This window comes from Meleagris gallopavo, chromosome 1 (genome assembly GCF_905368555.1).
Source record: "Meleagris gallopavo chromosome 1, MGAL_WU_HG_1.1, whole genome shotgun sequence".
Taxonomy (NCBI): Eukaryota; Metazoa; Chordata; class Aves; order Galliformes; family Phasianidae; genus Meleagris; species Meleagris gallopavo.
The window spans coordinates 27968190-28040278 of record NC_139404.1 but is presented as its reverse complement, the minus strand read 5'-3'; the positions used below and the strand labels follow the sequence as shown (position 1 = coordinate 28040278).

Sequence of the window (72089 nt, the reverse complement as noted above, 5' to 3'; positions counted from 1 at the left end):
GCCCCTTGACTTATCTCTTAGAAATGTGTTTTTTGACATTTTTTGTGCTTTTATATGAATTTAGTTTAGAGGGTTTGGACTTCCTGTTTAAAGATTCAGTTGTCTCATTTACCTGATACTCATTGTTAAAAACCTTTGAAGAACAAATGGTTGGGTTGTGTACCAGCTAAGGTTAAAATATGCTGGCTTTCATGATGCTCAGACTGTAAGATTTGCTTATTAAACTTTCAGGAAATGGCACCATATTTTGCCTTGTGTAGAGAACTGCTTTTTGAGTTCAGTTAATGCACTGAGAATTGGGTGTGTAAACTTACTATATACAGTGATATTTATCAGATAAATTCCTTTATATCAGAGGTTTGATAGGTGTTTTTATTTCAAGCACAGTCTAATATGAAAACAAATTAAGTCCAGCCTATTGTAAGCAGTGGAAGAAGTTTCCTACTTGTCTGAACTCTGTACTCCAGATGAGTGTTCTGCTTTTATCGTGTTCAACTTAGACCAGTTAAATGACCTGAAGTTGAGCATTAGTGTCTAACAATCTTGGTTTCCTGTATCTGAAAGTTGATTTTTAGTCCTGCTGTGTTTTCAGATTCTTATTGTTGCTCAAGTTCATCAGTGAATCGTTCTGCCAGTGTATTCAGTGTATTTTGAAAATTGCACTCTAATTTAGAGCAACTGTGTTTATGATCCTAGAACTCAAGATTTATTTTAAAGTTAGTCCAGGTATGTCAGCATAAACTGTTTGTTGTGTAGTGAAAGGCATCGTGAATTCATAGTCCAATTTCTAGTTGGTGAGGTAATGCATGGGTAATGTTTTAAAAAAAAAAAAAAAAATAGCAGTAGTCTGTGATAGATGTGGAATATGAATTTGCAGGATTTCCATTTGCGTATTCTTTGATTATAAAGCTAAAGGATGGGACTTTTTAACGTGAGTAAAAAAACTTGTTTACATATCTGTCAGAGTGACTCATGAAAAATACACGTCGTACTCTTTCAGCTTATAGCTGTACCTTTTCTTTAAGTTGCTGTGAACCTGAAATAACTTCTTCAAGTATGTTTATTTTTTCTTTCTAGAAACCACAGAAATGGCAACTACGCAATCTATCTTCACATTTGCTCTCTGCATTTTGATGATAACTGAGCTAATACTGGCTACAGAGAGCTATTACGATATTTTAGGAGTTCCAAAAAATGCATCTGACCGCCAGATCAAGAAGGCATTTCACAAACTGGCGATGAAATATCACCCAGATAAAAATAAGAGTCCTGGTGCGGAAGCAAAATTTAGAGAAATTGCTGAAGGTAATGTATACGTACCTTAATCTTAAAATAATTGGACACATGGCTTGTATATTGACTTTTTATGTGGGCAGATGGTGATAGGACAGAGGGGCAGTGGTTTTAAATTGTAAGAGGGGGAGATCTAGGTTAGATGGTATGGCAGTTTTTTGTTTGTTTGTTTGTTTTTAACTGAGAGGGTGGTAAGGCACTGGAAGAGGTCGCCCAGAAAACTGTGGATGTCCCATCTCTGGAGGTGTTCAAGGCCAGGCTGGATGGGATTCTAGGCGTAGATCTAGTGGGTAGCAGCCCACCCATGGCAAGGGATTGGAACTGGGTGATCCTTGAGGTCCTTCCAACATAAGCTGTTCTGTTATTCTATTCTATAATTACATCTATGAACAAATACATTAACTTAAGTATACTGCTTTTACAGTATAAGATAAGAAAAATGTATATATTTTTATTTCTACTTTTGTGGTGGCAAATGTCACATGTCAGTGTTGGACTTGTGTCTGTTTTTGAACGTAGGCAGGCCTCTTAAGCAGTTCACGCATGTCTGCCTGTTGAATTGCTAGGCTGAAGTCTCTTCTCACAAAAATACGTGGGAGTAGGACGACTTTAGCCCTGGGAGTTTACTTCAGTGACTGTACCTTTGATCTGCCTGATAAGATCCAGCTCAGGATTATGAGGGCTTCAAGGAGAAACAAACAAAAAAACCTTCAGAAAAGCTCTTTCGTGGCTCGTTGTGGAAATACAAGAGACATCAGGCACAAGAGTTTCATTGCGGCTATAAGGCAAAACTTTCTTTGCCTAGGGGGTGAGCAACGAGTGGAACAGGTTGCCTAGACAGTTTCTTTGTGCATTCAATCCTTGCAGACGTTTCAGGAATGAGAGGATAAAGCTCTGAGGAAGTAGGCTGATCTCATAACTGACTTAATTGAGCAAAGCAGTAAACTAGAGGTCACTTCCAACCTGAACTATCCTAAGAATGCATCTTTCATGAGTGTTCTGTGATGAAAATATATTAATGGAAGTGAATAACCAAGAACATGACAAGGTTTGCTGAAGAATAAGATGTTCTCGCTTATGCTCCCCATAGTATCACATTCATCCATCTTGTGTGTTTGTCTCAACTCTGAGCTTTATCTTCCTGTCTACAGAACAGTTACTTTGAAAGAAGGGTAATAATGTAGTCAGAAGAACGGGTGGTCTTTTTAGAAACTGCAGCTGTTAGCTGTGCTAAAGGAGGAAGTGGGAGTTCTAAGTATGTGTTGAGCTGTGTAGAAAAATTGAGAAACCATTGACAGGTAAGAAAGTGGTAGCGCTCCAAATGCATATTCTAATTACAAGGAGTATTTTATATGTCAGTTTCTGCCTTGAAACAGCTGTAGCTGTAGTTTTGGACCAAGGAACAGATGGAAACCTAATTCCGTTTTGATAATACCCAATCAAAAATCTGGGTTTATTGATAGACTTCTGAAATGCTAAGAGTTTAGACAAATAGGTAATCCATTTCCTTTATTTTATTTTTTGCCCTTAATGTTTAGCTTATCATTTAATTCTAAGTCCAGCATAGCTGGAGCTTACTGTCTGCCTGCAAATAGCTTTGCAGACACTGCACTGTTTCTGTGATGAGAATGCAGCAGGCAATTTACTTGTTTAGGGAGAGTTCCTAACACATCCTTGTACCTTCAGTCTTTTGCATCGACACATCTTGCTGCTGTCTTCTTTCAAATATAAGCAATAATCTTTATTGCTAGCTAAACAGTGTTATGTGAATTAAAAATTTTGAGGCTGTGATCTGCCTTCGGAGTGTAACTATTATTATAAGTAAATAGCTGTAGTTAATTTGAAACAGCTGATTTTTGGATTGTGAGAAGTTTAATATTAATCTTGATTGGACTTGAGCATTCAATTGAAGTCTAGCTTGGAGAATATCTCATTGCAGGAGTGGGGAAAGGCTGTTCTGTGTATTTGTATGGTTCTAGTCTTCATGTGCATGCAATTGACATTTTCTAACTTTTTCTTTTAAATTGGAAATAGCTTATGAAACATTATCAGATGAGAATAAACGAAGAGAATATGATCAATTTGGCCGTCACGGAGGACAAGGAAATAATGGAAGCCCGTTTCATCAGTCGTCATTTAACTTCAACTTCGATGATCTGTTCAAAGACTATGACCTCTTCAGTCAATACTCACGGTCGAAAAAGCACTTTGAAAATCACTTCCGAAGTCATCGGGAAGCTCACAATCGGCAAAGACGTTCTTTCCAGGAGTTCTCCTTTGGAGGTGGACTCTTTGATGATGTGTTTGAAAATATGGAAAAGATGTTTTCTTTTAGTGACTTTGAGAATGCACACCGACATGCAGTGCGAACTGATAACAGGTTCCATGGATCCAGCAAGCACTGCAGGACTGTCACTCAGAGGCGAGGAAACATGGTTACTACATACACAGACTGTTCTGGGCAATAATGTTTCCTTTCTTTTCATCTCTTCTTTCAATGCCTCCATAATTCTTCTTGGTTGTGTGCTAATATGGAAAGAGATCTTTGAACTGTGTGTTCTTAAAAACACTTAACTGCTATAAAGAAATTATAGATGGAACTAATTCTCAGAATAGAAACAACATGCAATTAAGAGCTAAACGCCTCAGTAACTACTTAAAAGAGGAGATAAATAATCTTGCAACAGAAGAAATTTTGTATTTCAATTTAGTAAGCACTCAGTAAATTCATCATATATTTTTTTTAATTTTAGAAATATAATATAATTCTTCTATGCCAATTCAGGAATGTTTGAGTTACTGGTGCATGGATTTCTAGCAGTGGTGATACTTTATTCTGAAGTGCTGCTTTTTTTTTATTATGCCTTTCAGATTTTCGCTAGTGGTTTTTACTGAATATGGACTTAGTCCACAAGTTCAACAATTTGCACAAAATAGCAGCGGAAATAAAACTGTCTTTGCTACTTTGTCCAGCATTGCAAATCTGTTAGAAACAAAGCATGTATGTTCCAACTTAAAAGCAAACAAAAAAATAAATACGTTAAGATTGTTCATCACCTAGGAGAGTGATGTAGATTGAGGATGTGAATAACCCTTCACTTGCTTAAGGGCTATTGATGTATGCAAGTTTGTGTATGCACATAGTGTGTTTCCTACTCCACCTCTCCAAAACACAAATATCTCTTAAGATTCAGAAGAGCATATTGAATACAGTCTTGCTTCTCATATTATCATGTGTGCACTGTAGTTGCCATAGTTCCATTTGTTGAACTTAAGTTCTCCTTTGTGCTTTGGCAAACTTAAACAAATAAGCTTACTTTCAGATTCCTAGTGTTTCTGGAACAGTCTAAATAAGAAATAGATTGCGTTTGGATATATTTATTACCTGTCAGCAGAGATTATTCAGCTTTGCGATTTGAATGGTAAACTCTTGGCATAAAGGAATAGTAAAACTGGAAGTTACAGTTCCCATATTCACCTAATACTTTGTGGTGCTGGCGTCTGATAACAAGCAGGTTAATAGGTAACAACTTCAGTGCTATGGAAATCTGTAACCAGTATAAACTCCTTAAAAAAAACACAAAACTCTTAATATATATATATATTAACTTCAGTTTACCTTTCAAATGGATTGCATGAGCAAAATAAGCATTTTTGAACAGCAGTGTTATAAGTAGGCTTTGAATTTAAGATCTTTATCAGAAAGGTTTAACTCTTTGCTTCTTGAACTGATACTGAAAGCTGACTATTTGCTAAGTAATGTTAACCTTTCCCGCGAGGATGCGTATTATCACTTGTTCTGTTTTCATTCACTAAATACTTGGAATGGATTATTGCATTATATTAAGTGCTTTTCCATATTTTTTCTTTATTTATTAATGGACTAATACCTCATACATGGTCTTTATAAAAAGCCAGTAATTTGTGCAACATTGTTGGAATGTGCAATATTACAGTAGGAAAAATGCTGGGGTGTATGTGAATGTCTGTTATTTCCACTCTTTCTGTGCAAATAGATGTTTTAGTTTCCTCTGTGTAATTAATATGATTGAACTGAAAATTGTAATTCATGTAGATTTCTGACTCCATCAGTCCTACACATGAGTCAGTTTGTCTGATTCGTACTACATGGACACGAGAATGAACAAATTACTACCTTAAAGACCTGAATTACTTTCTCACAGATACCTGTTTTTTTTGTTTGTTCTTTTTGGTCACATGAATAAAAGACACACGAGTTCTCTTAATTATGTGTCATGGAAAAACAAATAAATACATCCTGTAATTCCTATAGCTTCTAAAATTGACCTTTTTGCTTGCTTTGATCATAAAAGTTAACATCCAAAGGAGAACTTTACAGTTAGGACAGAAGCTCCCAGTGTTTATCTATCTGTATAGCTTTCTGTGGTGGATATGTTTTAAGTACACTCTAACTGAAGAGATTCAGGCAGGCTTTCCTCAGGCAGCAGTCTTCAGTTTGTGGCTATCGGAGCGCAAGCTTGCAGAATATGTTGTGCATCTCACTTGGAGCTCTTGCACATTCTTTTCCTATTTATAGTGTTTGCTTCATGGTAGCCTTGTTAACGGAAGTCCTCATATAACCTTCAGAAGTTTGAAGTGATTGATTCTTGTCATCTTTGATATCTTGTGAAAAGACCCAGCTAAAACTATTTTTTTAGTATAAGAGTGAAAAGTACAAATCGTAATTCTTAAGAAGGCGTTTATGCATATGCACCTCTGAATAGTTGAGTTCTTAAAACTTTAAAGATAACTAGTATTTTGTTCACTTTTTTCCCATTATAATTTTGAAACACAGTATCTAGTAGAGACAAGAAGTACTGTAAACTTGATTAGGGTGCCCTTACATTAAATGTGTGAAAATTGCTTGTGTGTGAAAGACTTCTTTTTTTTCCCTCCCCTCTTTCCCTTCCTCTTACAGCTGATTAAAACCAGATTAAAATGCATTATGTGGAATGTGTTGTAAAGAACATCTTGACAGCTACATTTTCACTAAGAATGAAAATGTTGATGGCGGGGAAAAGCAGCTGGAATTGAAAGAAATAGACAATTCTCTCTGGTCTGTTTTTTTTTTTTTTTTTTTGGAGGTGTTTGGAGTTAGTTGGTTAGTTTAGGGATTACGTCTGTAAACCAAGCACGCAGAAGAGCCTGTGCAAGAGGATCCTTCTTTCATTTGGGATGCCATAGGTATATCAGTTGAAAACCTCTGCCTTGAACTGTGAGATCTTTCCCTGCTTTGTGTGCTGTCTACTCAGCTGAGTTATGTGAGATTAGTATGACAGGCATGGGTTGTTGCTGAAAAGCATAAATTCTGAAGGAGCATTGAGAATGCTGTCATGTTGATTCAGAAGCTGTGTAACTGCTTGAAAGTTCTTGTTTTCTGGGCCTAATCCTTAGAAGGTGGAGTTGAAAGTCTTCCAAATCAATGTGTCTCATTGGGCCATATCTTGTTAGATCTGGCTTTCCTGGGATAAAAGCAAGTCTTCCATCTTGATATAAAACCAAATTGTTAGGACTGAATGTATTTTAAGACAGTGAAAGATCTGTGTTATGTTTTTATGCTAAAGGATAGTTGACTGTGTTTAGCTCACATTGAGATTGTCTCTTCCTGGTATTTGAAGCAAAAGCTTCATGTAGATTACTGTTCCACATGTGGAGCTCATTTTAGAAAAAATGCTGTTCAGAGCTCCATATGACTTTGTTTGCTGATGTGGTCGAGCCTGACTGGCCTGCCCTTTAGTAGTGATTCACACGATCATGCTGTTAGCTTATGTAGTGTGGGTGCCTATGTGAGTTTTTTTTGCCTTAGAGACCAAACAGTGGCTAGGTATTTCTTGTGGTGGCTACTTAACTTTGATATCAACTGACAGCCACTTGTAGTGTGTCTGCATCAATTCTAAGCTAAGGCTGTAACTCATCCTCGATTCTGGTTTAGTTTAAACAACTGCTTTTAAGTGATAAATTCTAAAGCTTTGGCACTGTGGAAAACAACTTCTTGTATGATGCGTCTTACCTTTTAAAACACTGGCTTTTGGTTCAGCAACTTTGAAGTAAAGGTAACAAACAAATGTTACTGCTTTTATAGTTCCTAGTGTAATCGCACACCAAAGGATGCTCTTGAGGGGCTTAGATCACTAGGGTTGACTACAGTGTTCTGCCAGGACTTGGGATCCCTAACTGAAGATGGTGGACCATCTTCTCCAAGCAGTGTTTCTCAGACAACTAACCACAGAATGACTGCACACGCAGGATCGACATACCTATTCATTGGTTTTTAAGAGATCTGCTGACAGTCTGAGTTGTGACTGTGTTGGCAAAAAATGTTGCCCTTCTCAAAGGTGTGATGAGAAAATGAAAAAACTGGTAAAACAGTATTGAGTTCTATGTAGAGGAGCTCTGTCAATAGTACATATCACGAGTGTGGTATTTTTGGGACCGTATTGCCCTAAGTCCTCAGCTGAGGACTTGTGGATAGTGTTACTTCTGAAAGTCAGAAGCAGAGGCTGCTACAGGCTGAACTCAGAGGAACTGGAAGAAATATTTGTGATGATTGTTCTGGTGTTACTGTTCACCTAGCTTTTTATGGATCGTTGCACTCACCGCATGAGGATGGCGACCTTTACCCTGGTACTTCTCCAGGAATTAGGCTGAAAACGCATGTTTCTGTTTCAGTTGCTGGTCGTGACCAGCAATAGGTACAAGAAAAATATATGAATAAGGACTTTCTCTATACATGGCTGTCTGACTAGTGAGTGTGTGGTGCCTCCTGTTGTGCATGCTGTTGAACTGATTCAAGGAGACTAATGTTCACTAGAGGATTGGGGGGATTGTCTTGGACCCAGGGGAAGACTGACAACTGTATAAGACTCTAGTGACATGCTCTGGTGATGCAGCTTATCCTCCAAAATTTGAATTTCCTGCAATGCAGAATGGAATACTGTTAGAATTAATTTTTACTGCATAGGGGATGGCATATGGAGGTGAGTCTTCATGATTTCAGGGATACTCTGGATGTATTGCAGAGCATAGATGAGCTGCAGGACATTATTCTCAGCCTGATCTAGAGTATGGAGGTACTTTTTTTCGGTCCAGATCATCTACCATTCACACAGAATGTAACAACATTGCTGTTTTCTGAAGCTGTAGAGGGACACATCAAGAGGGACTTGTACAAGCTGGAGAAGTGGGCCCATGTGAACCTAATGAGATTCAACAAGGCCAAGTGCGAGGTGTTGCACTTGGGCTGGGCAATCCCAGGTATTTATACAAAATGGGGGAAGGACTCCTTGAGAACAGCCCTGCTGTTGGGGGATCCTGATGGACGAGAAGCTGGATGTGAGCCAGCAGTGTGCACTTGCAGGCCAGAAGGCCAACTGTTCTGGACTGCATTAAAAAAGGGGTGGCCAGCACAGAGAGGGAGGTGATTGTTCCCCTCTGCTTGGTTCTTGTGAGTACATAGTACATCTGCAGTACTACGTCCAGATGTGAGGCCTCCCAGTACAGCAAGGACATGGAGCTCTTGGAGCAGGTCCAGAGGAGGGTCACTAAGATGATCAGAGGGCTGGAGCACCTCTTGTATGAGGAAAGGTTGAGAGAACTGGACTAGTTTAGCTTGGAGAAGAGAAGGCTCTGGGGAGACCTCATTGTGGCCTTCCAGTGCTTGAAGGGAGCATATAAACAGGAGTGGGAATGACTGTTTACATGGGTGGATAGGACAAGGGGAAGTGGTTCAAACTAAGACAGGAGAGATTTAGGTTAGATATTAGGAAGAAGTTTTTCACTCAGAGGGTGGTGACACACTGGAAAAGGTTGCCAAGGAGCAGCCTCTGGGCAGCCTGGTCTGGTGGTTGGCAACTCTGCACATAGCAGGGGGGTTGAAACTAGATGATCTTAGAGTGGTCTGGGTTGAAAGGGATCAAACTTTAGGCATTACTAGTTAGCAAAATTTTATCTAGTCATAGGGAGAGAAAATACATTTTAGGTTGTTACTTGTTGATAATACTGCTATACTTTGTTCTTCATTTCCCTCTGGCACAGAGGTGAATATGCTAAATGGGAAATAAGAAAGATGAATTGAGCCTTGTCTGAAGGGTCCCGCTTGACTTCACACCATTTTGCTTCAACACCTGGCACACACAAGTGTTTTACTTTTGAATATGCAGGTAATGATTTGAAGAAGTCCGCAGGGTAGAAGTAACATACGTTTTTCTTCTGTCACGCAACAATAGGTACTTCAGAAAACTCAATTAAATTATAAAGTGGATCCAAAATGCTTGTCCTGGGGCAGTATTCTCGTTACTCCACCTGTCTAATGAACAAGAACCCTTTGTAATGCCATGATCTTAATGCCGAGCATGCAGATTTCCAGCAGAGAGGGAAGATTCTCTATCCCTAAATTTCCTAATGAATCCAAGCAATTCAGTCATTCTGCTCTGGTATGTACATCTGAAGTAATTTTAAAATACACTGGGCCTTTGGCCTGTTAGGCAGCTAACGCAGCTGCCTAAGGGCTGATGGTTCTGCCATCTCTTGGTAGCTCAGATTTGGAGACAAAAGGAGAGGCAGTGTGGAGAGAGGAATGCTAGTTGTGTTGCCAGGATCCATTCAGCAAGCTGATGTTAGCGCTTCTGTATGAAGAAATAAAATAGTTGCCTGTGCAGGTGGAGCATATGTAGAACTTGCTTCAGCTAGGAACTAAACACAAATCTTGTGGTTTGTTGGTAGAAATGTTATTAAAATCAAGCAACACATTCTCTCTTCCTCATATAACCCCTCCCCACCCGATTTTCTTTCCCTTTCAATGTCTTGGGTTTTGCTCCAGTACTACTTCTTTTCCTATTTGGCAATTGCTATAGTTACTGTGTTTCTATTTGCATTTTAGTCTGTGCATATGAAAAATATATTGCAATCCAAAGAAATTTTATGAAGTGGTACAAACCATTTCAGTGCAACCTGATTTCCTTCTCCCCATCTTTCCCCATATCCTGCTGAGTTAGTAAAGTAAACAGCACAGGGTTTTATATTGGTTTTCAGCTTTTATTCTGTCTGTGATAGGACAAATGATACCCAATCTTGCAGGAAGCCAGATGGGTGCTGACAGATGATCTCTCACATGAAATCTGCTGGTTTAAATTTAACCTATCCACATAAAAATAAATAAATAAGTGACCTGGCAGAGCAAATTTACATTAAATCAACACTTTGCACGATAACTTTGAAGTAAATAAAAACAACAAGGAAATGTTTGTGAGTGTAGACTAACTTGAGAAGGGTATCTTTCCTCTTATTAAGCTCTTTTGTGTTGAGGGAATAGAAGTTTTACACTTGATAAATGAACAGGATTCTGTATGAGATAATGGAAGGAAGTGACTGTGACACTCAGACCTCCACAGATAGTTCTGTGCTATTTAAAACAATGATTAATTTCAACTTGTGGGCACCTAACGAAAGCAACATATGGCACATCATTAAGTTATCTCTGTCATTTGAATTTTAACTATTTCTAAGTGCTGTCTTGTGCCTGCTCAGTTCCAAGTCATGGAGATTAGCTTATGTGTCCTTTGCTGGCAATGCAAGTTGTTACTATGAGTTATCCCTGCTTAGACACACAGTCACTTATTAGATGCTCATAATTCAGTTGTGCATTTGAGCCCTGACCTGAGTAACCTGTGGTTACGTAAATAATCTGAGACAGAGCTGCAAGGATTTCTTGGCTCCTGACGTCTCCTTATCATGAGTTAATTCTGGCTCTACTCAGTGTTTGCTTCAATCAGGTGCTGTCTGAATCAGAGTTAAATTAACAGGCTGCATCAGATAATGACTTGTGGCTGTGTTACAAAACATGTCTTGTGTGTGCAGTGCTTCTGTTGAAACATCTTTTTTTCTGTTGTGATGAAGGTAAATGTGATGGTTTCAGGCTGATGAGCAGATAATTCTGCCACATTTTTCTCTCTGTCCCACTGTTTAAAAAAAAACTGGTAGAAAACACAGTGGGGAAAAAAAAGGCTTGGGTTGAGATGAGCACAGAGAGATCACTCAACAATTACTGTAATGGGCAAAAGTGACTCAGCATAGGAAGTTTAAAGTAATTTATTGCCTATTACTAACAGACTAGAGCAGTGAGAACTAAAAGCCAACTACAAACAACATCCCCCATCCACCCTCAGAGACATGTTTATTTTCACTTCTTTAGTTTCACTGCTAATTCAGTTGGTCTGTGTTTTGAAAATGGTTTGAGTGGGAAAACTGCAAATGTAACAGTATTCTTGAAAAAGGGTAGGCCCTGCCATAAAGAATGGCCAAGCGTGAAGAATGGGCAATTTGTCACGGAACATCACAGGTGCCCAGTGAGCAGTCTTGATGTACTAAGAAGAATGCTTCTGAAAAAGGGAATATTACTGCATCATTGTGTTTACATGCTGCAGAAATCATGTGGATACACGTTATTTATGCCTGTAGGTATCATTTCCAGTATGTGTCTGACTGTCACTTCATACTGACTTAAATACTATGAAATAACAACTGTCACACCTCATGAGAACCACAGTCTATTCTAACAATCCCATAAATTTGTTTACTTGCGATCCGTGAAGGCTGAGGGCAACACGGATACTACATCTCACAGCAGTGCTTCCCTGTGAAATAAGCAACAAGCCATTCTTTACTGTATTTTTTGTAAGCTAAACAGTATATTTCAAGGCAAATAAATAAAAATAGATTCAGAATATATGTTATTTACCCATCACATTCCAGAAGGCATGAATACACTTGAAGGTTTTACTCCATTTCAAATCTCAAAAAACAGCCAGCAGCCATATCCCCAAAGTAGTGACTAGGAGATTATTCTGCCTTGGAAAGCTTCTTGTTCTTCAGAAATCCACTGATGTACCAGTCTTCGTGTGAAGATTGTGTTTCTTCTTGCTGGAAACATTCTAATGACCAATTTTAAGGCACAAAAAACAAACATTTCAAAATTCTGATTGCACTGGAAACATTAAAAAGAACAGCTGTAATAGGAAGCTTTTCACAGCCATTTCTTATATAAGTAAATTAGCAATATTAGTCAATATTTTAACTCTGTGAAAAATTAACCTCTTGTGAATAGAGTAATGTCCCAGGGAATAAAACCTGACATATTTTCTCAGTTGATCTATTGGTCTCTATGAAACAGTAGTATACTGAAACCAATAGTAAAATTTTGAAAGAATAAAGTGCAAAATTTACCACTTGAGACATGTGTAATTGTGGACAAATTTTATGGAAACTTTTTTTTTTTTCACTTGATGAGGATTCTTGTTGATGTTTGCTGAATGTTTATGGGGACCAAACAGTGGATGTGAGCACAGTGAGGTGAGGGGTGGTGCATTTCAGCAGTGGTGACAGCAACAGTGGGTCACCTCTGGCTGGTACAGGTTCTGGCAAGGATGGCATGCAGGCTCTTGTTCATCGCTGGTGAAAATGCAGAGCTAATTGTGGTGCCTATGTTGAAAAATAGTGTTTTATAGCTGAGAATTTTCTCTATCAAACAGTTTTATTGTGCTTTTTTTATCAGTGATTGTTTCCATGGAAATAGTTAGGAGGCATTACTTTCAGAGCAACCTATGTGTACAATTGGTGTGGCTCAGGCAAACCAAAATGTTGAACACCCATGAGTTACAAGGACCAGCCAGTTTCTACGAAATGAAGAAAGTTAGCAGTTCTTCATGGAAGTGATAATAGACACACAGAACTTGCAAGAAAAAAGAAATAACATGGAGAGAATATGAGACAAATTCAAGGTGAAACTGGGCAAATCTTGGAAGAAATTTCTGTCAGGAATTAATAAATAGATAAGCCTCTTTAAGCTCAGGAACTCCCTGAACAGACAATATTTGGAGCTGCTGGAGCAGAAGAGAAAAACAAAACATGCTCTCACCTTTTGCTAACATTTCTAGGCATTTCCATGTTGGAATGGCTGTAGACAGAGTACTAGTCTTGGAAGACCCTAGGTTTGAGCTAGTACAACCATTCTAATCTTCGAAGACTTTGAAGCCCGTACTATGATGATGTTCATTAATGGTATTTTTGCTTTCTGAAAAGAAATATCTATTTGTTAGCGTGGCTTCTAGTAAGAATAGACTTGCAGGTGCATTCGTGCTCTGTTTGATAAGATGTTCTTTATGCAGATACAATAATCTCTAATAGCCATTTCTTACAGCTTCCTTGAGTGAATTCAGGTTTCAGTTCTGCCTTCTGCCACTCCTAATACTTTTAGTACTGCAGTTTTTCAGAGCAAATCATGACTCTGCACACTTAATGTTATTTTTCATTAGAATGAATAACTTCAGTTTAATTTTCTTTTTCACTCATGTTCATCATCTCTTATGATTTGGATTTCTAGGCCTGCTCTTCTGAGGGATAGATTATGCAATAAATGACTACCATAAATAGTACAGTCTGAATTATACAAGTTTAAGACTGATATATCTAAAGGAATAGTATAAAAAATTGATTCTTATTTACATTCCTCATCTTTCCTTACAGTTTGCTGTGAAACTGTACAGGCAACTATAGAAAATGAGGAACAGACATGTACGGTGTGTCAATTTGACACCCAGTCCTGGCTTGTGGAGTTGAAAGTGCCATTGAGCAGGATTGGTCAATTAACTATTGCTTACCTAAAATTACTTCAGCTAATTTGCAGAGACCAATGGTTAAGATGAAGTGCAGCTTCCTCAGTTACTTGACATATCAGTAAGAGTATGTCTAAAGTCTTCATCATATGAATTCTCTTAGAATATGTATTTCACTCTCTCTGAATACCCAAGCAAATGGACAAGAAAGCTTCTCAGAAAAGATATCTGTCCAGGTTTGTTAGTTTATGAAGCCTACGGATTGTTCAAGAACATCTGAGATGATAGTCCTTTCTTTTGTACTCGCTCATACACACGTGTGCATATGCACTTACCTTGTGCTGTTGCATGGTGAATTACTGAAAAAAGTTTTGGTTATGAGAGTAACAAAAAGAATTTATTAGTCACTGATTAAGTAGAATTAATGATCAAATATAGATGGCAGTCAAGCACTCTATTATGGTTAACTGATGATAAACCTTCAAAACTACTTATGAGATTTCTAGTAATTAAGCTGGCTTGATGTATAGAAAATATCACTTAAACTTGATATATATGGATGTTGCCTGCATATAACAGTGACTTTTCTTGCTGGAAACATCAGATGCCAGATAAGGGATCTCTCAACCTCAAGGAACAAGCCTGAGATGAGTCCCTGCTCAAGGAGAGATCACCATGCAGCTCTCTGCTGTGCCCAATGGGCTGTGCTGGCTACAAATATTTATAGTGAAAAGTTATTGACTTGTAGTCAAACTTCTTTTTACTGTCTCGCAATACAGGCTGTTAACCTGACCCTTTCTTATTAATAGTTTCTCAATGCATTGGCACTGCATAGGAATTCATATCTTTAGACAAGCAGCTTAGTTCCTGACAAGGTATGACTGTACAATTTTACAATGTTTGTGTCCAATTAAGCCTGCCTATCAGCAATGCCTGAGCCATAGTGCTGCTAGCATGAAATAAAAGGGGAATACAACCATCACACATGGCTGTCAGGTCTTCTAATTACTAGCTCTACTTAGAACTGCACTCTGAGATTATACCTCTAGGATGCAGAACCCATAAGTGCAGGTATGGCCATCTGTAACTGACATATGGGGAGTGCTGTTCAGAGGGCTCTGTTGTCCTTGCACTACCCCCTTTCTGCCCCAAATAAATCTGAACATGTCCAGAGTTGCTTTTTGTTTTGAGAGAAAAAAAAGATCAGTGGTGAACAGAGTTCCCAAGAAAGAGATACGTCTTAATCTGGGAATGCTGGAATAGAGGAGGAGAAATTCCAGCTACCAATAATGCAATAATTATATGTCAGAGAAATTTCAAATAAGTGATTTTTTTTTTTTTTCTCAAGTACCAGTTTTTTATCACAAGCTGTGATTGTAAGAATTTAGTTGGCTAGGCATAGGAAGGAAGTCAGTTTATCAGCTCCTGTAGTTAATGATATACTGGAAGGGCTCAGAATACTTGTACTTAGCACAGAACAGCACGGTGATGTCAGAGCAGACATGGAAGGCGGGGAACAAGGTAACAAGGTTTGCTTTAGTATTACAGCCAGCTGTGGGGAGGGGGGATGGACTCTCTGGAAGCTCGTTCAGGGTTGCTGTTGCCTGCTTTTTATTGTCTTTTTAAGTCAGTCGTTAATGCTGTAAATGACTTATAAGCGAGTTTGGGCAGTTCAGAGCCTTTTCTTAAAGGATTGTAAATTGGCCAGTTACTTCTGTGTAAAATACAGAGGAGAAGTCTCAAGTCACTGTAGGCTGCTGGTGGGGCCAGAAGATTTGTGAGTTCCTGGGAGCAAGTTTGGGAACCGGTAAATCAGCTGAATATAGCAGTCAGCCTTTGTCTCATCTGCAGGAGTGAATAGTATACATTTATGGATACTGGAATAGGCTTGAAAAGTAGGTAGGTGATTGCAGGTACCTCCGTATGGCAAATGGAATGCATCTGTTAAAAAAGATTTAAAAAAATGGAGAAAGGGAAAAATAAATGAGATGAAAGGGGATTAGAGCCTGAGATCACCTCCGTGCTAACTTTGTGGTCTACCTCCACTTGCTGGTAGATCCAACATTAATTAATAACTGGACTGCCTCTTTGCCATTTTACTTTTCTTCCTTGGATGATAAGGATGGTAGGGGTGAGAGCCTCTGCTTAAGTGCAACTTTGTTCCAATAGCACTGTTGATGAATTTCCAGAGCTTCTCTTGAGCAGAGGAGACTACTCTCAGTCTCCTGTTGCAGGTGCGTAGATGTCCTTCAGACTCTCTCTTCTTTAGAGCCAGCAAAACAAGCAAAATGTAGCCTGAATGCATTCCTTGAAAGCGAAGCCCGAGGATGGTAGGTGTATGCGAATATAGAGCTGGCCAGGATGTCCTGGGGATTTGGAGAATTTTTTCTTTAAGTTATATCTTTTTGAAGAATTGGATTATTTAAAATAAATATATCTGAAATAATAGAAAAAGGAAGGTTGCTTAATTCTTTGTTTTTTTCTGTAAACTAATACATTCCCTGACGAAGGTAGATTTCCTTGCATATAAATTTATTTTTTTCTTTAGTACTTCAACAACTAAAAGAGAAATATTCTTGGTACTCTGGCACTAAGCCAAAGTGCTTAATGAGAGCTTTAAACTAGACTAGAAACATATTTTCACACATAACTTCACTTGCTCTTAGTGCCTTGCCAGCCATGTTCAGTGTAGGAGGGCCATTTGAATGAATGAGGTTGTTTGCTAAGGTTATAAAGTAGGACCAAGGAGGTGATCCAAACAATCCTGAACTTTCTGGCTAGACTCATTTCAGAACCTCCTGGAATCAAGAGTACTGCCTGGCAGATGATGGAAATAGCAACTGTGCATTCAGTGGCGAGTCCTTTGGTCAAATGTCTCAGGCTGAGCTATGTTGCTGACTCTTTTGATCAACTTCAGAGCTATGATACCTTCAAAAGAGAAGAGACCATGCATGGATTTAAAATGCTGAAATATGATGTTGGATAAATTGATTTATCCCCAATCCTTTTCTTCAGCTATGCACATACACAGTAGGTAGTATGTGCCTGTACAGGCTTCAGTAGCATCCTCAGAATAGGAAGATCTCCACCCTGAGCTCTGCCAGCACTGCTCTGAGGGTTACCCAAGGAGGTGGGTTACAAATAGAGTTGCATCGTCTCTTTGCTCTTGGTTTCTGGAGATCAGCCAGACACTGGCATACTTCAAAGCAATTAGGGAAAGCAAAACAAAACAAAAAGCAGGTCAGTGTAACATTGCTGAGAGTCTGGCACAGGCCATATATTGTCTGATTAACCTTTCACACTGTTTTTTGATAAAGATCCTGTTGTCTTACACAGACAGCATCATTTTTTCTCTTCTCTGTGAGGAGAATCTGGGACCAAATATTTGCTGAGGCCGTGCCAAAAATGAAGAGAAGGGAAAACAAGAATGTATTTCTGGAGGGCAAGGTAAGAGTCAAGCTGAAGCATCTTGGCTCTGAAAGACAAAGCACGAGCTGCAGTAGTGAGGAATAAACCTGGCGTTTCTTTAGGTACTGACAGCCGACTCTGCCTGCATTTTGTTCTTTTCTATCCATGGCAGCTAAAATCAACATGGCATAAGAAAGGCAGTGAAGCTGGAGCTTAACTAATTACCATGTCTCTACTGGTGAAGTTGTGTTAGCTTGTCTAACCCAGCCCACTCCATAGTGGAGTTCTCCCTCTGAAAAATGTGAACTGACAGAAGCACTCCGCTTTAACATTAGCAAGAGGAGCTTATTGATGTAGCTGCATGAAACTGGAGGAGGAACAAGAGAGGGAGGTGGGCGGGTCCCTCCTTTCTTGTATCCAGACACTGTTACGTTGTCAGAAGAGCATCAGCTTTCAAAGGGAGTTTTGAGAACAGAGGAGAATTAAAACACACAGCTTTTAGTGTGGAGATTTTTTTATAACAACAAATACCACGTTTTTTTTTTTTAATAGATTGAATGCATTTTTAGATCTCATATATGATCTTTCAATGTAGTTATCCAGTTAATATTTGCACATTTTAAGATGAGCACTTAATGTATTTCTTGTTTAAAAATAAGTCTGAAAAATTGAAATTCCAGAAAAGCTGCATTTTTTATGTTTCACCACTGGATGGAGGTAGCACTCCAAAACTTATAAGTAACTGCTAATGGGTCTGTAATGAAATCCCTCGCGATAAAGAGATTGAATAGATTAGTAGACACTGCAGCAACAAACAGTGGAACACCAGCTAGATTTATGGCAAAAAATGTATTGAAGGCACATCCTTTAGATTTGTGCTTGACCTATTTTTACAGTGAGAAAAGATTTCGTTCTCAAAAAAATTAATTCCACTTCTCTCTCTACACACACAAAGCTGTGGTAACATAGACCAGCAAAAAAGAAGGGAAGATAAAGTGAAGCTTTATAGGGCCCTCCTTATTTTTTCCAGGTCAAAGCATGTTTTTAGGTGACATGTTCATTGGCAGTGGGATCCTGTGGGTCTGGCCTCCAGAGCCTGATGTTGGTGGTAGCAGCTGAGGTTGCTCCAGCAGTTGTTGCCCACAGTGGAGAGCTTCCCATGGGCAGGGCTATGGGGAGGCAGCAGGAGCAGTTCCCATCAATCTGCCTGTGCTGTAGGAAGAAATCACTGCTGTTCATGGATGGAGTTATAGACAGGGAAGAACATACTCTATTGACATTCAATCTTTTCCTCAGATATTTTAGGGTATTTTTACAAGTTTCTTCCTCTCTGAATGTTCTTCTGTGGAGAAGGAAAGAGGAAAGTCCTGCAGTGATTTTTAGCTCAGTTTCCTAACTAATCCCACTGTGTTTCTCTGTTGCCAGCAATAACTTCTGAATTTCTTGGATAAATTAGTGGTGAATGAAATGAATTCAGACAGCTGGATAGAATGGAGAATCTTGAAATGTCTGACTGAAGGAAAGGCTGGAGCTCATATACTAGAGAACCCACTCTGTAGAGATCTCTGACAAATGCCCCTGCCCTGGGAGAAACTTTAATCAGAGTTTGCAATCAACCATGAGGGGAAAAAAACCCACAGGCAGATGGATTCATTAGTTCAACTAGAACACTTTTTTAAAAGCAACAAACAGAAAAGCTGACCTGCTCCACTATCATCTCTCCTCTGTCTCCAGGTCACAGAGTCCACACAGAATTTAAAAGCTGAGAGTTCCACACAGAAAAGCAGCCATGAAGAAAATAATATACACTAGAGCTGATTTCTTTATGGATCTGCTTGTTATATTCAGGAAATGTATTTTCAGACAGCTGCGACATTGTATAGTGGTTAATGGAGTGGAGCTCTTTGGGGAGAGGGAATAGAGAAGGAATGTTGAAAGTAGGTGTGTGTGACAGCTGCTGATGTACACCTGACGCTTTTGTTCTCCAAATGCAATTTCTGTATATACACTTATTTACAGGAAAATCCTCTTATTTTCTCTTAAATCGAGGTCTTAAGTGTAACTCATTTGCCTGCAGCCAAGTATTATGTAGACCTTCAAGGCTAGATCCTTATAGGAGTGAAAATCACTATGTAACTTCAACGTCTAGGATCTCTAGGGAATGAAGATGGAGTCTGATGCTGAGGTAGAAAAGCTGGTCAGTTTGATGAGGAGAGACAGTGTTAAGGCATGAGGGGGGACTGACCTTCTGCAGGTAGGATTTGATGGCAATCAGACAGATGTTTGCAAGCATGAGCCTTGTTATTTACTTATTTGACTGCTTAGCTGTTGGATATGTTCCCACCTCATCTGTTATTCATCTGGTATGTTGCTGTTTACAGAAAAAGGTGAATACAGAAAGTCTCAAAAACAAGATTTCCTTCACTGTGCTGTAGGAATGCTCTGACTTGCAGCAAGCTCAGGATAAAGAGAACTAGTTTTATTTCTCCTGCCCCCAGTTTTTTACTGTTTGTGAGGAAAGTTCTGATGTGAGAGCTGGTCAGGAAGGGGGTCATGCTGTTATGCGGCTAGTCAGTGTGAAATTACAGACTGGAGCTTTGGTCAGAGGTGATAGACTTTAATTCAGAGGAAAAGCCCTCTGAAGAAAGAAATATGTCAAAAGCCAAAATCTGCTCTAGGTGCTTGGTATGGGAGCAGGAAGATTTACTGGATGGAATTAAAAACCTAGAATTAGACATGAGAAATGGAAGGCTGGAACATTGGCAGTATAGGCTTATAGTGGCAAAAAGCACTGATGTGCAGTAGATACACTGGAAAAATGATGTTCAGGATTGGTAGAAGCCAAGACCAGGGCGCTGAACAGTGGGCTGCTCAGGCTCAGCAATCAGTGATGGTGAGACATGACCCACAAGTGTTGGAGCTTGCACCTGATTAGCCATGACAATTAGCAGGAACTTGAACACTTTTGACGTGCCTCATTTTCCTAATCCCTCTTCTACACTTTTATGTTGGCTTTGTGGTTGTTTTCTGGGTGTGTGTGAACTGACCAGCCAATATATCAGTACCCACTTTCACATCCTGTGGCACAGCGTCATGTGGTAATTTGCAGCTCTACAGGTACCATGTAGGGTACCACAGAGTGATGACTGAAGCTATTTTTGTTAGGTGGGCTTCCAGGTGACTGCAGAACAGTGTCTTGCACTCTATTATTGCTCTCCAGCTGCCAAAGACAGAACTAAATGTCTTCACAGTTCTCTGCTTCTGGTTGTCCCTTTGTGCCAGATAAGTATAACAATCAGCAGCGATCACAAGATGGTGGAGTTCAAGATCTTGTGTGGAAGAAGCAAAGCAATAGCTAGAATTACTGCTCTGAATTTCAGGAGAGCTGACTTTGACTTCTTAAAGACCTACTTGGAAGAATCCCATGGGCTAGAGCATTAGAAATGAAGGGGCACATGAGAGCTGGTTGGCACCACTTTTTCCAAGCTCAAGATTGGTGCATCGCTAAGAATAAGAAATTGAGGAAAGGTGGCAAGAGGCCTGCATGGATGAGCAAGGAACACGTGGATAAACTGAAAGGAAAGAAGAAGGTCCATGAAATGTGGAAAAATGGCCTGTTCACCTTGGAAGAATATAGAAATATTGTCAGGGCTTGTAGGGATGTAATGAGGAAGGCTAAATCCCTCTTGGAATTAAACCTTGCAAAGAAAGTAAAGGATAACAAGAAAGGTTTTGTTTTTTTTTGAGTATACCAACAGTAAAAGGAAGACTAGGGAAAATGTAATGGGTGCCTTGGTAACAGGGGACATTGAGAAGGCAGATTTCTAATCCCTCCTTTGCTTCAGTCTTTAATGCTAAAACTAGTCCTCAGGAATCCCAGGCCCAGCAGGTAAGAGAAAGAGTCTGTGTAAAGGAAGACTTTCCATTGTTTGAGATGGATCTGATCATAAAGAGTCTAGTCAAAATCAATGCACACAAATCCATGGGCCCCAATGGGATGCACCCATGTGTGCTGACAGAACTGGCAGAGGTGATTGCTGAACCACTCCCTAGCATCTATGAAAGATTCTGGCAAATGAGAGAGGTGCCTGAAGACTGGAGGAGGATAGCCAATGTCACTCCAGTCTGCAAAAAGTGCAAGAAGGAGGATCTGCGAAATTACAGGCCAGTCAGGCTCACTTCTGTCCCTGGGAAGTCAATGAAACAACTTGTTCTGGATGCTATCTTCAAGCAACTGGAAGAGAGGAAGATTATCAGGAGTAGTCAATATGGATTCACCAAGGGGAAATCATGCTTGACCAACCCTGTAGCCTTCTGTGATTTCATCACTGTCTGGGTAGATAGAGAGAGAGCAGTGAATGTTGTCTACCTTGACTTCAGCAAGATGTTTGACACCATTTGCCACAACATTCCTGTTATGAAACTTAGAAAAAGTGGGATAGCTGAATGGATGGTGAAATGGATTGAAAACTGTCCGACTAGCAGAGCTCAGAGGGTGGTCATCACTGGAGCAGAGTCGGATTGAAGGCATGGAACTAGCAATGTTAGTGCTGGGTCTGATCTTGTTCGACATCTTCATCAACAACCTGGATGTAGGGATAGAATCCACCCTCATCATGTTTGCTCATGTTACAAAGATGGGAAGACTAGCTGGCATGCTGAAGGCTGTGCTACCATTCAACATGATCTGGACAGACTGGAGAGTTCAGAAGGGGGGAACCTGATGAAGTTTGACAATAGCAAGTGTAGAGTCTTGCACCTGGGGAGGAACAACTGCATGCAACAGTACAGGTTAGGGGATAATCTGCTGGAGAGGAGCTCTGTGGAGAAGGACCTGGAGGTCCTGGTGGACAACAGGTTGCTCTTGTAGCAATGTGCCCCTGTAGCCAAAAAGGCCAATGATATCCTGGGATACATTAAAAAAAAGTGTGACCAGCAGGCGGAGGGAGGTGATTCTCCCCTCTACTCTGCCCTGATGAGGCCATATTTAGACAACTGTGTCCAGTCCTGGTCTCCTCAGCTCAAAAAAGACAGAGATCTTCTAGAAGGAGTCCAGCAGAGGGCCAGAAAAATGATAAAGTGCCTGGAACATCTTCCACATAAAGGAAGGTTGAGTAGCCTGGGTCTGTTCAGCCTGGGGAAAAGAAGACTGAGAGGGGATCTGATAAATGTTTATACATATCTAGAGTGAGGTGGGAGGCAAATGAATGACGCCAAGCCCTCCTCAGTTGTGTGTAGGAATAGGACAGGGAGTAATGGCCTAAAACTTGCACATAGGATGTTTTGTAATAACATGCAGAACTTTTTTGCAGTAAGTGTGGCAGAGCACTGGAACAGGTTACCCAGAAAGGTGGCAGAGTCTCCTTCTATGGAGATATTCAAAACCTGTTTGGATGCCTACCTGTGTGACCTATTGTAGGGAACCTGCTTTAACAGAGGTGTTGAACTCTTGATGGTGATGGTCTCTTGAGGTCCCTTCCAACCCATGTGATTCCGCGTTTACAAACCTTCACCCTGGCAATCAGTTTTGCAAGTTGTTAGTCAGGGTCAGGTAATACTTTGCACTAACCAACCTGAGTAGAGGAGAGCGTCTACTTATAGATGTTATAGTTATGATTTATTTTCTGGTTTGTCCTTGAGTTGTGACTGTGGTACACGTGCTGCAGATATATTTATGAAAGTTTGCAACTTGATAGGGAAGATCAGGGGCTGTGTCTATTAAACAGTGGTACTTTGCTGTTCACTGTCCTTTCTCCTAACGTGGAGATGCTAGTGAATGCTTGAGGAGAATGAGAATTGATAAAGATGCATATTATGGCAAACAGGAAAACTTTGCATTTTAGTGCTGGAAAGCCAAATCACAGTCTTTCTTAGCATCTATGATGCACGTGCATGTACAGACAGAATTTCAAGAATTTGCAGTCAGTACTGCAGATATATACATCTGCCAGAGCAGTCATACCAAGATGAGTCCAGATATTTACTCCCAGTGAATGTTTCAATTTGTATCCTCTGTTGGGGCTAGATACTTAAACTCTGTTTTACTCTCAGTAGTGGAAAGGGAGAGAGGGAGATGCTGTAATACCTAATAATGCTTAAAGCATTGTAGGGTAGGCCTTTCTGATGGCACCTGCATTTTTTTTCTTGCTTAAAGGCCTTCCAGTTTTTCTTTGCACTGGATCTTCAGTCTGTTCATTAGACAATTTTATCTCTAAAACTCTTTTCTGTATGATGGATGATGAAAACAGTTCTCACTCTGCTTAGCAGCCTTTGTGACATTATAGATGCCAGAGAAGATTCTTGAGAAGCTCCATGAGGAAGTAATATTCCACAGAATCTTGTTTTACTACACAAGGGGTGAGAATACACTTTTATTACAACTTGTATCAGGAGTGTAGCTTTCGTGCACTTTTCAGATTTACTCTCCTGATCGAGTTCTAGAGCTGAAGTAACAAATTTTGGGTAGACCATGAACCTCCAAAGTGAAATATGAGCACAATGTCCTTGAATTGGGCCTGAATCTAGGGGTAATCAAACTATTAAAGTGTTTTTCCTAAACCCACTTTCACTTGGATTTGGAAGCTTTGCAAGAAAAATTCATCACAATTTTATTAGAATTTTTCTTGAGAAGTTTGTCTTAAGACAAGCTGATGTCAAATTATGAACATGAAATTTTTATCCTTTTTTAAGGAAACAGGTTATGGTGTAGAAGACCTGTAACCCAAAGCAGCAAGTATTATGCTTTTTTTGTTTTGTTTTTGTTTTGTTTTGTTTTTGTGCTTGCCTTCTTTAAAATGAAAGATTTAAATTAAAATAGAAAAATTTTGAACTTTATATAGAAAAGTAGAGAATAGCATACATTAAAAATGCATAAAGATTATTGTAAAGTGTTCCAGTCTGGCTCAGAGCAAATTTCCACGCTTTTTATGAATCTATTAAGTGATACATAATTTGTTAAAGGTGCTTTTACTCATATGTAAAATGCTAATCACGTAGGTGGTTTCATCTATTGAATGTAGAGCTATACAAAGTACAAATACTGGCTTTCTACAGATGCCCTATTTGCTTGCTTTGTGTTGTTGCATTTCATTATTGTAGAAAACTGCCATTTTCCCATCCGTTTGGCCTGAAACACACACACTTGTGTACACTCACCTTTTTCTTTTCTTTTCTTTTTTTTTTCCTTCATGTTCCACTTCGGGTTGCATTCCTTCACCAGTGCCTAAATGTAGGGCCTGGTAGCTCATTGCTCCCTGAGGACGGACGTGCAGCTGTTTGACGAGCAGGCCCCTTGCTTCTGAGAAGAGCACTGGAAACTCTTGGTCCATTTATGGCACGGCCAAATGCCAGAATTCTGATCTGAGTGTTTGTGACACTGCTTTGGCCTGAGACCTTGTGGACCACCAGAGCATTCATAATGATTGATACTGGTAGCCCTTTGATAATACTTAACAAAATTTCTGCTCAGAGAGGGTGGTAACTCACGGGGCGAGGTGAGAGGAGAAGCATATGCTCAGCATAAATACTCAGCTCTGAAACTGCCAGGAGAGAGATCAGAATGAGTACAGGCTGCCTGAAGGACACCATTCTTTGTGCAGGCTTTCTGCTGATGTCAGATACTAGCAGCTGCTCCTAGGGCAAACGTGAAAGGTTCTTTAGGATTGTAACAGCTTTTTCATGCTATTTTATGATTAGTGCAGTTAAACAACCCAAGCAGATCTATAGAGAAATCATTGTTTCCACCCATCATTGAAAATTACAGCAATATCATTGCAAAGGAGAAGCTCCTTCTGCATTAGCAGCTCATACTTCTGATGCAGGACACTAACAATTCCTTCTGCCTCTGCCCTGCCAAAGAGCCCAAACATGCTAGGATGATCTTTCTGGAGTCAGTGATACCCTTTTTTTTCCTGACAGCCCACTCACTGTGAAAGCTACACAAAAATGAGTCATTGGTTAAAAACTCTTTGTAAGTAATCCTCAGCTGCCATACACAAAGTAAAAGCTCTCCATTCTGCTAATGTTGCAATTAACCAGAGTCAGATAGATAATCAGTGGAGAGCAACAGACAGGGAATACAATAGCAGGAAAAAACTTCCTAATGTGCTGTACTAATGATAGAAGTAGAACAGAATATTGCCTTAGGGAAGGCTGCTTCTTTTTCCTCACCCTTCTTTCTTTTGCACCATGTTTTCCATAGATTATCTTCTGAAATTAATTCCTATATAATGGCAGTAGCACAGCCTTTAATTCAGTGATTTTTCCTTATAGAGCAGGAATTAAGATTCCAATCTGCAGGTCTTAGGGCTAATTTTGGAAAACATATGTACCTCATTGAGGGCTTGCTGTACAAATGGTACCAATAAATTTGTGTGGTCTCCCTGGATCCAATTTAAAAAACAAATAAATCAAATTTGCAAAAATTTGCTAGTCTTCCTATGGGTGCTACTGAGATCCCATTGTATAATATATAGCATAAAAAATAATGTGTTTATATGTGTGAGTGTCTGAGCTATATGCAAATATATACATTATATATATGTATATATATATTCTCTCATGCATATAAAGCAGCTTCCTCTCAAGGGCTATTACACTTCAATGTGTCACAGACACACAGAATGTAATCATTAGCCATGGAAAAAAACAATTAGAGAGAGTTCATTCCCTTTGCAACAGGAGGTTATAATCCTCTGTGGATAATGTGAATGCTATTAAACTGATACCTTAGAACTTACCAGAATGGTTTCCCAAGTGAAGATGCTGACAGGATTATTTGGTTTTATCACTTCTGTGCAGGACCTAGTAATGCAGAGTAGGAGGGCTGTCTGAAGAGGAAGTCAAAGTTCAGCATGGTTTACTTCTGTTCTTTGTATTAATTATGTTTATTTTATTTCTGTTTTATCTTTCTTCCTTTGCTATATTCACTTACTTATCTCTAAGAATAGAGCAAGCACTCTCTTTTTAAACCTCAGAAGAGTGCCTACTGCCATGGAGATAACATTAGATTCTTTATTTTAAGGTTAAGATACGTCTTGTCCAGAATTTGAGAGTGGAGCAAGGTGCCACGATCAGTACCAGAGTAGTGTTGACTCCATTTTATTTTGTGCTCACTACTCCTTGTCCTTTCACTGGCCACTGCTGTGAGTCATCTGGACTCCATCTTCCTTACCTCCTTCATCAGGTACTTATAAGCACAGATACGATCTCCTGAGACTTCTCTGGGCTTTACACCCCTACCTCTCTCAGAATCTCCCTCTATGCTAGAAGTTCTCAACCTTTTATCAGTTTAAGGCCCTTTTCTGAACTTACTCCCATATGTTCACATCTCTTTTTCACTGGGGAATCCAGAGCTGGACCTAGCACTCCAGATGCTGAGCAAAAGGGGTGAATAACCTTCCTCAAGCTGGCAGTATTTTTCCTAATGCTGTCCTGGATGCATTTGACCCTTTTTGTAGAAAAGGCACATTGCTAGCTGATGTTCCTCGTGCCTGCCAGGACCCCCAGGTGCTTTTCTGCCAAGCTTGGTGTCCCCCTCATCCCTCCTGCTCCCAGCTCTCATTGGTACATGTAGATGTTTCCTCCTAGGTGCTGGTCTTGGTATTTGTTCACATTAGCTGAACTTCCTGAGATTCCTACTCATCCATTTCAAAGGGAAACCGTTCACCTTCATTTCAAACAGCAAAAATGACAAACAAGAAAAAAAAGAAGCACCAAAAAAAGAGCAAAATTGTTGTTCCTACTGAAGGAGAATTAAAAAGTAAACAAGGTAAGGCAACCCATCTCTTTAGCTATAATAGGATTTACTATATGTACTTTCCTTCTTGGTGTTAGGCTTCATTGATGTAAATCCTTTTATGCTTAATAGCTGCACAGATTAGAGAGCCTTCTAAAAGGGACTGATCAGTATGAAGTAGCAAAATTTGAATAGCTGATGTGTATCTGAATCTGAAAACTGAATAAATAACATGCATTCCTTAAAAAAGATTTTTCTGTGGATTTTTCATGGATCTCAGTGCCTCTTGATAAAAACATATATATATATTTTGTTTTTCAATGGAAGAAAAGTGGAGAAAAATTACTGCTTACATTATTTCAAGACCTGGAAAAAAAGGCAGAATAAATAATCCCTATGGAGAATCAACTAATAAGATTATTTCATTGTGTGAAAATCTGGGTTATTGTAATTTGCACAATGTTTTAAGACATGGAGATAGAAGAGAGAGTAACACTGATAGTTTGCATCACAGAAGACTGCTTATGGTATATAGTTGGAATCAGTGTAGAAAACACACAAGTCAAAATAATACGAATGTGTATTTTCATGTAATAAAAATTGGTAGTGCAATCTACATGCTAGTACATTATTGCTGACTTGCACTTCTCATAGTAGCCCCCTACAGCCCCAGTGGCATCAGTAACAGTTCAAGTGGCACTTCAGAAACATCAAACCTGCCCTTCATCTTTTTGTTAATCTTTCTCAGTTTGACATAACCCCTTTTTGGTACTTGTCTTGAGGTTGTAAATCTTTTTTTTTTTTTTTTTTTTTTTTTTTTTTTTTTTGTGTAGTGATCCAACTTCACTGAAAAAGAATGATAGCAGAATTTGTCTCAAGGCGTTCAGTTACTGTCTTTTGCCATGTTTCATGTGAAACTACTACTTACAGAATTTTTCTCAATATAGTAGTGGTTTATTTTAAGGGAAAATCCTACAGCTAAAAATTCAAAACAAAATGTGCAGAGAGGATACCTTTGTCAGAAAGCAGTGTGTGGTCAAAAATTAAATAAAAAGAATCAAAAGAGAGTTATATCAGTGTCCTATTCTGAAACATTATCTAGTATTCAAGCACTAGTGGACACCAAAGAGATTACTGCTTAAAGAATATATTCTGACTTAAAGTGTTTGTCTGAATACCTGGAAATTGGATGCAAAGAGGGCAGTAGAAACCTAGAAAGAGCAATTGAATGGTGTAAATCAATATAGCACCGTGGAAATCAATAAGAAATTCAACAAACTGAGCATCAGCCTTCCCCCTAGCCTCTCAATACAATATTGTTTCCTGTTCAAGAAAGTGTGTTTAACACTTTGAATGACTACTGCATTGAAGTAGACATGTAGCCACTTATTTTGAATAAACAAAATTTTCAGGTAGTTCTATACAAGTCTGTGTTCTGTTATTTACAGAAAATACTAAAAAGCCCATCTTTTAAAAGGATGTCACCTTAAAATATAATTTTTATTAAGTTGCAATGTTGTTTTCTCATTCAGGGATATTTGAGGGGGCTAGAAATAACCCATGAGTTTGCAGTGTAGACATCAGTACCTGGCAAGGGCAATGCAAAAATGTAATACAATTAGAGAAGTTAAATACTGAACAATTGAACAGAAGGCTTTATTGATGCACGTGTTCAGCATCGTGTCTCTAGGAAGAGCAGGCAGGGAAATCACAGCACATAATTAAAATTATTACTTAATTGGAATGATAGAGACTCTAGAGAATAACTCACATGGCTGCGATGTTGATATACAAGGGTATAGCTGGCTCAGGAAAATTGGACTGATAAAAGAAGGAAAAATTATTACTTTGTGATTAAGAGTATGTGGAGAAAGAGGAGACAGAAACATAGACACGCACTAATGGAAGTCACTGCAAACAACAAAAAGAACCAGAAAATTGTCCATATAAATGTTGCCTGTGATGATCATTTTAAGGCGATAAAGCAGATGGAGTGAGAGTGGTACTTCTCTTGGGGAAGGAAGACACTGGATATGCAGATTGCTTCTACCCTGTTAGATAGGACAGGCTTCCATGTCAAGTGAGAGGGTAAATTTACTATAAGTTATTTGAAATTGGTAGTTTTGAGATGGCATGGTGTATAATTCAGGGAGAAAACACGGAGTATCTTTGGTCTTTTTTTTTTTTCAGGCATAGAAACTTCTAAGGCTGCATGTGTTCTCACCGCAATACTGGATGATGGATATCATCAGATAGACTACCCTGGGCCCTAGGAGGGCCTCCAACAACAATGAGTATGGCATTCTTGGATACCTGCAAGGAAATGTGTAATGAGATTGAAGGCTGTAGGATATCAGCTGAGCTGTAGATGTAGCCTAATTGTACACAAAGTTCTCACAATGTGCTGAAGCAATTTCTTAACACTGAAACTTAAAGTAATTAAAAGTCATTATACTTGATAATCAAGAATAGAGAACAATGAAATGATAATGTAAATATAAGAGGCATGATTCTTTGTAATGAAAGGACAGAAGACAAAAGAAGAAAGAAAATGGGCAGACTTCAAAAAGCTAGATCATAGCCTTTCTACAGAAGGAAGGTCAAGGAAAAAAGATTTCAAGAGAGTTAGCAATTTTAGAAAGAAACGTGAGCTGTGTCTGCAGAAAGGATGAGGAAACAAGTTCACTAAATCATGTGGACTTGCTGGTACCGAGTCAGACAGTCTGGTACTGGGAATGGGGAGAATTTGTATGTATAGCACCAGGAGTGTAGAAACTGAAATACAAATAGCAGAAGTGTAAAACGAAACAAGAAGATATTTTACGAGTACATTAGTATTAAGGTGAAGACCACTATTTATTATTATTATTGCTAGTGGCAGGTAATAGAAAGATGGACAGAGGCTGGCATACAGCCTGTTTTGGCCCTTGCATTGCACGTGCTTTGACTAGGTGGTTAATCTACACCATTAACACCAGTGACAGGAAGAACAGTAGAGCAGACCAGTGGAAAAAATTGCATTTGAATTTTTGGGTGGGTTAGCATCTTTACAGTAAATGGACTTGAAACTTATTCAAGAGACCTCAACAACAAATAGAAACAATATTAGAGCTATTAGCTGTTAATTTGCAAACTTAATCAGAAAGCATGGCATTCAAGAAAAGGCAAACATATTACTCGCCTTTGAATGTAGTAAAAAAAAATAAATAAAAATCATGTCACATCAACTACATTTATTTCCATAAAGTATAGTGGGTTTTGTTGATTAATTTCTCTATCTGCAGACTTAGTAGTCTGGTTGGCTCTGCCATTTCCCATTCTCTAAAAAAACTTAGGCAAAACCTGTCTTGAGGAAGTTGCAATGACATGAAGAAAGGACTGGAGAAGTAAACATAAAAGTTCATGGTCAAGTGAAAAATATTGAAAAGTATGTCCTACATGGATTTTCAATCATCAGTTACTACTTCAATTAATGATACTATTAAAAATATATATTTAATTTATGTGTAAATTGTAAACCTCAGGCAGCTGGAAGAAGTATGGTGGACTGTGTTTAGAATTCAGGACAACTGGCAAACTGCATACGTGTTCCAAAAAACAGTAAAGGTATGACCTTACATGGACAAATACATCCAAGAGAGAACACAGAAAGTAGTCCAGGATGGAAAATTTGGGAAAGCTGAGAAAACTGGTTTAAACATAAACAACTAGGAAAACTCTGTAATTACTGTTTGTGGTCAGGATCCTCCTTTGAGGATTGCGTAACCAATTTTGAATGATGCTCTGTTCCCCATGGATATGCTGAACTCCCAGCAGAGCTCACTTGTTCCTGGTGGATCAGATAGCAGACTTTGCTGTAAGTGGTTTTATAGTGGGAAAAGGAACAAAAAAGAGAAAAGATGGCTTTTCTGATGTGCTTTACGTCAATAAATGTAATTTTTACTTTTAGAGCACAATGCAAGGTATCAAAATGACCCTTCAGAAGATAAAAAAGAAATACACAAATGCTCTGAGTTCATCTACCTGGAACTCATTTACATGTAAGTATTATAAGTTCAGTATCGTAGCACTGTGTAGGAAAGATATGCTTTCCATGTTTTGGTGTCAGTTCTAGAATCTAGTGAATAGGGTCGTGTCTGAAGTCAAACTTCTCCTATTTCCACTAATAGCATAATACTATAAATTTTGTTAAATGATCTCTGAAGAAACTCTTGTCCTTTTCATTGTTCTTAATGGATATTTTTGTAGCTCTATATTAAAAATGGGCAAATAGTTTCAGAAAGAAATACGATGTCTTCTGGTGACTAGGATAAAAGGACATAAAATAAAACCGAGATAAGCTGTGAAGAAATGGAGGAGTGGCAGTCATATCTCACTAATCAAGAGAGAATGATTTAGTTCCTATGTTCCTTTGGCTTTTATCCTTGTCATTTAGATACATATTTCCACCTTTAGTTGCCACTGTAGATAGTAAACTTCTGTGATGAGTTTCTGTGATAATGGTACACATTTTTTAGACATATTTGTATTAATCTCTGTATCAGAACACCTGTGCATCTGCTGCAGATGATGAAATAAAATTAATTGAAATTCCATTTAATTTCCTGCATTATAGGATGCTCTATGCAATTCAACAACATTGTCAGAGCCAAAGCTTTGCAAAATTAAAAGAATCTGAGTGTATTTCAGATCTCAGTCATGTCACTCTATTTGTATAATCTTTGCCTTTATTTATTTTAAAGACTTTCAATCTCACTGTTTTGAGTTGTTTTTGTTTGTTTGTTTGTTTGTTTTGTTTTTGGGGAGTGTAAATGAAAAATATGTATGAAGAAGTGCCTTATATGTTTTTCTTGGCTACTGTGATCTGCTTCGGTCATCTGCATTAGAAGGTGCAGGAGGGTTAAACATCCTAAGTGGCCAGCAGGCAGAAGATAAAATTAAAACTCTGCTTGAGGTCTCTTGCTATCTTGTCAAGGATGAAATGAAGTGCCTATTAAGCTCAAGAGAGTGTCAGAAGTTTCAGGCTGTTCCCTGAGTATAGGAAGGAAAGAAGAGCAGCACAGAGATTTAGCTGCACAAGCTTTGCATTGCTCTGTTCATTACCTTGCACACTGACCCCTGGCTCAGAAATGCCGCTGAAGCTGCCTGCAGCAGCCAGCAGGGCAGCAGTCAGCTGGTCACGAACCACAAGCTCATCCCTGTCAGCCCCTACTGCGGAGTCATAGCTGATGTTGTGTTAGTTAACATATCCCCTCAAGTCTTGCTCTCATACAGCTCATTAGGCACTCTCCAGCTTTTTATATTGACTGAGGTTCACGCTGCCAATTGCATCTGCAGTTTGTAACATGCTAATTTTTTACAGGTCAGCTGTGTAAAAGGTGTTTATGCCCTTTCACTGGTTTGTACAGATATCTTAAAATTACCTCAGTATGCAAGTTGTTAGGTATTCCTTCACAGTATGATAGAAGTTCATAAAAAGGCCAAGATCAGAAACAGAACAGCTTGGGGTATTTAACCTAAAGAAATTCCAAGCCTTTGTGAAGAAAAATAAAGATTGCATGACAAGCTGAATATTTATCACTTCTTATTTGGAAAGTATTTTCCTAGAAAGTTGCAAGAGCTTTTTCTAGAAGCTGACATTTTGCAAGGCTAACAGCCCTTCCCTTCCTCACCTTTCCCCCTCCCCCCCCCCCCCCCCCCAAATTATTTTATTTAGTTACAATCCAACTTTCCTTTGAAATAGTCAGTATGGAAATTTTTCCACCACTGCAGCAGAGAAGAAAAAAATTGGTACTGAATTCTCTGACAGATTACTTCAACATAGCAGCCTACTATCAAGTCAGTGTAAGGTAAAATAATTACAAGTATCCAGCTTAGTAAGGAATGAAATGCCTGTAGAGCTCATTTGCACCTGGACACTCTGGCTTCAGAAAATATTTTTGATAGTAAATGTTCCTGCTTCTTCTGAAGAGACAGTCTATGAATTTTATTTTCATCTTGCAATATCTTTAAACAGATAAAAATCTAGTCATCCTCATCCTCATTCTGCTGCTTTCCAGTTGATATCAATTCTTATATTTAATTAAAGGTATGTTAAAATATTATTAATAGAATAAATCATGGACACTCAACAATAGCTTTGGGTTGTAGGTAGAGGCCAATTTCTTTTCTTGATTGGAAAAATGACACACATCTGGGCATTCTTGAGATCTGAAATAAAAGCAGAAGACTTTAAATACAATTTAAGAACAACTATTTGGATTGGATTGTGTAGCAGGCAGATCGTCTTGGAAAGAAAGAGAAAAGGAGAGAGGTGATAAGATGTTTGTATCTTTGAAAGGGAAAATGACATCAGGCCGTTGATTGCATTTCTGGGGTAGGGGGAGAGGAGGCAGAATCACATAATGTGCTGTACAGCTGTTAGCTCTGCTGAATCCTTGTTTTTTGTATCCAGGAGATTTATGAAGTTTAGCTCCCATGCTCAGTTTTGAAAGGTTTTGTGGGTTTTCCCTAAGCTGCAATGCTGAGGATTAGGAACAGAATGATTATTCTGTGAGAAATGTTCATCTGCTGGCAACTGCCTAATCCTTTATAGATTGCTTGGGTGAGTTCATTCTGTTGTGAAGTGTTTGCTTAGTTTCACTGACATAATTACCCTGAGAGCATCTAATGTGCTAGGTAAGGAATATCACATGCCTGGATGTGCAAGGGTAGTTTGGCCCACAGCAGTTCTACACCCATTGTCCTGCTACCTCTGCCAGCAGTGGGCATGGAAAGTGCTGCTGTGATGACAGCATACTCCTTGTGCAAAGGAGATAAGAACCTTTCATCTTTTGTGCTCAGTTTTTTTTTATAGGAGCTGTAGGGCTGCAAATTGGCCTCAAAAGCATGGTGTTTTCTCAGAATATCTTGGGCCAGAAAGGCCCAGGTTGTATGCAGCCATTTTTCCTTTACCAGCAGGACTCTCCTTCGAGCATGAGTCTGATTCTTCTCCAGGAAACTCAATGCCAATCAATCATAAAACAGTAAGGTGTCTAAGCTGGCTGTACCCTGCTTTGCACTCTTTTGATCTGTCACTTTTCTTCCAAAGGACAGCCAAGGAGAGCCAGGAAGGGGTCAGGTGGTGCTGGCAAAATATGACAGCTGTGGTGACAGAACATAGCCTGCCTATAACACTCAAATACTTTTATATTTAAAATTAGTGAGGGATGATCCATCAGCAGATGCAACTATGGCTAATGGCTGTTCTGCTCTTTGTGTTAATTATTTCCAGTTTACCTGTGACCGTGCTTGGAAATTTTTATTTAGGATGTGTTTTGGCTAGAATTAGATATTAGTAGCCACAAAGATGTGAGGAACTAGAAACAAAGTTTGTAGAGATTAATTATGTTTAAATTTACCATAGACCTAAGCCCTGTAATGGCTCTTTGCCACCTGTTATTTGATCGCTGAGGGCTATGGGTGCCCTCAGAGGGCTCTGGTTGCATGCATGTGTCATGTCCCACGGAATGCCTTGGACATGCCAAGACTTCTGAGGCCCTTTAATGGCTCCTAAACATTCAGCTGTGACCAACTTACCTGCATCATGGATGGTTCTCTTCGCTGTACTCAATTACGGACTTTTATCTATCAGCAGTTTATTATTGGAATGAATCTTAGCAGCTCCAGGGGATATGGCACTGGTTGGCTTGGAAATTGATCCCTAATTTTGTGTGGTAGATAAATTTGAATCTGTGTTACTTCCTGAGAATGTAATTAATCAAACGTCATGGATGTAATTCTGGCAGTTTTCTCCAAACCTTACTCCCTAGGATTTCCTTCCCTTCTCTCATATAGACCATGATCAAAGAAAATGAGCCCAAATGAGACCTCCCTGGCTTTTGCAGACATGTAGATACTAGGAACAGCAGATATCTAATCTGTCTGTCCCAGAGCCTTTATGGACTGAAATGTCTATAAGCAGAAAAGATATGTCCCCAAAGTACCCGTCATGGAAATTTTTCCCTCTGAAAATCTCCTTCTATGGGAGAAATTCCCTTGAAAATAAGCTCCTAATTGGAGCATTTCTTTTCCTCTAGTTTGGAATCTCCAGTAATTGAGCTATCCTGAAATTGAAGAATTTGGAGCTGGATGCATAAACTATAGCTTTGAGGGGTGGTACAGTGGTCTTTTTAAGAAGGAATAAAAGAACAAACAGTGTATTGAAATCTCTGAATGAATAAAGGATGTGGCAAAATCAGCTACGAGAGAATTTTTCACTCATTCATTGAGGTCCAATCTCTATGTTCAAAGCTTTCCCAAATTTTCCAGAAGTGTAGATTCTAGAGATGGTTAGGCAGAAATGAGGCTTGACATTCCATGCAAGAAGCAGGCTGACAAGCATATTTATTTTGGAACGATCCTACATTCTACGGGCATTAGGAGCATGTGTGATTTCATGTATGCTGGCTGTATTGCCTTATCTGGAATTTGATTGATGAACAAGGACTGGAAATGGGCTACTACAATCAATCCTGGAAATGTTCTGTAGGAATAGTACTGAAGTTATGGATTTGGCTGTTCAAAGGCTGAGCTAGGCCAAATCTGGGAAGTACAAATGCCAGGCAAATCAAGAAACATTTTTAGACTGAAGCAGTGACTTTACAAGCTCAAAACACCCATGAACTTCAGCTGTGCTTCATTTGGAAATATGATATGAAAAAGGCTGCAAAATGCCTGGATCCACTAAATTTATCTTTTGTTCTCTATTACTGCCGTAAGGGCCTCTGTGGGAACCATTAGGTCACAGCTTGAACATTGAGCATCTGGTGAAGGGGTGTAGCCAGCCCTGAGAGCACAGGTGTGAGAAGTTCACCTGTGTGACTGTGGAGAACCATGGGTCCACCCCTCCCTAATCTCATTTAAGGGCTGGCTGCCAAAGCGGAAGCATGTCTAACTAAAGATTGCCTCCTTTGGGAGTTTTCATGGGAGACCCTATCTTCAGAAAATGGGTGAGCTATTGCTTCTTTGTTACTGAATTCTGAACAATATCTTTCTTAAGTGATCCAAGGACTAGTCAGTGGCAGCTGTGCCCTCTGCCTTGTATGATACTGGGCCCTATGGAGAATTATGTATAGAATATAGTTAAAAAATATATATATATAGAGAAATAGAGAATATATAGAGAGAGAACAGTTATGTCAGTTTGGCTCATAGGTAGAAGTTGCACTGAGGTTTGACTTTCCATGCTTCCCCATTGACTTTTCCTGGAGAAAACACCATCAGGTGATATTGTTCTACAATGCAGGCGATGTCACTGGAAGTACTTGGTACTGCTTTAATAGTTTGGATGCTTGGACTGTTCAACAGATGGTAGGGTTGAACTGAGTCCCCATATTTTTGTCAATATAATGTTCATGGAAGTTTTGTATTGTGACCAAAATCTTCTACAGTGGAAAATATTCACTGATGCTTTATAGAAAATGCAAAACAAACAAACAAACTAACAAACAACGCCAGCACTAGGCACTTCTGCATTTAGGGAATTCCAGAGTGTTTGAGATGTTGTATGTTGCCTTTATGAAGCATTTACAAGATCCTCCCTTGGCATACTGTCTGCTCACATAACATCTCAAGTGTGGTTCAAGGCCAAGAATGCATCAATGACTAAAAAGTTTGATTTGATCACGTTTAAAGAGGGTTATTTCAACACAGAATAGTTCAGCCTTAGTAGTCCTGGCATCTGATGAATTCTACTATTTTATCCTGGCATCAGTTCTTAAACAGTGGATGAAATTATTTTTAAGTACTATTGTTTTGTCTTTACTGCCAACAGTAAACTTAACTGCTAAGTGTTTTAATGCTCTAGTTAAAGTAATAAACAAAGGCCTGGAAGTAAAAATTTACAGTGGAGATTAAAAAACTCAAATAGAAATAATTAGAATTAATTTTATGAGGACTCATGTCCTGGTTTACTTGCAGAAATCAGTTGGTCAAATAAATATATGGTAAGCATCAAAAGAATACTTTTCATCATCTACTGTTATTTTTTATGATCCTCTTTAAATTTTCAGGCAATATTAATATGCATCATCAAGATTTCTTGAGTGCTTTGTCTAATCAGTTTGCAAGGGACTGACAGCTGACATGACTTCCATTAATCAGTCCTGATACTCTACATTAAATTTTCTATTACCTTGTGTATTAATTCATTGCTGAGAGGCTGTCAGGAAGTGGTTGAGAATCTCTCTGGGATTATACATTTGCTAGAAACTGAAGTGTAGGAAGATAATAAATCATGTGAATTTCTGGCGCTTCTCCCCCTTTGTCATTAGACTTCTAGAACAATTAATGCTTGACAGTTCAGCCACACTGATTCACTTGTTTTTCTTCAAAATGAAAACCAATCCTTTCATTTTGTCTAACAGAATCTTTGTTTTTATGGATTTTTTCAGCTGTGTTTGTAAACAACTCATTCCCCTGCTTAATCAATTATTTTCTGTCAGGAATATATATATATATATTTGTACTCAATTTTTTAAAAAGGAGTATTCGGAAGAACTGATAAACTGGAGAAAGAGAAGAATAATGCAGTCAGTTTTGGTAATTTAGAATTCTGTGTTTTTATCTCATTTGCTCAATATATAGTCAGAATATTCATAATTAAATATTTTTGTTTGTGGGTAGTTCGCCATAGAGACTAAGGGCACAGAGAGTTCAGCTTCCTTGGATCTTAAATGTCTTTCTTCAGTAAATGTGGAAAGTCACACAATAGAAACATACAAATACATGTATTGACTGGCCTTTTGCCTCAGAATTGGTACCAAATGTTTTCTCACTTACCTACTATTAAGATATATTGTCTGATATATATCAAATACAACAGGGTTTCTTGGTTTGAAAGGAAAAACATTTTTGGTTCTGAACTAATGTCGTGCACTCTGAGAATTCTACTTTTTTCCTCATTTTTCCTTTCATAGCTAAACTACTAGTAACAGTAAAGAGATGCTACTAATAGAATTAAGAGTGAGGCTTAGATAAGATACAAGAGCTTTATTGTGTGTGTATATTATGTATGTAGTAACTTATAAATATCCTTATTGTATGTACACATACAGTCATAAATTTATGATAATATGCAGTATTTTTGAAACAACACTAGATGACATAGATTTGGCAGTTTAGTTTACTTTCGGTAATAGTATCTTTGTATAAATCTTCCTCTACTTCTGCAGAGCTAAGAATCTCATTCCCACTGGCTTTAGAAAGACTTCACATTTCAATAATTATGTAACATACATGACTTCTTTGGTGGTTACTGCACTCTATACTTTGCATTTCCAATGACTGCCACTTTGTTCCTCACATTTCAGCTGAAATGAAGTCTCACATTACTTGATGATGCGTATACTTTCTAGTATTAATAAAAAAAAGACTGAGGCGATGACCACTTAAAATCCAAGAGAATTTGTCATTCCTTGGCCTATTTTTACATAGCAGAACTTCTGGAAGATACAGATCTTTTCAAGGAAATAAGCTGAGGCATCGAAAAACTACTATACCCGATATTTCAGGTGCAATTTTTGTATCCAAGTTGTAAAGGAGCTCAGTGCAGCCCAAACCTTTCAGTGCTTTATAGTTTAATATTTCTACTGAAAACATACTACTTCATGATTCAGAGAGCAAGATGGTTGAAATTATAAAGTCTTCCATGCTAATTTAATTGCAAACAAAATTAAGTATTCATAGCTGAAACATCAAGAAAAATCTTTAAGAAATCCAGCAAATTTAATATTTATTATTAATTAAAGGAATCGCTGGAAAAGTCAGCTGCAGTATAAATTGAACTAAATACGGAAATTGGTCACAATCAATAAAGAATTCGTCAGCTGCAGAAAGCTTTCTTGAAGTATTAGTTACAACAATAAATATTTTATATACATCTCTGAACCACTAAAAATTTGAGGGCAAATAGAATTAGCTTATACTTGTGCAGTATATAAAATGTATTTCACAGTAATATAAAAACATAGTATAGCTGAAAAATGCCACTTTAAGATATAATATAAGAACTCTATTCATTATTTAATTATAAAATATTATAAGTTACCAGCAGATAAGGTTACTAATTCCAACAAATGTTGGGTAAAGACGTTTGCTACTTCCCCAGGAGTAACATGTTCATTTCTGTGTGCTTTCAGTGGGAGTTTATACTCTGCTACGTCTTCTCTTTTGTCCTGTAGCTTGTCTTGGTTATTTTCAGTAACAGTGCAAGTCAAGTGTCCGTGATGATGCCATGTGTAGTGTAGATAATATAGCAGGGTAAACGACTTTAAAGTTAAAGTTATCCTGGCCTTTTTTTTTTTCCCTGTACTTGATATCTGCGATCTGAGAGCAGAATACTATGCTATTTCATGTAATGGAAGCAAACTGAGAATATTTGTGGATTATTTTTGTGAAAAAATTATGAGACAGTAGATAGTATTTCTATACATGTTACTTTACGTAATTCCTTTCACCTACATCTCACTGATGTACTTTGCTATGCAACATGTAATCTCCCATCCAATTTTACCTCACAGATGACCTTACAGGTCACATGGTGCCCATCAGGTGGCTGTGCGCCCCTTGAGTTCTCCCACCCAAAGAGATGGGAATGCCATCTTCAGCTCTTTCCTTGCTCCATCACAAAGCAAATAGAAGACACTGAATAAAATTTTGGAAACAGAGCTTCCAAGCTTCCAGCCTGAAACAGTGATATATTTGCTCTGAATTCACAGCATTTTTGAACAAGTTCATAGCCAGGGACAATTCTATCAGCAGGGTTGAAGTGTTAGCCTAAGTAGGACACAATGTTTCCAGCAGGAAAAGATAGGAAAAATGGATTATTCCATTAAAATTTCCACTATTTTTCTGTTGTGATAAAGAAATGATAGGAGAACCCTCTTGTGTCTACTTCAAAAGCCGTAAGTGTCTTGGTTGATTGGTGAAATTCATTAGCTTAGTAGATTAAGTTATTCCATATAACCTGCAGAACATTTCAAACGTAAGAAAACCAACAAACAAAAAGCTCCCAAAACAAACACAGAAGACCGTCTAACATTTAAATGGAAGAAAATGACATGAAAGAAAACAAAATATTCCACAACCAAGACCTTACTTAAGGGAACAAATATTAAACAATGAATATAGGAAATACTCACTTATTTAAAATGATTTAAAATGATTCAGTCAGAGTGGTGGTGTGACTGGAGCCCTAATGATTAGCAACTACAGCTCTGTTTTGGTTGCCAGCTCTGCTTGCACTAATTTGCTTGATCTTCATCTCCTTTTTCCCTATCACATGAAACTTGTTGCCATTTGTGATGTTAATTACATAACTAACAGCTGGTCAGAGTAATGGCTTGAAATTAGTAAATTTCTTCATTTACTGGAAAACATCAAGATTTTAAATAAGCCCTACCAGTTTAGAAAATATGATGTATTTGACAATCATTCTGAGGAGCTGAAGTTACTTAGTATTTTGGATGGGTGCTCTTCAAGTCCAAAACAGCTCACTAGGGCATGCATCTTTAGTATAAAATGAAAATTGATTACATCTCATGTTATAATCCATTTTCTTGGCTTATTTTATATTTGCACTGTTTCCTTAAGGGAAAAAGATAATGGTTATTCTCACTAAGATACAACTGCTAATAATATGATATTAAAATAGTTAGCCATTTTGGTAAGTAAAGTTTTGAGATTTACTCCGAAAGAAATTTTCAACACTCCTTACCAGTCTGCAGCCTTCCGTGACATAAAATACAGTTTTTGATTCTCTCTTCTCGAGTTAAGACACTTCTGAAATCAGATGGCTAAATGTGGAAGCATCTTCCATACATTTCCAATAGAAATCTTGCTACAAAAGGGAATCTGACTACTGAAATACTCTTTAGAAATGGATACCATAGTGCAAATAACTGGCAGTGATATAAAAAGGGAATTGATAGCATTACAAGAGTGAAGAGAAACAAATGGAGTTTGGGCTTAGGAGGAGAAAGCATCGCAGTGGAGGGTTGACTTGATCATATAACAACCATTCCAGCAAAAAAACTTGGATATTGTGTTGTCAATCTTTCTGAGTGAATTAATGGATGTATTAAATATGCAGTTGGGACACTTCAGCAACATTTCTTCAGACACTTCTGGATCCTTTAAATCAAAATTTCAGCTCACTAATAAATCTACTCAAAAGTAATGATTCCAATCACTGCAGCGGTTAGAAGCATTTTTGCCTTGAGATTAATGGAATTGCTTTGTATTACTTAGCAGCAATAAAGATATCAACTCTTTGAACTAATAATGTAGAGCAGACTTGTGGAGCCCAAGAAGTCAGACTTCAGTGGGGCTCTGGGGTTTCTGTGGTAGAATCTTAACCACAGAATCAGAATCTAATGGAGCAAAAAAGCATATTCAAGGAAGATAAAATAACTGGAGGCAACAAAAATAGAAATACACAAATTACAAAAAAAAAAACTGATACTTATTTTGCCATCAGTGGCTTTTCTAATTTTTACTTTCATAATTGGCTATGATGTCTACATCTATCATTTTCCACCTCTGCATTGTGATTTCTAAATGTGGCATTTTATTGAAATTCTAATTGCTTAGAGAACGGCTAAGTTATTTGATGTATAGTGGTGTTGAATTGCGTACAGATTTAGAAATGTAGATTATACGCACATTTCCTGAAATAAAAAAGCCCCTAGATTTATTTTCCTTTTAAATGCACACATTACTGACTGTGTTAATGTTCATTATTCCAGTTCTTCTGGGAAATCTAGAGACTGGAAGAGAGATCCTTTGATCAGACCTGATCCTTCAGCTTTGTCTGCCTGAAGAAGAGAATTCTGAATGCCTGGAGAGGCTGAAGTTCTCTTCAAAAGCTTTTGGAACATAATTTGATTCTCTTAGAGCCGCCTCCATAATTCTCTACAAAAATAAGGAAAACTCCAAAGTATTTGAAAGGTGGTGAAGTTAAACTTTGCTACAGTGGCAGTTGGATAGAATTAGGCAACGTGCATTTTACAAAGAACTGTTTAAAAAAAAAAAAAAAGGACAGTATGCATAGTATGTATTTAAAGTTAAAACATCGTTATATTGCTGAAGTAAATTTAACAGTCAAAATAAAACAGTGTACAAACTACACATCTATTCAATGCAAGAATTTCAATATAAACAGTCATCTGACAGAGCTGTATAACAAATAGATTTTGCAAGTGTGGCTGTTTCTTAAATATGTTTTCTCTAAGTTGCCAGAATTATGATGCCTTTCTTCATAGTACTTTGATGTATTCAAAGACAATGGCTCCAGGGCAGACACTGAATGGATTGGAGTTAGATGTGAGCGTACCTTTTCATATGGTCATTATACTAATGGCGCCTCTGAAGAAAGTCAACAAGAGTGACTTTTGGGGTTTCTGAATGTAAGAAATGTATGCATATGTTAGAATATGTGACAGGAGGGATTATCTCAGAACCTAAGATTATTTTAGCACACTGAAATTGTTGGGTTTATCTAGCCTCTACAGAATGATAAAGGAGAAAGTGTTCAGTATGCTGGGAGTTAAGTAGCTCTTAGATGGATGACAAATGCATTTTTTTATAAAGTAAAAAAAAAAAAAGTCCAAGGATGGATTTTCCCAAGGCATACTGGAAGATGTCTCTGCCTGCTGTGGGATGGCTTGGACTAGGTGACTTTTGAAAGTTCCTTCCAACCAAACCCTTCTAGGATTTTTATGTTGCGCAGATCCTATCTGTGGAGAGAAGCTTCTATTTTTCAGTCATTTGAGAGATCATATAATCAATTTACCAGAAAACAACTGAATTTGTGAAGGGTGTTTCTTTGACAATGTAATATTGCACTTTAATTAAAGGCAAAGCCACACACATTGTGTAGCCATCAGCACCAATGGAAGTTGTCTGCATTTTCCTCTGTGACAGAGAGCTGAGCTAATCTGCAGCCAAGGATTTGAGCAGCACAAAGCAACTTGAAGGCTACACTGGACCTGCAGCACAGAGTAGCACAGGCTTGTGCCTCTTCAGATTAGCTGTTCTGTGGATCACTGGGTCCTCAATGCACAGTGGTTTTTCTGAATGGCTCAATATAGGACCTTTCCTACTGGGAGATGATGTAGGAAATGTAACCTGAAGCATGAGAACCTGAGATTGGTTAAACGCTAGCATAGGAAAGATAATTGAAATCTGTAATTGTGTTTAAAACATGACTTGTGTGCAACAGTTAGCAGATTAGTATTCATCTCATACAAAATATATATTATGTGCTCGTTATTCCTATGTCTCTATCATCTGAAAGGATGAGACTGATAATAGAGATGGTGGTGAGAAGAATATCTGTTACTACCTTGACAACAGCCCATTTTAAAACTTTCCTTCTCTATATTCTCCTTCAATTACCTGGAAACCATCATGGACATACAATTATACCTCACTAGGGATCCATGAATTCAGGAAATGAAACAATCCATTCTTTTTAGACTCTGAAGACAGCGACAAGAGATGCACTCTGTGGATCTAATCTGTTTTCCTTATATTCCTGTCATGGGTTGCATTAGTTGTTACAAACTTTGTCTAATGGTTTGTTTTAGCCATATTTTCTATGTACATGGAAATGAATCAACCATTGGAAGTTAGTGTGTTGGGATTTTTTTATGTAAAAGGCAAGCATTCTGTAGGAAGATGAGAAAAAAAATCAGTGTTACAGGAATTTAACTTGGTACAGTGACAAAAGCCATCAATAATGTGATTTATAAACTTTACAGGATGAAAAGCAAAAAAAAAAAAGCTTGACTTGCGCTTAGCTTTTACCAGATTGAGAAAGCGCAGACTGATTGGCAGCAAGTAGAGCTTGGAAGTAGTTCACAAATCCTGAACAGATTGTGCTAAACCTACTGATTTTCTGCAGTCATGAAGGCCTACTATTTCTTTGTTTAAAAAGAAATAAGTCTGTTTTCCAAAACTGAGTCATTTAAATGAATTTTCATGGGTATTTTCAGACACTAGTGCTTCAGAATAATGTCCTTAATTAATGTTTTCTGGAAGGAAGACAAAACAGAATGAAATTAGTGACATCCAAGACTCTGCCAGTAATAGTTTCTCTAACTTTGAGAGCCAACAGCTATGGGGTTTCTAAAAAGCTCCTGAGAAAATAGGAAAAAAAATCTTTAACATTTCTATGGAATGTAAAATACATGTTTTCACATGACTGTATAAAGAAGTGACAGATCTGTTGTTTGTCCTATGTCATATCCACATGCTGTTGGCATTGGCTGAGTTCTCAAGCAGGGGATGTCAGGTACACAGTATGTATTTAGTGCTGTTTAAATTGCTTAGTGGGAGTTCTCAGGTGAATAAGTTTATATTAAAAAAAAAAAAGTTTTTTTCATGTTGTCATATGCAGATATTGAAATGGATGTATAGGATTTCTCGTCACACAGCTTGACATTTTAACAGTAACACAGTACTAGAGCACGACATAGGAAACTAGGGTGTAGGACAAAAAATCAGGGCTGTTCTTTTTCTTCATGTTCTACCTGCTTTATCAAAATTGTGCATACTTAATGGAATACTTGGTTGTGGCAGTCTCGACCTCAGGCCAATAGACGGAGAGTAGCATCAGTGTTCATGTCCTTGATGTAGACTACACAAAGCTAGGGTTTGCATCTTGGTCTTCTCTGTTACCAACAAGTACCTGTTCTGTGATGAGCAGCCTGCTGTTCTGTCTCCTACGTCAAAAGGTTTTGGCTTTGTCAATTTCCAGAAATAAACTTTTTTTGAATACTGAAAAACATGTACTTCTCCAGATGCAATGACTGGTTGCATCTTGCTAAGAAACGACTGCTGCAGATCTTGTTGAAAGCTGTGAGTAGGTTCTTAGCATGTCCACAGAAGGGAAGGGGCTAGGAGAAAAATGTATCCAGTAAGAAATTTGGTGTGGCAATGTGCTACTGAGCTGAGAAATATTTTAATGATACACTTGGAAAAATTGTATTATTTTCTTTTCCACCTGGAAAAACCTGCAAAGAAAAGGTAATATTTGTCTTTAACATGATGCCTTTAATTAGGGATCACTCTTTTCACTCTTTTCTTTCCCATCTCTCTAAATCTTTTCCCACACCTTTCTCCTCTGCATAAAGTGTATGCCTCAATTCAGTAGGGTAGTTTAAGCTCATATTTAAATCCCAATAACTGTTGGCCAACAGTATGCTTAAATATAAGGATTTTTACGAATAGATATACTGGACTAAACCAGCCCTGTGATAAAGGAAAATGAAGACAGTCAATGCTTGTTCAATGAAGTAACACAAGTATCAGTGAGATCAAAAGCTGGAGAATGGGATTAGACTCTTGCAAGAAAGGCATTCCATTATTTTCCTGAAACTGCTGTTTGAGTAGACTCACTACAACCTGTTCCACGTGATTAGTCATTAGTTTTCTTTGATAAAAGCGAAGCAAGTCATTACTAGACATCTTGGTGTTTCTTCATTTTAACATGAGCAGAATTACAGCAGCAGTGTACAGGTTTAAGTTCCTCTAAAGAAGGGGAGAAAAAAAAAATTTTTCAGTACAGAAACCAAACCTGATATCTGCATCACAGAAGAGCAATAACAGCTCTGTTTTGTGTGATATCTTTGCATTGTTCTCCCCCTGTGCAGCAATACAATGGTAAGATTTAGTAAATTGCAGTAGAGAGAAATATGTTTTCAATGAGATGTGAAACTAGATATGTTCTTTAGTTATGTAGAAAATGGGAGCACTGCAATCAAATTTTGGACTACAATAACTTACACTTTGCCACCGTTTTTACTGTTGGTAAAGCTGATGTCTCCATGTAAACAGAAGATGAAACACCAATATTTTTGGATCCCATTGGAGACCTGCCTGTCTTTAGGGTCCGGGGCTGGCCGTACTTCGAAAATATCTGGGGCAGAACAGAAGTGAACAGATGGGAGGATACAGTATGAGTTCTGAGTAGAGATTTTATGTTTGTTTTGAGAGAAAGCTTTTGGCTTGGAGATTACAACTGCTTTGAATTGTGCAATGACATTATTTTCCTTAAAATATATAATAATACAAATTGTGAGATCTATAATCTATTATTTTCTGAACTATTAATATCCATGTTTTTAATTACTCTTTTTTTTAAAATTAATATTTCTACTTTGATATTAAACTCTCCACTGTCACTGTAAAGATGTCTTTCAAAAATGAATGTTGTTAAATGGCATGCTTAGTAAATGATAGTAGTGAAGATGTCTGGAAGGAATATGCTGTAAAATAAACTAATAACATTTAACTGAAGATGCTGTCAAGTGGCAAATTTCTGCATTTATTTCAAAATTATTAAATTGTGTTTTATTTTTTACCTGTACTACAAACCTAACTTGGAAGATTCTAGTATATGCATTTTGTTATATAGCAACAAATATGTTGGCAAAGTTCGTACAGTGAAGCTGTGTTCAGTACACTGGTGAACATACCTCGTCTATAGGAAAAAATAGCACAAAAAAAAGCTTCTCAAAATTCAAAGATATGCATTTCTAAGGGATGCCAGTAGTTTTGAAAATATAATGTGCATTCTTATAATGTGCCAAACGCACTGTTCAGGTTACGGTTTGGAGTCAGACTGTACTGAGATTTTTAGCTAACAAAATTCTCTCATTTTACATTTCAATCAAAACCAGGAATACTTTTTTCACTGAGAGTGAGAAACAATTGTAGGCACCTTTTTTTTTTTTTCCTAATTTTAACCAGCAAAGTTGAATGTTCATATCTTTTGATCTACCAGTTTGACAGCATGACAATAATAATTCTGAATTTATTTAAGACTTATTTTCATTACCATATAAACATTCCCATGATGCCTGGATCAAAAGTAGAAAGTGATAACTGAAGAACAGTACTATGAAACTGAGCTATTAGACACCTGAGTCTTCTGCAAGAACACGAATTGCCAAAATAAAAGAAGTTTATTGAAACTATAAATATTCAAATTTTAACCCTACTCTTACCAAGTAGTATGCCTTGTATACTCTGGCAGATGAAAATTTTGCCCTTAAGGTTAATCTCTACACTTGAATTGACATAATTGGAAAATAAAGTGAAAATTAAAAAAGATATTTACAAGAGACAAGTTTTAAAAATATTTATGAAACCTATCATAGCATCTCAGTGACAACCAATTATAGGAAAAGGGGTGATAAGTGCAAGCTGGAACATAGGAGATTCCACATAAATATGGAAAAGGACTGTAAGGATAACAGAACACTGAAACAGGCTGCCCAGGCAGGTTGTGGGATCTCCTTCTTTGGATACATGCAAAACCCACATGCATGCATTCCTGTGTGACCTAATCTAGGTGTTCCTGCTCTGGGGATTGGACTAGACAATCTTTCAAGGTCCCTTCCAATCCTGATATTCTGTGATCTATATATATGCCAGGATAAAACTTCTGAGTAGGGATAAAGTTACAGCCTGGAGCAAAATAATTTCTTGTTTTGGATTTGGAAAATCATCTTTTGAAATTCAAAAATATTTCAAAATATTTCATTTGTTATCTCCCTGGGAAGTTAAGCTCTTGTTTAAGAAAAATCTTTCCCTTCTGGATGCTGCTAAACCTCTGTTTCATGCTATATTACACTATATTACATTGGTGAGATAGAGGGAGAGTCAAAACTGCATGAAAAGTTTCAGAAGTTTAACATTTTAAATTGAATCTTGATGAAGCAGGAGTATTGTCTGAAAAAGTGTTGAAGTAAGTGTTAATAAATAATGCAGGCTGTTACAACTGATGATGAATTATTAAGATTTCATGAAAATATTGACCAAGCATTTGTCACAGGAAGGTAGTTATATTTCCAAGATAGAAAAATAAGATAATATGAACTGGTAAACTATATTAGAAACACTGATCCAATTGAAAATATCCTGTAACTATTGAAAAGTTTGAATCTGTGTCAAAATATTTTTTTTTACAAGCAGCGGAGAAATAGAGATGTTGCAGTGAATTTGTGGAATGACGATGGAAAATACCTGAACATAACAGCGAAGCAAAACACGTTCTCTGAGCCAGCCATGTTGCAGTTTTACTAGTTAAATATATGTGCATTGTTTTAAAAGACAAATGATGAGAGTAGACATATTCTAATACAGAATCATTCACAGTAAAAACTTATAGCAATAGCTACTCTTTCCCTGCTCTTGTATATTCACTATTGTCTCTCTCATTCATTTATTGTTGTTTTAAGAGTTTTTGTGAAATTTTGAGAGAAGAAATTTCACTTGACTGAAGTGAAAGGGAATATCTGAATGATATTTGAAAATTATGGACTAAATTTGCTAGTCTGCACAGAAGATCATGATAATTTTTAAAGCCAACTGTCTATTAATCTTATGAAAAAATAAAGGTATCAAAGTATGGAGACTTCTAAGTGGTAAAATGGAAACTATTAATATACATACACTCCTTAAAAGTCATTTTCTATGTTTGTATTCAGAAATATCTTTCACTGGTATTATGTTGTTCTTTGTGTTGGTTATTACTGTCTCTTCATGGGCCTTATCTAATAAGAGATTTTTTTGCTGTACAACAGTAACAGAATTCTAGACTCCAAACTGTGCAATGAACTTCTCTATCAGTTTCCTTTCCCCTAATTAATTTTGGACGATTCTCGGAAGAAAATAAAATAAAAGCTATCAGTCAAAATGCAATTTTATATGAAATGTTGTTTTCAAGGGTTTTTTAATTGAATTTTGTTAATGTAAAGAGTAATGGTTTTATGATTTTCCTTTATGCAATTTTCATTATAATTGACTTTTTTTTTTTCCTTTCTTGATCTATAGTACTAAATTTAACTGCTGGGATATGCAGCCAATCATAGGGCATGTAATTAAAAAGATAATAGGAAAAGTCTTTATAAACTTTGTTTTGACTATTATCTAGTGAAGCAAGAATATTTTGAAGAATATCTGGCATCTTATTTTTCTTAATAAAAATTAACATGAAAGGAGAAAATGTCCTTATTAATCTGCTCAAGTGCCAATAACTGTAATTTCAGTAATGAAAACTGACAGCATGAGATGTTTTTATCACACACAGTTTGCATAGTTGTACTAGTTTTTAACATGCAGAAAAGAGTATGTATCCCTTAAAATACTCCACAAACTTTTGGTTGCGCTCACTGTTAAACCTCTATGTCACCAGAATCCTTGAAAAGCCAAGCGAGCAGTCAGAGCTGATTTTGCGCACCAGCAACCAAGTCTCTTGAGAGGAAGAGGAGGTTGCAGGGCTTGTGGGTGCACTTAGCACCCTTCCAGCACTCATCATAATCTCTGAACTCACCTCTCTGACGTTAGCGCAGTGTGCTCTCAAGGAGCCCAGTGATATGGATATCTGGAAATGGACTGCCTGGCTTTCAGTGTTCCCCACTGACCCTGCAGGCCTGAATGAGACACTTAACAGTTCTCAGGCTTGGCATGTGTGAATGCTTCCAGAGGACCAGTCTCCTTTACCAGAGGCTTCTTGGTTAGCACTCCCCTCTGCCATGTTATTGGTGGGTGATAAGAATAGGCTGACCACCCTTGCCTTGGAAGTAACCCACATGCTTGGCTGAACAATTACACTACTATGTAGAATAGGCCAGCAGACTTTGACTGAGTTAAGGATAAATAGATTTAGGTAGAGTCATTTGTCAGGACAGCAAGTCAGCAAGCAAGAGACTAGCTGTTCTACAATTTATGTCTAACAAACGCCACATACTTTTACAAACCGATTGTCTTTGCTCTTCTCATTTCATTACGTAAATGAAAGACCTTACTGGATACACAACACTCTCACGATCTCAGTGCCTTGTTGCTATCCAGAAACTGCGCAAAGTATCTGACTGAGAGATTTTTTACTTTTTCTAGGCTGCTAAAGACATTAATTGCAGGGAGCAGAAAACACGAAGGACAAGTATTACCAAGGGTTCTTGTCTGTGAGCACTAGTTCTACTGAGAATGCAAGAGGATCTTGCTCCCCTTGCAAAATTTTGTCTTTCTTTCCTAAACATTTCCTGGAAATGGCTTTGAAGATTATTTATCCAAGGATATATCTCAAGTCTTCCCCAGTCCTTTTTTATAAGAAAGAATTTTGATTAGCTCTGTTTTCCTTGAGGCACACAAGAGGACATTAATTGTGTTGTTATCCATGAATGCCCCATTGCTTACATGCTGTGATATCATTTATGACTGGCCACTAGTCAGACAAATCTAAGATCAGTTTATTATTTTTCTTGTCTACCTTTCTGAATTATCACTGCAAAATTACTATTTTTATGCTTACAAGGACATTCTCAGTGCTTGAAGTGCCTGGTTTGTGTATCAGCTGTCTATACTGGTTCAAATTTGTCATGTTTTTTTCGTCTTACTCTTATGACCAGATTTCAGTGCAGATACTTCTTTTCAGAATGAGCGAACTGAATCTCCATCCAAATTCAATGCACAATTTGAAAGGACATGCTTTCTGTGTTTCTATTTTTCTTTCAGATAAAAGCTTTCAATCAAGGCACCAGTGTTGTAAGCAGTTGCTATTGCTACTCTCTGCTTGCTCTAGGCAGGAGCTCAAACAGCTCTGTTGTCTCCTTTTCTGGGTAGATACTGGTTGACTTGTATCATTGCTGGAATATTTACACCCTACTGCCATGGCTGGTTGGGACCGTAGGAGATGGAGAGCCATGATTTACTGGGAAATTTAGCCCAACCTTTAGAGAAATTTAATGTCTATTGGCAGGGATAGCTGAGGGTTTAGGTAACATAGCATGAATGGTCATTCAGCACACAAAGTTCAAGTGAAATCATGTGAATTGCAACTTTGCTGCTTTGATTTCATTTTTTCTAAAGTTAAATATTGTCTTAGATTTATCTTCTAAGATATTATCTTCAACTATACTTCTGAGGCAATATATTCAAACTATAGCTGATCAAATATCTTATTCTCAATTGTTCATGACTTTTTTTAGGTCCAGCATATACTTCTGCGTTTATTGTGAACAATAACTCATTTGCTGGGGAAAATATTCTACTGATCACACCTCCCTTACATGTCTCTCTTTAGTTAAAAGAGATGTTTTAGACCTTACAGCTGAAAATGTACTTCCACTCCAAGTTTTTTTACTAAAACTCTTGGAGAGTGCTTCTCTACCAGCGTGGATTTTGAGCTCTTTAAGAGTATTGGCTTTTAAGAACGTTGGCTTAAAACTGGAATTTTCTTGTGGAAAATCTGATAATGCAGAAATGGTTTCTTCTCTAAATTGGAAAAGGAAAAACTGAATTTTTTCATCAACAATAAAAATCTGAAGAAAAAAAAAAACCAACAAGATTTCTTTTAAATTTACACTTTCAATCCTAACAAATTAAGGCCCCATTTCTTGGCTTATTACATGTTTTTGATTACTTCAGAGGAGTTTTTCCTTTAGTATCTCATGTTCCTATTCTTTACTGTGGACTGGCCTCTGGGCAACTTCTGTTGTTCATGATGTAGCAAACCTCCATACAAGCTGGTGAAAAAGCCAGAACACCCTGAGGTATATAAATCTGCTTGGAGATCTTTTACAGAGGAAAGAAATGATGACAAAAGTCGTAATGCTGTTTCCCCTGAAGCACTATAGCAGATCAGTAAAGAGCCAGTAAAGACAGAGAAAACTTAAAATGCAAAATTTTAATGTAACATGAGATTGCAGGATTTCACACCAAAATTTCTCACACTGATTATTGAATTCAGAGAGGAACTGGAAACAAGTCTGAACATTTGAATTCAATGGAAAATGCATGTGTAGTGAAAGTGTAATTTGGGGTAAATTTTTCATCAGAGCTCAGCTTTCAATAGCTTAATTATGACTGCTATCGATATTGAAAATGATTAATTCAAAATTTGCATGTATGTATTTGCATGCAGGTATTCATTCCTAAGGCTCTCCAAGTGCAGTAGAAGCAAGGCATAGTGCTTTAGAAATATCATGATTCTGGAACTTACCTGGAACTAAATTTGAAGTTTTCAGCAATAGAGCTATAGTCTGAATTTAGAGGATGAAGCACTTATCGTTGTTCGGAATTGCTTTGACTAACTGATCTATAAGTTCTTTTCCCATGTCAGTATGATTGGCCTCATTAACATTATACTGTTGAATTCTTGTCTTCGCCCAGGTGCAGGCTTGAAAATCACACTGAGTTTCAAGATACCCACTGTGTGGGCTCATCAAATCATGATAATGTGCTTTTCTCTTCTCCTTGAAGCTTTTACATTCCTAGAAATGAATTCTATTTGTGCCTATAGTTTTTATTTATTTCTACATTAATGCATGTCTAGTCTTAAAAGCAGAGTTTTACAGCCCTTTCTTTGAAATCCTTTATGTGCATTCTAAAAAATGTTTGAAGTAAAGTTTACTCACAGGTACATTCATAGAAATAACTGCTTGCAAGTGACTAGCAGAATAACACTGAAAGGAATGTTAAAAAAAAATCTGTTATTGGTAGTTTTTTAAGGTACTCTTATTTGAACTTAGTTCAGAATATTAAGAAAAAAACTCTTGAATTTCATAAAAATGGTACAATACCATTGACATAGTCTGGCTTTAAGAATAATTCTAAATATAAACATATCAGAAGTGTCTTCATGTATAACAGTGAATGATTGAGCCAGCAATTATATGTGTACTTCCTTAGAAAAGTTTAGAAGCTTGGTTGTTTTTGTATGTTAAAATACTGAGAAATATTCTGTGGGAAAGTGCAAGGACTAAAAATATTCTTGGAACTACTATGTGCACATACAATACATTTTCAAATATATTTTGGTCTTGATAATGATTGGGAGCAGATTTACAAGCATGTCCTCAAGATAATGGATTAAATTATATAAAGTTTAGGAAAGATCAATAGTATTTACTCAGAGGAGTACAGTTTATTTCGGGAAATTCTACCTAGTTTAGAAAGAAATATATGTTTAAATTTGGATTTTTAACAAAAGCTAAAAAAAAAAATGTTTCTAGATAGGTACCTTGTACCTCTCCTGCTAAAGAGTCTTGTAGTTGCAAAATTTCTCTTTCTTGATGGAAAGGAAAAAAAGCATCTGTAACTATCTAAACATTATGTTGGCCTAAAAAGTAATCACAAATTTATTTTGTGAGACTTTGTTTTGGTTAGGGTGGACTTTTTCTCATCATGCAACTAAATTAAATAGCAGTTATCTATCCCTTTAGGCAAACCTGATAAGACTACTTTTAACGTATTAGGTTTTTTTGTAACAGTGCTAATAGAAAATTATCATGTTATTTATCCTGTTTACATAAAAAGAAGAAAAGATATCTTCCCCTTAGTGGTTTGCAATTATAAAGAGGAAATCCCTAGAGTTTGAGATAAAAACTTATTTTTTCTCTTGTGCCTATTCAATGCCACAGTACCTCCCTTACAGAGCAGGATACTGCCCTTTTAAAGCACGTTATCCTACATAAAGAAAGATTACCTTCACTTTTATTCTAAGGCTGTCAGGCAAATCTCAAGTCCTGCCATTTTTCTAAGGCAGAGGAAATTATGCAGCTGTTGACTTACCTCCAAAATAGTGAGAATGAAAGTATTAATTCTTAAGAGTTGTTGGATGTAAGATTCTGGAAACATGAGAATTATTATAATTAGTAGTAAAAAGAATTATGTTGAAATATAGAGAATCTTTATCAGTTTCCATGGAATCATAGAATCATAGTATCACCAAGGTTGGAAAAGACCTAAGAATGTCATCCAGTCTAACCATCCACCTATCACCCATGTCAGTGCTTTGATTTATTTCATTGATTTTATTGACTGCTTATGTAAGAAAGATGTAGTAATTAATACTATATTGAGAGAGCAGTAGATGAATGCTTTTCATTTTTTCTCCTTCATTTCTGATATTTTTTGTGAACTAGGTTTTTGTTAAAACTTTTTTTTTCCACTTTCAATTTGCTTCTGTGTCTCCTCAGGATTTTTTTGACACATTTAAAAAGAAGTTGTCAAAACACGTATGTTTAAACATGAAAGATACACTGCTGTATATTCTTATGTGCTAAAAGCTCTTCAGAATAATTTATCCTAAAGCTTGTGGCCCTCTGAATACCCTTGAGCATAGGATTACATATTAGATATATACATATTAGATATATATTTTTTCTCCTGTTACCTGGTACCAGGAAATCTCATTAAAAAAATGGGAAGTGGAAGAGTGCATGTGAAGAAGACGACATCTCTGAAGAGGTAATAAAGATGTTTCATTTTCTGCCTACATAAATTGTCAGAGCCACCTAGAAAGAGTGTTGCTTATTATTAAGAAAAAAAAATACTTGAAAACTGCTGGAGGATTAGAAGTGAATTTGTAAGATTTGTATGCTTAAGCATAATTAGAGAACAAAAATAAAACATAAATGATTTTTAATCTGTGTTCAGTACATACATATGCAATGCTAATGTCATAAATGCAAGAAATATTACTGTCATGGAAAACTAGGCATTATGTAGGATAGCTGTCCTTGAGGAACAAGTGAGGCAATGCAGATTCTCCCATTAATCAGGGAAATCCATGTTCCCACTTATTCCTGCAGTATCATCTGCTCTGTTTGTTTGTTTTTTTATTTATTTATTCTGAACATGTTTATTAGATAGATGCTCAGAGTATTTCATTACAAACGAGCAAAGTTTTTGGCCTGGTCATAGACACACAACACTTATGTGTTATTCTGTGTCACAAACACTTCAGCACAGGGCTGAAAAGGTTTTATGTTAGTCATGTAACTTTCTTGGGAAATGAATCTGCAGTGGGAATGATATTTTATCTTTCATTCTTTCAGTAAAATAACATGGGCGGTAGGCTGTCTCAACCAATTAAAAATCAATCCATTTGAATCTTACACACGCCTAGCAATATCGCTATTAGACCAATGTAATTTTAATAGGTGTCTTAGCAAGAACTCAGCAGAAACAGGAATGTATACTGAATGTGCTGAAATCTGTAGTGCTGTTTCCCTAATGGGGAAACTGTCACTGTAACTTCTTGGTTCTTAAATAAATGTCAGATCTTACAAAATACACTTTTTCTCTCTCCACTGCAGGTAAGACTGAATGTTGCCTGTGCAAGAATTGGAGAAAAAAAGGAGAGAAAGAGCTCTGCATGCATGAGGCCAATTTGGACTGCTATTTCAGGAGGGATGAAAAATTGTATTAGTTCTAAGTTCTCTCCAGGAACTTTGATGGGGAAAGAATGGGCAGCTTGCATATGTAGACACATTAGCACATATCCTGTTTAGGGGAGATTAACTTGCTACTGAAGCATGCACAAAGCATGCTTTACTGTACAAGAGCTAGAATCTTAATTTTTCATCCTATTCAATAGCATTTACTTTCCCTGGAATAAATTAGGTAGGGTGCACGAGGGCTGTTAGGTCCTCCTGAAGAATTCTACCCAAGAATGCACTCCTTGTGCATTTTCAGTGTTCAGTACTGAAACTGCATTACAGATGAAGTGCCACCTCTTCCCAGAGTCACACCTATTCTTTGTCAATAAACTTCACTGAAGTTTGTTGATGTCTTATGACACTAGTGATTCAGACGGGCTTCAGCAATAGTCTGCAAATGCATCTACTTCACTGAATTTGTTCATTTTAAAAGCAGGTTGCAAAATATATCTGCATCTGTTGGGTTCAAATGGAAGTTCTGAAGAATATATCAGAAGTCATCTTTGAATCAGAGGCTAATATGAGATGAAGCTGGTAACATCCTTCTGTAAATCTTCTACTGCCTGACTTCAAAAGCTGACCATATGTTCTTACGAGTAAGCAAAAGTGACGTGGACTGATTCTTCTTAAGCAGTAAGTAGCCCTCTTATTAAATCCTCTTCCTGACATGGTCAGCAAAAAAACCAGCTCATGTTCTAGTTTTTCAGTTTCCATTGGCATTGGTTTTTGGAGGGAATACTGATACATGACTGAGTTTCTAGAGCCTGACTATACCCACATAATGCTTAATGCAGCAACTGACTACTGCAGTGTTGTTGGTCCAATTCAAGCACTCGTTGCTTATATGACAGTGAATGGAAAGAGTACTTCAGCTTTTATATAGAACAAGAGAATCTAGAACAAAGATAAATTGGCAGTAGTAGGAACAACAATCATTATTTCTTACTCTTCAAATATTAACGTCATTAAATTATTTAATTTAATTTTATTATTTATATAAACATTATTTCTTCTTTGAGAAAAAAGAGAGAGAGAGAGAGAGAGAGAAGTAAGTAATTTATTTATACTTCAAATGACAAGAACAGTAACTTCTCCCAAATTTAGCAAAATGGAAATATGAAATTTCTGTAAGCAAATCAGTCCTGCTTTATATTTTGAAGGTAAATTTGAACATCAGAAAAAAACCACCAACAAATAAGGTTAGCATTTTTTATTCATAGAATCAGTCATTCTAGTAAAATATACTCACTAGCTGGTTATTACAGTATTAATGAACTCCTTAGGAGGCTTGTAAAAGCTAACTAAAAATAATAATTTTAGATCTGAAAAAACAGCTCTAAGACAAAAATTCAGTTTATCCTTACTAGTTAATCCAATGTATTTATTTGTTTGTGAGATATGTGCAGTTTCATGTCACATAAAATCTATTTATGCTATCTAATTGTACATTTGTTTCCCTGAAAGTAATGTTTCATATTTATTTCCCTGAAAGCTACAACAGATACAAAGTGCCCAGTAACACTGTTTGATAGAGCAAATTCTCAATGCAAAACAGTATTTTTCAACATAGTCAGCACCAGTAGCCATGCATTTTCACCAGGGATGAACAAGACCTGCATGCTGTGCTCATCAAAATCTCCACCAGTGGAGGTGACCAACTGTTGCTGTCATCACTGCTGAAGCGGTTGATTTGGATAGTGGAAGAATCATTAGAACACAGGGCTACCCATCACCTCACTGTGCTCACATCCACTGGTTGGTCTCCAAAAATGTTCTGCAAGTATTGATGGATGTCAGTGGGTGCAATTTTTTTTGTGTGTGTGTGGAGGAATTCAGTGACACAGCTTTGCTTCATACACACTTTGAAGTTAGACACCATTTTGTCAGATTGCCCCACTGGTGCCGTCTGTCACATGGCAACAAAACGTAATAGAATATTGGTGGGAAGTTTGAACCTCTACTGCTACATCACTAATATCTGCCTCTGTCATCATGGGCTGACATAATAAAATAGAGGGCATTACTTTCAGAGAAGCCCTCATATTTGTTAATACCACATTAATATCACTTCAACATTAGCAATAGCTTTATGAGTGTTTAACTTTGCACGTACCTTATTTTTTTCATGTCAACAAAACTAATCTTCAAATTTGTGTTTTGAACATTTGAAGCGCTAAAGCAGCTCATTTTAATCTAATGAATTAATTCCATGAAAGCTGTTTGTCCTCTTTTACGCCAAAGCTAAATCACTGCATACTATCCTACATTCATTTCTATTATACAAATGGCAAGCCTCTTCTAGAACTGACTTTATGTTATTAAATGCTTTAAAGTAGACAACAATACTTTATTTAATCATAAATATTACAAAGATGCCTATGAGGGGTAGTTAGATGCTGTTTCACAACACAGACATTGCCTTCTGTTTAGCAATCTAATAGAGGTTTGCAAGCATATATTAATTAAGCATCAGAAGGGCCCTTTGAGGGAGATTTGGTAAGGAGCATTATCCTTGTTATAGAAATAATAAAGAGGTTTCAACTTGCTGAAAGTTAGACAGTAATCTAGTTCTAGACATGGAATTAGAAATTAATTGCCCTGTGCTCTAATGATTCTTCCACTATCCAGAATTGTATGGTAGTGATAATAAATAACAAACTAAATACAGAATGAATAGAGGATATTGTGGAAGGAACAATCTGATTGTTAGTATCTGTCCTTAGCTGCTTCATAGTGGAGAGGTTAATTCAAATGTGGTGCTTTGGGTAACAAACACCAATAAGGGATAAATTCCTTTCTCAGTATGTGTTTGCAAGTCTCATTAATGATAATGGAAGTTATATGCCTGCAGGAGAATGAAAGGAGAAGGCATCTATCATGTCAATGATCCATGAAGTAAGAAGAAATTATATAGTCTACCATAAAGACTCTGAAGGAGTCATTATAGCCTATTTGGTAAATAATGTGTTTTTTGAAAGTCTCTACATAGAATATGCATGTAGCTAATAAACTGTAAAGCTCAGACGGAGCCATTGTATTATTATTGTATTAGTGTGCTTTAAGATAGTGATCTACAACTGAATATAAAGACAAAGTTTTCAGGAGAAGGACAAACAGTTTATTGTAGATTTCTGATGGCTGTGGAACATGTCCGTGCGTTGGAGTGTGCCTATAACTATCTGCCTGGGGACTGATGATAGCAAGCATAGAAGAACTCTGGTTGTTGACTTACATATCTTTTGACAGACTTGTTAGTACAATTTGTACTCAAAAAATCAGTTAAGGTTTGCAAAGGGGATAAACATTTAGTTGAGTCAATGCAGTAAGGACGTTAAGCCATTTGGTTGCCAACATACAGATACCAGAAGTAGTAGTACTTATGATCTGACTGAAAAAGTAATTTTGAATACTTGTCATTATTGGAAACTATACGCTTCATTTATGAGAGATGCAGCAATGTATTTGTTAATATAAGACTGTGATTTAATAAAGCTTAACTATGACTAAGACAGTGATTTTACAGAATTTGAGATGGCAAGGTACACTTGATTGTTTAATGCATAGAGTTAAAAACACTCAACCATGGGCCCTCCCTTTGAGTCAGAAAAGAAAGGACCTCCTTGCTTTCTAAACTCCTTGTACGAAAGAGCCTAGATGAAGCTGGATTCAGTCTGAGTCCAAGACCCAGTCAAAGGCTTATGTTTAAGGGATTGTATGTTCACAAAGATATAAACTTAGCAAAGCTTCCAAAGTTTAAACAATTAGTCATTTACTGAGAATCTATACCAGTGAGGAGACCAGAAGTCATGACATAGGGAATCACTGAAGCAGGTGTAAAGTAACATTGCAACAGGTGTAGGAAATCTCAGCAGCAGGCATAACCTTGAAAAGCATCCTTACTCCAAGTGAAATCCTGCTGTATAGCTCACAGTTGCACAGGAGAGTTCAAGGGGCTTGTGAGCTGTTTACTTTTTAAGGGTGGAAAAAGATTGACTCATAGTCATATTGGATATCAACTGAGATTTTGAGCTATATATTAGTTCCTCAAAAATCTGCCTTAAACTAGAAAGAGTTCAATACTGTGGTAAGGTTGGTGCTGTTCCAGCTAGTCTTCAGCTGCTGAGCTAGAGAACAGTTTCTCCACCAGCCAGTCTGGGCTGCAAGGCAATCAGTATTGTAGTCACTGCCTGGACTTCCAAAATTGATGATGAGATAGTCAGACTGTAAAGAGGATGGCAAGGAGGGAGCACACTATCACAGCATCTCTCTAAAGAGCTGCAGCCTATGTTTTGCAATGCTTAGCTGATATGAAGCATGGAGATTGTAGTGTTTAGGTTCCCTAATATGGAAATCTTAATGTCTTTGAAGCCCCATCTCTGAACACATTACATGGAGCAGTGAAAAGCTTTATAGCTAGCTAAAAGGAAATTGGAAGTCCAGAAATGTTACTAAACTCCCCCTCTTCCAAGTGTTACAGCAGACTTCTGGGTGTATTACTGTAAAGGTGATTTTTCTTTCTAGCAGCCCATAATCTCTGCCCTTTAGAATATCTCAAAACAGTAAGACAGATGGGACATGTCACAAGTTGTGAAGTTACTTGTCTGAAATCAAGTAGCTGAGAAAAGAGTAGCAGATCCAAGAATAAAGTGCAGGTCTGTCAGCATCTGCTTTGCTGTACTATCTCGTAGAACCCAGTGCTTTCTAGTTCCTGAAGGTTGTTCCAATATAATATTAACTCCAAGTGAAAGCTTTTTTAAAAAAATTAAAAAATAAAAATATATTTTTTTACAGTGTCCCATTCATTCTGATATTCTTAGATACAGCAAAATAACCCCAGAAACATTACAAGAACTTCATCTATACCTTTTTAATATGATAATTACTGCAAAAAATGGGATGCTTACATCTTTTAGATCATAACTGTATCTGGGATAGGCCTTCCCTTTAGGGTAAAAGGGTATGTATCTATTTAGACCTTCTAAAGAGAGCTTCTTTGCAATACAAAAAAAGCAATAGTGGAAGTAGATTGTTTCTCCCCACTTAGCACAATGGTTGTGAATAATTAGAAAAAAAAAATCTGTTTCCAGGGTGTCGACTGAACCTCTTTTGCTGAACACAGAAGAAAGAAGAGAGAGAGAATTGTTTAGGATCTCCATGCTTCTTTGGCACTGAAGTCATTGTTTGAAATCAGTTGAAAAATCTGTGTTAATGACTGCTATCACTGAAGTGCACTCTTTCCAGTAACTGGAAGTCCACCCTTGTGGGAATACAAGAAAAACTATTTAGAGCAGAAGCTGTGGAGCAAGATAAACAGTATGAGTACCAAGGACACCTCTAGAAGAAGAAAGAACGTCTCACAGCTCTAATTGGATAAGCGCCTGTGTGAGTGGTTGAAGAGTGTTTTGTAGAATGCTCTGTTGACATGTAAAGGTGGATGGGAAAGTAGCAGGGGTGGATGGGAAAGCTAGAAAAAGAAAACTTGTGAAGGTATATACATGATGTGAGAACTTGTAATAAACGATTTGGATCATTCGCATCTGAGTCCTTGCATCAGACACTGCACACCCTATTCATTATATAAACACTTGTATTTCCATCATGTCTGTCTGAAATTTTCTTCTGTCAGCTGATTGAGGCTAAGCAAATGTTGCTGTTAAAGCATTCGGAAATTGTCAGAAAATATGGAGGCAGTTACTTTTACAAAATTGGGGTGTGTGCCACTTACGCATTTCTATGCAATGTAATGTTTTTCATTTTTTTTTTTTGTATGAAATTCTCAATAAAATAAATATATGGGATTAACTTTCATCACAACATCTATGCCAGCATACTAAATGGTTGTCTAGCACTGCTGCCCAGTCAAAGCTTTACCAGTATTAAGCTGAAACAAAAAGTTTACAGCCAATTTGGATTCATCTGCACTGGCAAAATTGCTGCAATAAATTAAAAGAGATGCTGATTAATTCTGCCATCGAAGCTCTTCAGCATTTGAAAATTGAAGCTTAATCTTTTCTCATTAAAGTTTTGGAGAGGGCTTAGTATTAACTTCATCCAGAGAAGATCAAACCTTCAAATAGTGTGTTTCTTATTTCAGAATAGGAAGGTACTTTTCTTTTAGTGGCTTTCAACTTATTAAATCTGTGGATTTCTATTTTTTTCTTTTTTGTAAATGAAAATTAGACAGTTTTGCCATGAGACCCATCAGATCAAGAATGTGTGAAAGGTTGGTAATGATTTACCTGAATAGATGTTACACCCCCATCATTCCAGGTTAATAGATCTCCCATAACAAATTGACTTCAGAGCACTTAGAAATGTGATGTACTATCTAAGAAAAATTTTTAGATTCAATATGACATGATGAGAGGAGAAATGGAGGGCAGGCTAAGAGATCAGAACTGTATTAGGATTTGGTACAAGAAGGTGATAAAGAGATGAAAGTAGATAACCAAGGATAAGAAAGAATAATGAAGCTCGACAGGAAAGAGATTTAGAGAAAAAATAATGTATCAGTGTTTAAGAACCTTCACAATTTAACTCCCTTTTATGATTTTTTCTCTTTATAAAAAGTGACATTCAGTACCCTACCCAAGAGCTGTAACAGCAGCAGAGGCATTGTCTAGAGATAAAGTTATAAATTCTTCTATAGAGACATCTTGGAGTCCTTTCTGTCCTGTGCAAGGGTAATATCAAGAATCTTACAACAAAGGAAAGAGTATGGATTAAATTTTAAGACAAATTTTCAATTATTTATGAAACTGCATTATGAAACCAAGTTTTTAACCTGGTAGGAAGAGTTTCAGATGGATATTTCTATGTATGCATTATTTATGGTCACTAGGTATTAACAAATCTCCCTATTTATGCATTTGTGCTGTGGCCATGTACGGAAATAGTGAATTGCATGTGCAGCCAGTAGCCAGGTCTAAAGTAAATTATCAAGATTTTACAAATATCTCTGAGCTTTTGCAAGGCCCGTGAAATCTTGAATTGATGTATATATTTTGTGGAGCATTTGTATGGGTGGAATACAGAGAGTTTATAGTCTGCAGGTTGTCCATTAATTATGACCAGAGAAGTGTTTGACCCATCAGTTGTTAGAGTTTTCATCCAATCAGTTTGATGAATTTGCACATAAATGGATGAAATTACATGGACGTAATTTTAGTATAAGAGTTTAATAATGTTTAGATAAAATGCAATGAAAATATAATTCTTATCAGTTGGTCTTATTGGAAAGTTTGTCATTTGCCTTGATTAGTTTCTTTTCCAAGAAAAGAAGAACCATTAATAAAACTTCTTGTTTATAAAAGTAGAGTTTAAAACGACAAGTAAAATATACCTGCCAATATTCTGCATAAAAATCAACTCAAGAACAAAAAATAATGCATTAATAAATTTACCTTTTCTTGACAGTCTTCAGCTGTATATCAGTCATGATAACATATATCATATTGCCCCAAATTCCATTTGTGCATTTGAAAGTTGCTGTAATTTATCAAAGCTGCAATGCAAGTCAAGTTTTGGCAACAGATGAGCTTGGGGGGATCTAATCTCTATTCACAGTATGTTTTGTACAACATCAACCAAAGATTGAGATTTTTTCCTATTAACAGATTTCTGAAGGCAAAGGAGAAATTAGCAGAATCTCAACAGATAATTTTACCTGTGGTTTGATGCTTCATTGAATTCTCTTTTGCCTTTCCTCCTCCTACTTGAAATGACAGTGACCCAGTATCGTATGCTACCAATCATAAGACCTACCCTAGTGAATCACTGCTTATCTGAGAACAGTCCACAAATACAGTTTCATTAAATAATGCATAATCTCGCAAAGCATCAGATTTGAAAAAAAAAAACCAAAAATAACCAATGAAATTGAAGTCTTTAAAGTTATGGTCTAAATTTAAAAAAAACAGCCTTATTATGGCTATGTTATTCATTACTGTGGTCATTCATTTTTATTTTTTTCCCCATATAAAGCAAACAGAAAAAGCACCAGTACAAAAGTAGCAATTTCCTAAATAATCTATTTCCATTGCACAATGGAGCTGAAAAAGAATTACCTGATTTAGGAAAAACAAAACAAAACAAACAAACAAACAAACAAAGAAAACATGAATCAGGAACTATCCTAGTTCCCCTATCATTCCCCTATCATCAAAAAAAGTGGAGTACACTAAAATCAGCACAGGTGAACAAACATTAAAAATTACAAGATGAGAATTGTTTGGACTATTGTAGGATAGAGATTTTGTTTTACTTTGTTCTTTTTTTATGTATAAAGACATCTTGTTTGTTTGTTTGTTATTTATTTGCTGAGGTTGTATTTGCTAGTATACTTTCAATATTTTATTTTGAGAAAGTACCTTTTGTGTTTTATTTTTCCTCAGATCCAGCCCTGCATATATACTCTGATATCCTTTGTTAAAGGAAGAGACTGTCAGTAATTGCTGTGATAGGAGGAAATTGAATCACACTGATAAATGTTACTGGGATATATTCCATTTAATTCCATACCACTGCAAACAGATGATGGATTTCCTTACAATGTCCTTCACTACTACTTCAGAGAAATAACTAATTTAATCTGCCACTAGATGTCATTCCTTTTTCATGCAAACATGAAAAATGTAAATTTCCACCCAAAAAATCGGTTAAAAATATAAGATTTAAAATGAAAGAATCCATTTGATGTATATACATACATACAAATATTTTTTTTCATTATTTTTTATTCATTATTTTCCACATATGAGCAGAATTTTCTAAGTTTACTGATGACTTTCAACAGATCCAGCTGTATTTAAAAGATGTGAAATATTTTCGTATATCCAAGCAGAATGTGGTTTCATCGTTTGGATAACTAGTGATTCATAGTATTGGTCCATTCTAATAGTATTGGAGATTCAATTAAACCTATTCTTGTATTCATTCATGCCCAAATCCTATCTCACTAAAACACAGAACTACTTTTCCTTGGTGGATGTCACCTGTCTGTTCAATACTGGTTTCCTTGCTGTCTTTTCTCACAGCTCTCCTGATTTTTTGGGGTTTTTCCTCATTTTCTTCATCTTAACTTTGCAAAGCAACAGCCAATGAAATTCTTCAGTTTTGGTGGAAAAACTGGTTATTCTTTTGTTTGCATGTTCTTTTTTCCCCCAAGAAGAAGATTTCTGAAAGATCCAAACAGTCTATAGAAAAGTCTTTGTTACATAGTTTTTGTTAACAAAGTCTTCGATACCCATAAATTCATATTGCAAAACGTATTTTTATTTCTTGGTTAAAAAAAAAAAAAAGATTTACACAATATTATTTTCTTTACTTAGCTGTGATTAGATAATACTAAAATACAATACAATAATAATAGAAAAAGAAATTTCTTATTTGTGCCAATGACTGTATAGCCTTTAGCAAATGTTTCACTCTAGTTGCAGCTTTTCATTAAGGGTTCTGGGCAAAGATACAATACTAATTTTTCAAGTATGCTCTACAATCATTTAAATAACATTAAATGTAATAAAAATGTAATCAATGAAGCATGACAGTCTACATCCTTTATTTTCTGTATTCTGTGATTCCAGCAAGGGAGATGACTTTCTGGTGCTATATGGAAAGTAGCATGCATTTGCAATGTGAAGTATAGTCATTGTTTTAATATATAATCACATTTTTTGAACTGTCATATTCTTTTGGACCACAAAAATTTACTGTGATATCATTCTATTAAAATATTAATTAAAAACGCAGTTCTCTTTGATATCAAATATTGATAAGCTTCCTTTAAAATCCACATCTTTATTTTAATCTGTTTTATTAGGCAGCAGATCTTACAGTTGGAAAGAGTGTATCTCTGACAAATTTGTATAGCAGATTGTTAGAAATTCCTTCTTTGTAGCTAGATTACTACAAGGTCCACAACATGCCAGATTTAGCCATAATATAAAAAAAGTAGATGTCTGTCATACTATAAAGTATTTGTTTATAAATACAACATTTAAATATTGCAGAAATCTTATCTTTTGTGCTAGGTGTGTCTTGAAATATGACTTTTTAAAACATTTTCTTCCTCAGTGCATCAAAAATTCTGTTGGGTTGTTAGAAAACAGCAGTAAACAGTGAAGAAATTGATTCTCTTTGAGAAAAGAGAAGTTTAACAAATCTCAGATTTGCAGTGGGAAAATCTGGTTCCTCAGCTGATTCCTTCCCTAATCATGAGAACTGCTCCCCAACTTAATGAAATTTCTTTTTTCCCTATACTACAGTTGGTAAATGTATTCTGAGTCACTCAACTATTCTCTAATTTCATTTGAGTACAGATTTTACATGGAGCTTAGCTTGTGCTGTGTCAGCCAGATCAATAGCCCATAAACATTCAAAATCTTTGGCTGGAATTGTCAATTACCCAGAGGAAGGAATCAGCACTTTGAAGGCAGGTACCCCTGGAATATACCACAGTTTTAAAGATGGACCATAATAATTTTTGTTCTGGGTTCCAGGACTACCAGTATGACCACTTTCTTCTTCTTCAGTATTAATACAGCATGACAGATGTCATCTCATTTCCTAAAATGAAGATATTTCCTATTAAATCAATTCTTGCTTTTTAACTTACTATTTAATTAAACTATTTGCAAACTCCCTCAGCATCAGATAGCTTTCCAAATCCTGCTTTATGGCCATTAATATCCTTTATGTTCAGTATGTAATGTCCTTCCAATTAATGTGTGTCACACAGAGGCATTAAATAACTCATAGGATCAGCTCTCAAATATTTCAGGAATTTTTCTAGTATTTTTTGTGGTAGCAGGAACTGGCCACAAACATCATGCATTTAAAGAAAATATCTTTCACTGATCTTCTACTTCTACTATACTATCTTTTCTGATAGTGCAGAAGAAATGCTTCCCAGCATAGCTGAAGCAAAATAGAGAGCTAATTTCATTTAAAAAAATCAGCCAATCCATCAGCTGTGACAAATTAATCTTTCCTTCTTGCAACTAATACATTTCATGTTGAAGCAGTATGATTTCAATAATGTCAACAAAAGATATGGAAATCAGTTTTGTTCTTCCTTCTGTCATTACAGAAAAATGTCTTAGTTTCTAGTGGAGGAAAAGGCTCATTTAGGTAAACTACAATGATATCCATCCCACAAACACTTTTTCTTTTCCAATGGAACTGTCTTGGAACTATGGTATATGGTACATTTGGATAAATCACTTACTAGTATGCTCTTATTTTCCATTAGTTTAGTCCTTTTCCCTGTTTATTTTAATTCTAACTGATGTGTGTCTGACTGAGAGGAGTTTGTGCTTTTGGAAATCCTCATAGATGCTCAACTTCTTGTTTAATCAGCCACATTCTGGAATTATGCCACATTTCAGCCAATTGTTATCATGGTTGCTGAGGCAGCTTTCTTTGAGAGATCAGAGATTTCTCTAAAATTCAGGCTGTGACCCATCAAGGAGGACTCTAGGACTAAATGGAAGCCATAGATGTGACACAAAAGCAAAAAACTCACATTCCAGAGAAGGTAATTCTGAATGTAATCCTTCTCTATTCAAAGATGTCTATGGAAGGGAATCTCAAGAAACAGAGTGTTTCTTGAAGCTGTGTTGTGATGACATGAAGATTTAAGCACCAGTGATTTCCACAGACTAAATATCCTTTTTTTATGTTAAAAGTATTTCATTAAAAACAAGCAAGCAAGCAAACAAACAAACAAACAACACCATAAACAAACAGAAACTTCCTTCATTGACTGGCATGGTAAGTATTTAATTTATCAGGCCTATTTTTGCCACCACCAAACATGGAATGAAACGGTATTGCATACTCTTTCTCAAAAAAATATTTGGTGTTGTATTATTCAGAAAGACTGAAAAAAATGTGTACAGGAGCTGATAAATTGACTAATCAGACAATTCAAACTGTCAAGTGTGTTCGCTACAGGAAGGGCTGGCATCTATCCTCAGTGCTGTGATGGCTGCTCTGAATGCCACTTCCAAAAGTGCCAAATCAGGTAATTCCATGAGCTGCTGCAGCCTCTCCTAATTGTGCAGCGCTCAGAGCTGGCTCCCAAGTCTGTGCAATATAAATGCAGTGACGTTAGTATAGTGTTGAACTGGAACTAATAAGCCTTGGTAAATCTGAAAACATTTCATATTCCCAAGTCTTTAATTCATTCTTAAAAATAGGTTTTTAACCCTGGATCAACATAAATTCTGAACAGATATATAGGCCATTTTGCATTATGGTGATCCTTCCAAAATTAATTTTTAAATAAGGATAGAAGAATAAATTAATTACTGTGTTAAAATTAAAACTCGATCCTGAAAAATTGTTTGCAAAATAGTCATATAATTAACATTGTAGGATTAGTATTGTTGATTTAAGTTCTCAGAAATACTGATTATCACATTTCTAATTAATATAACAGTATTGACTTCAGTGACATAAAGTTCTCATGGAAAACATAGCACTGGGATTTAAGAAAATTCATTTCTCTGCAGTTTTGAAATAGAATAGTGATTTTTCCTCAAATCAATAAATACAGATAAAAGACATTATTAATGCTGCTCACAGAAACTACACATTTTTTACTTTGCGTTAGCTGAAAATCTTGTTTTATTTAACAAGATCAGATGAGATCACTTTTAACATCTACACAAGATAAACCTGATGTGAAATGACCTTTTCAGTTTTTCAGGTAGACTATAAATTATGAAGATGTGAGTACACAAAGGAAGTGCTATAGTTAGTTTTATCAGGTTTTAAAGCAAGTCAAGTTTTTGATAATACCAGGGAGATGAAAATGACAGTTTCTTTAGCTGAATGTTGTATCAGCATAATTTTTATCTCCTGTGTAGTCTACTGACTATAAGATATCAATCTCACATATCATTTATAGTGAGTATGTTGAAGAAATTAAAGATACTCCAGTTTTGAGAAGTAATGTGTAGTGAACAGAGGACTTTGAGGTACAGTTTTATTTATCTCTCTATATATCTTTTGGAATTTCATTTCTGCTTCTTCCATGATAATAAATATTGCTTCAAAGAATACTGCTTTCACAAGCATAAATGTTTTGTAGTCTGTAAAAGAACAGTTACATTCTAACTTGCTCCAAATCAACAGCTTTAATGCATATTTCATGCAATGCCTTTTTTTAATGTGTTCTTCACTGAAGTAGTTTTATAAGAAGTAGTTTTATATGACTTCTTTACCCAGTATTTCCTCTGGAATAATTGTATCAAATAAGTAATTAAAAAAAAATTGAAAAGTTATCTAAAGCAGAAACCATAAGACTCCTGTAGTTACAGGTGACTTTTTATATTTTCCATATGTACAGGATTATCGCAAAATTTGTCATGTTGTGTATTCCTATCATAAACCACGGCAATGCAAAGACAGCCTTGAACTAAATCCAGTTATTTATCTGCAAAAAGATTTTCTGGGAGATATTCATTTCATCTGACTTTTGATGTGACTAACATTGATGTGTATATCTGAAGTATTCCTTCTAAGCTTTCTTTATAGATGATGAAAAGAAAGAGGCACTTACAGATGTGACTTATACAACTTCTTTTAGATGGCAACTTCGGCTTGAGATAAACTGTCCTAAGAGCATCTGTTTGCTCTTCTTTGCTCCAGTGGGCTTTGCAATGGGTCTTAAAATGTGTCACCTCTTGCATTAGATGGTGCGTGAAAGCAAAGCCACCTTAGCATATTGTTGCTACAGACAGCAAGAGCCAACACGTTCCCCAGAAATTTCTGTGAGCACAGCTACATGTTTTGTTTGAGGTTGAGTTAGAAGATTACAAAGAGATTTTGATATTTAGATTGATCAATCTAGAAATATCACTTGCAGAAAGCTGAAAACTTTCTAGGCTCCTTTAGAGCATTATAAGACAGAAGTGGCTTTTTGTGAATTGGCCTCAATTTTATGCACCTGAATTGTGTATGATGTCAGCATCACTGCTGCAATCATTTGCAATACATTATGAGGCCCTTGTGTTCCTGTGACTGCATTTCTGTTTGTTTGGGAGCATGCCGTTTAGAACAACTTCCAGTTTTGGTTTTAAGTGGCACTGAAGGACAAAACTGAAACCACAACTATGATTAAAGGCCTGTAAAGCAGTGCAGAACTGAGCACGCAAAGGAATCAAAGGGTTTTACTTCTTAAGCTTTTTTCTTTCAAGTTTATTAAAATGTCTTTGATATCTCCACGTTGAGCTATGCAATTTTTTTTTTAACCTGATAACATAATTATTTTTACTAAGTAGTTGAGAATAGAAGCTATTAACCTCTCCACGTAGAAAACATTTACTATGCAGTAACTATATGTATTCGTCTAAGGGAAGAGCTTTTAGCCTACAAAAAAGACAATGTTTACTGCGTTCAATTCCTAATCCCTTTACTTTCCTTTATTCTAAATTAAGTTGGTATGCAGTATTCCTGTCTTAGTGTAGCTGTTTTTCATAGCATTTTAAATTATTATCTTCTTAACTAAAGTCTGCCTTTCTACCTTACAGAGATAAAGCAGGTTTAAGAAAGGAAAAGAATACAAGATCCAGAACTTTTTTCCTACATACAGCTAAAGTGCACATTACAGCAATTATAATTCCAGCCTGAATGTTAGGTAGAGAATTAGGACCATATGTTCTTAAAATGTCAGGCCTTACAAGTTAGCAGATATTTCCTAAGTATTACTGAGTTTAGATTTAACCATAGTTCCTTCTTCTGAGTAAACATCAATAAATATCTCATGATATAAGCCAATATGCATTGTAAAATGCAATATCACATTATTATTACATTCATGTTATTATTGCATTCATACTATTGTTCCTTTCCTTCTATATGTGATAAAGAAATATGGAAATTCTTCTTGTACATACATTAAAAGTTTAAACGCAGCCAGTAAACTTGCTCTAGGCCAAACCTGTAAGGGAACCAGAGAAAAGTTTGACAGTCATGTTTTCAATGCAGTATGGTTTCCACAGTAGTGGAAATGGCATATATATATGTGCATGTTCAGTTGTTAGAAAACATGCATTATGTAGCTACACATATAATTCAGAAATTTAATTATGGAAAGAAAGATTTTCAGTCCACTTCTACAAGGTATTGAAAAAGTACATATTTGAGGGAAGATAAGTTGGAATTTAAACTCATAATTGAGTGGATAAATTTAGAATGGTACATTAAGATTCCTAAACTCTTTTTATTTACCCAGTATAAAAGTACTTGTGGGTCAAGGGCAGGGCATTTCTTGTTCCAAAGTCTGGAAGTTCGTTGGTGGTAAGGTAAAGCACAGAATTACTCTTTGAATTAGGTATGAATTACTTTGACAATGTAAATTGCCAAGGAATTTTTAAGATTGCTGACACAATGAAATAATAATCACAAATGCATATTTTATACTTACACTTTGATATTCAACTAAAAGACACACCAGCATTCACAGTCTGTGAACAGTTACATAGAACCAGGAGAATATTTATGTTTTAGGACCTGGGAATGTCACAAATCACAAAACTCAAAAGAGAAGCGACATAATTCCAAACAGATCTGTAATAAGTTTGAGAGACAAAAATCAAATGTGTTCTCACAATACAATCATGTAGATCATATCTGAGTTTAACAAATGAAGTTATCATCTCACTGTATTGCAACTCTTTCAAGGTTCCAAAGAAAGTGGATAGTGGCTGTGGGGAGGTGAGAGAAGAAATAGTTTATATGGGCATCATATTCTTTTTTCTGCTTGTATCCAGTTACAGATATCTGCCCAGTTTAGAGTATCTTTCTCAGTCTGTTGGTACAGCCGTGTCCTCAGCATGAGTGAATGCTGTGGTTTAACCCAGCAAGCAGCTAAAAACCACATAGCTCTTCATTCACTCCATTCCCTTCCAGTGGGAAGTGAATGAGAACTGGAAAAAAAAAGTAGAATTTGTGGTTGAGATGAAAACTATTTTCTAAGACAGAAAAGGAAGTGAGAAATAATGGTAATGATAATTATATATATATATATATTTTTATATATATATATTTACAAAATAATTCATGAACAAAGCAATTGCTCACCACCCATCTGACTGATACCCAGCCAGGCCTTGAGCAGCAGCAGCCCCAGCTGGCCCCAACTGGCCAACTCCCAAGGTTTTGTAGTATGGAATATCCCTTTGGCCAGTTTAGATCAGCTCTTCTGGTTCTGTCCCCTCCCAGATCCTCGTGCCCTTTGTGGATAGGATGGTACGAAAAGCTGAAAAACTGAAATATCCCTGGTTCTGTACAGCACTGCTCAGCAGAAACACTGGTGTGTTATCAAAGTTGTTTTTCTCCTAAAGCTGAAATACAGCACCGTACCAGACACTATGAAGAAAATCAACTCCATCCCAGATGAAAACAGGACAATGAAGAAGGAAACTGGTTGTTTACACTCATGTTTTTCATCTTCCTTCCCCTTCCTACTAATCCTTCTAGCTACACAGGGTTTCCACATTACACTAGTGCCTGCTTTAAGGCACTGGAATGTAAAGTAATTTGTAATTTGGCCTATTACTTTGCTGTTGCTGCTTTTTATCTATTTCATCATCTTTTTTTTTTAATTCCTTTTTTTTTCCCCAGAAACTGTAGAAATTAATTATTATCCCCTAATTGTTCTTAATGTGGTTTATCTTAGTATTAATTACTCATTGTTCATAAGTCTGGGCTGCTTTCAATGCACACATTAATTCCCATTAC

At 36.8% G+C, this 72089-nt stretch overlaps 1 protein-coding gene and 1 long non-coding RNA gene across 2 annotated transcripts in view; both read left to right on the top strand.

Moving 5' to 3' along the window:
- DNAJB9 (DnaJ heat shock protein family (Hsp40) member B9) overlaps positions 1–6177 on the top strand; it is an 8379-nt gene extending 2202 nt beyond the window's left edge. Inside the window, exons 2-3 of the mRNA XM_085219498.1 lie at positions 1078–1305; positions 3328–6177. Coding sequence (XP_085075624.1) covers positions 1089–1305; positions 3328–3761 — 651 coding nt within the window. The 5' untranslated portion in view covers positions 1078–1088 and the 3' untranslated portion in view covers positions 3762–6177. The remainder of the gene's footprint in view (positions 1–1077; positions 1306–3327) is intronic.
- Positions 6178–26898: 20721 nt separating this feature from the next.
- LOC104909665 (uncharacterized) lies at positions 26899–62961 on the top strand. The gene is made up of 6 exons (XR_014882056.1): positions 26899–27099; positions 29257–29360; positions 31016–31106; positions 54303–54366; positions 55774–55973; positions 60428–62961. It is a non-coding gene; the product is annotated as an uncharacterized LOC104909665 (long non-coding RNA).
- Positions 62962–72089: the final 9128 nt, after the last annotated feature.